Source organism: Coenobita brevimanus, chromosome 61 (assembly GCF_032717465.1).
Source record: "Coenobita brevimanus isolate Jiangsu-jjx chromosome 61, ASM3271746v2, whole genome shotgun sequence".
NCBI classification, from domain to species: domain Eukaryota; kingdom Metazoa; phylum Arthropoda; class Malacostraca; order Decapoda; family Coenobitidae; genus Coenobita; species Coenobita brevimanus.
This window is the reverse complement of record NC_137014.1, coordinates 2555879-2627967: the sequence shown is the minus strand read 5'-3', so window position 1 is coordinate 2627967 and position 72089 is coordinate 2555879. Positions and strand designations below refer to the sequence as shown.

At 40.9% G+C, this 72089-nt stretch overlaps 2 protein-coding genes across 2 annotated transcripts; both read right to left on the bottom strand.

Annotated features, from left to right (window-relative positions):
* Nucleotides 1–3448: 3448 nt before the first annotated feature.
* On the bottom strand, nt 3449–24333 carry LOC145403801 (DET1- and DDB1-associated protein 1). Its single transcript, XM_080275481.1, has 4 exons — nt 24324–24333; nt 17478–17616; nt 12905–12963; nt 3449–3691 (listed from the first exon to the last, which is right to left on the bottom strand). The coding sequence occupies exons 1-4, from the start codon at nt 24324–24326 to the stop codon at nt 3587–3589; spliced, it is 306 nt and encodes a 101-aa protein (XP_080131607.1). The 5' UTR covers nt 24327–24333; the 3' UTR covers nt 3449–3586.
* Nucleotides 24334–32354: 8021 nt separating this feature from the next.
* Nucleotides 32355–65986, bottom strand: LOC145403573 (alpha-(1,3)-fucosyltransferase C-like). Its single transcript, XM_080275251.1, has 8 exons — nt 65931–65986; nt 41926–42064; nt 41349–41631; nt 38626–38793; nt 37610–37794; nt 34956–35089; nt 32887–33057; nt 32355–32472 (listed from the first exon to the last, which is right to left on the bottom strand). Exons 1-8 carry the CDS (start codon nt 65984–65986, stop codon nt 32355–32357), a joined length of 1254 nt encoding a protein of 417 aa, XP_080131377.1.
* Nucleotides 65987–72089: the final 6103 nt, after the last annotated feature.

Genomic DNA, 72089 nt, shown 5'->3' with positions numbered 1-72089 from the left:
AATTTTAATTGTCAATTTTTCTTTAACTTACGGTGGGGATACAAGCAAATAAGAACTGAAAAAAGACAATACACTGAGGACTTACAGTAATCGCTATAAATACCGCAGTATAAAGAGAAAACATCCTATTAGCATGGCTTATACAGGAAACTGGTAAGGAAGAGATGTTGGGGAGGCTCATAAACCCACAAGAATATTAAAGATAATATACAGGAGATTATTGGTATGCTCAATGCAGAAATAAACTGGTAAGAAATAGGTATTGGGAAGCCTCCTAATCCTGACAAAATATTACCCCAGAGTGGAAAAAACACCGATGGATGGTGGACAACAGGAAGACTTTATGTGTGATGAAAAATATATCTTACACTGCTCAATATTTTAAACACTCTCAGTGGGATGATGCTTTCAATATTCATTCTTGCTGCCATTAGGATTTTTATTGAGCTTTGGGGGTAAGTAAAAAGGACTGGAAACAAAGTGCATTAACTCCTCTTCTGTGGCAGTGAAGGAGTAAGAAATAAACACCCTTAACCATCTTTCTATGAGAGTAATGGGATATCCACAAACTCCATTAGCTCGCTTTCTATGAGACCGAGGAAATTGCAAACCAACTTGACTAAACCCTCTTCTATGAAAAATCTCCCATTGGCTGACTGAAACTATTTAACGTGTACAAATTCATTAAAAAGTGCATCATTTCACTAATGGGTTGATCACGTAAAATTATTATGGAAAAAATTCATAAATGATACAATAACATCAACCCCATTCAGGCAGCTCTCATTATGAGCTGGAGATAAGAACAATGTAAATACTCTATTTCCATATAACAGGTTTTGTCAACTGGGGGATACAGTAATGACAAATAAGTATTACAAGAAGCAATGTAACATTAGATGCAACTTTTCCATAACCAAATGTCAACTTAGCCTCAACAGTCTGATAACATTTTTTTTTTGTTTTTTGTTTTTGTTTTTTTTCATTATTATTATTCTTTCAACCTTCAAATTACTTTATTTGACTGGGGAAACCTCTCAGTGAGAAGGGGTTAGAAACAAACTCCTCCACAACAACAAAAAATTTCCAACAGGAGGCAGCAAGAATAAACTTAAATAAGCTTATATCATTAAACTGAAGAAGTAAACAGTCAAAGAGGGCATGAAAAAAAAGGTAATTTATAATAAGGACTTACTGTACAACTGGAACAAAACAATGGGTTGTATTCTCATCCATTAAGGAGGCTCCCTACCACCTTTTTCTTACCAGCTGATTTCCTTACACGGTAAATTATCATCCTCATCTATGATATTTATACAAACTACACTGATAATAAAATGCTGTAGACAATACATCAAAGAAATGTCAATAATATGCAAAATAAATCAGTATGTGGTGTAAGAAAGCCTCCAAAGTTGACAAGAATATGAGCCACTGGACACTGAAAGTCTCATGCTCACAAAGTAATAAAATGGAAAGAACACAAACATTCACACAGTTAATTCCCTCAGCTGGGACCCAACTAATATGAGCTCCTGCGTCTCTTAAAATAAAGTCACTGTGTTTATCTATCATTACACAAGCAATATCATCCATTCTTGTAACATGGGAATGATTATGATCATGAAAAGAAACAAGAATCAGAACAGTGGTTACGACACAAAAACTTTACACACAGATGAGTTCAGAACATTAAGTTTCGAAGTATCATGACTTCTTTTATTTTTTCTTACTACCATCGGACCATTTTATTCTGCCCAGTGTTTATCTCTCACAGTGAAGAGCTTAAAAACAATCTCTATTAACCACTTCAGTGTGAGAGGCCTTTCCTTCAGCAACCACAATTAAGAGACACATCTGTTAGGCTGAACAAAACTGTCTGGAGGTAGAAAAAAAAAATTAGTTAAAATTTCTCGCATGATACATGTAATGAATCTTCAACAGTCAACTGGGATTAAGGTTGATTTTATAGATGCCCAAATATGACACTGGTTTTGATTTACATTATTATTTCATTCAAAGGTGACATACTGGCAATACAAAACAGGCTGTCCTCATTATACGTCAGGGAGGTGTTCCAAAATTTAACATTTTTCATACCATAAGCACTGTACATCTGGGGGGGTAGGGGGAGTCAGTCAGCTTTATAGGTAAGAATGGAACCACTAGGAAGTTTTTGTCATTCATTGTGGGCTTAATAGCAAAAATCAATTTTTATAATGTGACAAATAATGAGGACTTGCTGAAACCGCATTCAAAATAACCAAGAATGAAATTTACAAACTGACCTGCAATCCATGACATATAACAAAGATTTGTTTTGCAGGAAAAGCAAGTGACATGGAAGGACACTACACTCTCCTTTCCTTGCCGTTCCTGCATAATACCTCATGAAAAATTTTTTCCCATCATCAAAACAGGAGACACAGAAACATTCTTTGCTAAATTGCCTTTCCCTTCAAGCAAAAAAAGTCACCATAATATTCCTTTAACTATGGTTTGTTTTCACAGAAAGGACAAGAGACATGGAAAGACTCTGCCCTTTTCCTTTCCCTGCAAAGGTACTGTCATTAATTTTCCTCCTGAAACCAACATCTGTTTTTGCAGGAAGACCAAGATGCATGGAAATACTGTATCCTGCATTCTCCTTTTCTTGTCCTTTGTGCAGATACAAATTTAGTAACAAGAGGGACGTAAATATAAATCTGTTTGTGAATCTCATCCCTGGCTTATCCCATTAACTACATCACTATCGAACATACTCTGTCAACCTTTAACAGTACAGTATAAAGGGGATATGCATTTTCACACATATATTACATCACCTATGCATCATGCAATATTGTGGATTATGTAATCACAAACAACCAATGTCTGCGTACCCCAACAGAACAAGGATTCCTTACCCATTTCATTCTCACTACCACCATAGAATGGCTTAAAAGTAATCTCCACTAACTCTTTTACTACCAGCTCTCTCTCACACATGCAAATAAAATAATCTAGTGGTAGGAAAAATAAAATGTAAAAAGGGATCATCACACTGAAGGGATATGGTACATGTATGAAAGATAACTACACTCGTAATTTCAGCATATAATTTTAAAATGCTCCCCCAAAAAAAATTTCCTTCTGGACATAAGCCATGTGAAATCCTTGATGGAGATGACTTAGTATATTATCATCAAAAACCAAGCATCCATTTCCTTTGAGTTGACGGTGGCTGGGCATGTTGGTGTGTGTGGGAGAATGAGAGGTGTGAATGTGTACCAGGTCTGGATAATAACCCATCCAGACTGATGACATCTATTGCATTATATTCTTGCAAACCCTATGCAATTTTATTCAATTTAGACAAGACCTCTCACAGTGAATTATTCAATGAGGGCTATCTCTAATCCAAGTTTAAAAAGTTGCACATAAGCTAATCATCTGAAAATGGCAAGATTATAATGAAAAGTATGTCACTGGAGCGAGAGAGTTAAAGATGGACATGGGCTGGGGTATGTGCTGGCGAGTGGATAATTAGAACATAAAGGATGAAAGTGTATGTTTGCGGGAAGATTTAAAAATGGTGAGTATGGTGTTAAGGCGAGTCCGTGGATGGGCCAGGTTCCAGACGTGGACGTTTGCTGCGTGGAGCCTCCTCCTCTGTGGTGCCTGGGCCTGGATCACGCTTCTTCTTCGGACACTGCAAGCCAACCACACTCAAGTTCAGGAATTAAGGCCAAAGGTTTTATCATCACCATCATCATAATCCCCATACTGTATTTCTCTTCCTTCTCCTCCCCATCATTATAATCAGACTGGTCATTCTGCCACTTAAGGATGGAATGGGGTAGGGTTCAGAAAACCAGAAACATAAAGCATGAAAGAGGTAGATCTAGTATCAGTGTGCCCAGTAAAATGGGACAGATTTTCATTCACTCACCACTTAAGCCCCTAGAATTCTAGCTCCACCATACAAGCCTAACCATTTACACATACTGTAGTGCATTTTTTTTTTCTTATAAATGCAGTTGGGCAGCTGAATGTATGGCAACTAATCAGAGAATCTGAAACAATTACAAACCTGGGGAAAAGAAGCTTAAGACAAGCATCTGTGTTGTCAAAAAATCATTTTCTCTATACAGAGGTGGAGTCATCAACAAGCTAACTTATGAGCTGCTTATAACCACCACATGCACTACAGGGTTAGCATACGTATCTGAAATCAGTCACTACCTGACTCCCACAAAACTACTATACATAAGCAAAACTTTTCCTGCAGTTTTGCATAACTTGATGACTCTCAACTTGCATAATTCACCAGTCAACCGCATACCAACAGAGCAAGGGTTAAGTACTTCAACCAAATGCAAACATGGCCTTCCTTACGGACTCAGGGCTGTTCGGCCAAACTGCCAAGGGAACAACTACTACTACTATTGGACAGCAAAGTGGTGAAACAGAGGGTTACAGGTAGACCACACTGTGCATCTCCACATTCAAAGGACAAAAAACAAAGTTTTTACCAATAAAAATACTAGTTCCTCTTCCTATTTCATGAGCTATTTATGGCACCTAATAAGAAACTGACCCACACCGGATAGAAGAAAACCCTTTGTTGCCAGTACCTGCTTGCCTGTCTGCAACTGGGGGAGGTCTTTATGGTGTATAGACTCAGCTCCCAGTGAAAATGGTAAGCTAAAGACAAACATTTGCTTGGGCAGTTGGAGAGGGGACTGGGATAAATGAAACCATTCAGCTGTATTCTTTTTACTCTAATATGACCTAAAACTGTTGTTTCTTCATCTTGAACACTGAGCTTAAACAACAGATTTATACTGAATAATGATGCTAATCATGCAGAATGCTATGGAAAGGATGTAGATGCACAGCATTATCTTTTTCTGCCACTGAGCTACATGAAATAAGTAACAGAAGGTTAAAAAATGTGGGCCAGATCTAGGTGAATGAACTCAAGCTGTGTTGGCTCATACATGGAACTCATGTTGAATACAGCTGTTGGTAGACTATCTGTCTCTATAAAGGCTAAGGTGTTTTTATACATATTAATAAAGAGTAACTTAAACTGTCCATTAGGTACTGTAGATCTAAATTTGTAAGAAAATGTCTCATCCTAGCAAACTGAAGTGGCCCAGGAAATGCTAATCAAGTTCTCCCTCTCTTCTCAGCAATGTAAGTCACACACAGGAAGTATGAAAACCAGGTCAAAACATTTTCCTACAGTATAACGAGGACGAAGCCTGTGGAATCACTAGATGACCCTCTGGTGCCTCAATAAAAGAAAAATGTGATTTCATCTACACTGATTAAGGAACTCCAGCATTGTATGAAATGTACTTGAGTGGATAAAGCATGTACTGTGCTTTGCTCCAAATACAAGTATTGTAAATGGAAGAAGTGTTTTAAGCATAAAACTAAACACAAGACTGATAGACCAAAGATACAATCCTGCCCCACATTTTCATTAGCCTGAATAAAAGATGTTTAACACAAACCTGCCCACCGGCTGAGATGAAAAAGATCAAGATTTCAAGATTATGATATAAATGAAACTGAGAAAGCATACTGAGGGTTCAGTGGAGGACGTAACAAGCTTCATTGTACATAGAACAATACAAGCTTGCCAACACAAACACTGTAATGAAGAATTAACCGTAGGTAGCATTCATTGCTTCAGTCTTGCAGGAAAAAATGAATGCAAGTTGTTCATGCTAACCAGCAGTGTAAAGTGCCCTGCAAACATAAGGATACTTTACTGCAAAAACTACAATATAGACATAGTTGTATTCTTCCTGCCACAGAAGACTTTACAGCTCCATCACCTTAATGATTAAATTTGCATATTACACATTAATGCTCTCTTGCCTGCTACTCCAGTATATATTTTTAATACAAATATAATATGCAACAAGTTACCAAGATGCAATGTGCGAATAAAATGATGAAGCAAAGTTGTTAAAAAATCTTTTAAGTCAACAACATATACTAGCACAACAGCTGACTGCATGACAGTGTAGCCACTGCCATTGGTAGGCATTAATGTACACCGCAGGTGGTAGCACATGACACCATCTACAACTACAGTACACTATCACCACCCACATCTGGCAACTGGATGCTGCACCAGTACTTTTACACAGATGTGTTCTTATTACCCTACAACCCCACCTCCATTACCCTTTGTATGCACATGGCCTAAGATCACCAGTGTGGTCATGAATTTTCCTTTGTCTGGGAGGATCCAATCAAGAGTCAACCTTGTTAGTGATATTTTTCAACCATTTCCAAGAACTACTGAAGATGCTAAGACATCACACATGGAATTGAAGGAAGGAGCTCCTTCCTCTCAAATCTCAGTAAGGTGAAAACACCTGGGTATATAGATAGATTTCTGAAATTTCTTAAGGTGGAACTTTGTAAGTTGGGGATTGGCTGTATCTGCAGCATGCTCTTTAGGTGTGGTAAGGTTTTCCGGATTTTCAAGTTGGTATTATGTAGGGAACTGCTCTTATGTGTTCTTGTTTCATGTTCTGTGCAATGCTTGGCATTAAGATGTAGGGATGTATGGCTACTTATGCAATCACTGCAGAAGGACAACAGAGAATGAAGATTCCTGACGACCTTCAGATCCCAGGCTATCAAGCCCGGGGTGAGGACTGCAGGCACACAGCTTTCTTGGCTACAGGCCCTAGCAAATGTGGTGGATTTACAGCCTGTCTGGAGGAGCAAAATAACATTGCATAGGGGAAGGAGGGGGGGCAAACTCAAGGAAAACCCACATCATTATAAAACAAAATATACCGAGATAAACATCAACATCAAAATACAAGGGTCATTATGCAAATCTGCAAAATGATTATGTTACCAAGTACCTGACAGTAAATATGTGTAACACACCCAAAATATGCAAGTATCTGTGAGATGGGATCATTGTCCATTGGCAGCTGGGCCTCAATTACAGGTTTATCACCAAATGGATTCAATGCACACTTCAGGAGTGTGTCTTCTTAATGCAGTCCTCTTGTCATATTAGCAGGCTCATTATTATGGCTGGCACTCCTGTGCTGCAAGTTTATCTGCCATCTATTACAGTGAAGGTTATGTCCACGAAGGTGTGCCCAATCCTCTTTCTGTAAAGGCCACACATGCTTGCCTCCACATCCCTCCGTTCAAATACAGCTGTTGTTATTGCTTAACCCTGGTGTGTCTGACAAAGATAACTTGTCAACTTCAGGTCAGCAATTGTTTCTGTGCAGCCACCCTACGGGTAAAGTACAACAAATACACCATGCAAGGATCCAGTGCCCCCTTGGGGCAGACAGCAGGTAATAAACTCAAATACATTAACCATTCAAACCCTGGGAATCCTGACTCCACCTCATAAGCATAACCACCCATTTATATGTGCTTCATATTACAGAATCTACCAAGACCCAATCTGATGACCAGCAAGTTAAACATGGGATGCCAAACTTGTCATGCATAAAGGAGGTTTAGTGGCCACATTAACATAGGGGTGACAGACTGTGATGTGGTAAAAAACGAAAAGTTAAGACTTACAACAGTGGAGACAGGGTTATTGAAAAATACAGTATGTCGAGTGTGGAGAGTTGATAGTTGAAACACTGTGTTTTATGAAGGATGTAGAGTATGGATGTCTGTGGATACAAGAGTCAATGAGAGTGTGCTTAGATGGTATGACTCTATAGAGAGCATGGGCATAAGGAGGGTGATGAAAAAAGTATATGGGTGTGAATTTGAAGATGGGTAAAGGCATGGTGGGTCAAGAAGGAGGTGGAAGAATACAGTAAACAAGTGCCGTATAGGAAAAACACATGGAAACTAAGGAACTGACAAGAAACTGAGCCGACTGCATGGATTTTGTTCGGAGAAGTGCATGTGCCTTTAACACAAGACCAACAAACTATGTTTAGCAGTGTCTGGCTGAAGTGGTCAGATTTCATCAGGACATCCATATTCAACAACCACAACCACAATAATTGCTTTACTGCATACCCTTTTCTGTTATGTAACCAGAATCAGCCAAACACATACCATACTCCCCCTCTGAGTTGTAAAGGTCCACAGTGATGCTACTGTAGTTCATTACAAATATGGGCAGGTGACTAAGCCACAAACAGATTAAAAAAAAAAAAAAAAAAAAAAATTGCCTCTGGGAGTTTTGAATCCACACACAAGGCAAGGTCCTCACTCCAACTGGCACCTTCAGATCATTAAATCACCAAAGATTCTAATGAACATAACCTACGCCTTTGTTCATGACAGATAACCACCTTCAGTCCAATGATGCCATAATGGTTGAGTTTTTATCATCATCACATGACTAGTTCAGCACAGGGGAAGATATCTGATAGTGATGGGGGTTGGTGAACGCTATATTTACCCCTCCAATTCAATCGTTCTCTCGCCTCCTAAATCAAACCGTCTTATAGCATAAAAATATATATATATATATATATATATTTTACATCAGTCTAAGGAGAGCTGTGGTTTTAACCCTAGATAGGTAATGTGGGGTCTCAGAGACCCCAGTCCCCGAAATTTAATTTTAAAAAATATGAGCATAAGGTCTACAGATCTGTCCGTCTCATTACCTTCCTGCCTAGTGATGCTCTTCATGGGGATGATGGGGTCATAGCTGTACCTGGCTCTGATTTTGCTCTACAGAGCCATTGGGGTATGTTAGACCCCAGATTACCTATAATGTAACCTCAGTTGAGCCCTCTTGTGATTTTTTTATTTCAATTTGCTGTCTTTCTCCTTTTGTATATAAAAGGTCCCAACATCGGTCTACTGCAGACCACCCATGGAATCATGATATTACTTTTCAATTTTGCAAGATTTAATTTTGAAATTTTTATAACTAAAATTTAACCATTTTTGTATAAACTTTAAAAAAATATATATTTTTTTTATTAAACTTTATTTTTTCTGGCCCTATTTACAGATAAGGGGTTGAATTATTTGTGTATTGAAGCATTTTGAAATATCTCAAACGGAAGTATTTTTTTTTATTTTTTTTTTTCCGTGGGGTCTGTCAGACCCCACGTTACCTAATATAGTAACAAAATCAAGATTACCTTACAAGGGTTAAGGCAATAAATAACAAAATGAATAAATAATATACCGGTATAAATACTGTATATATATACTATATACATATATATCATCATCCGGACCTCCTTTCCCACCCTAGGGCAGGGTGAGGAGTAGCAACGTACAGACAGCCAAAAATTGCCCAATTCAATGGGCCACGCTTCCATTCACTCATTATTAAATCCTGCCTCCATCAGATAGGCCAAAAAAAATTTCACCACGTTCCATAGCTCCACATATACCTATCTGATAAGAGTTAATCCGAATGCTGTCACATTAAAAAGGGGTGCCAAATCCCTGGTTATGAGCTTCTCCGCACAACATTCACCCACCCAGCTTGATCTCTTGTCAGTCCCTTAGCCTCACCAACTTCCATACCTCTCTTCCTCACACTCATTCACCATATCCCTCCAACTTCTTGGCCTACCTCGCCTCCTCCCTCCTTCAGATTTGCTCAGCTATACCTTTTTCACCACTCTATTGACATCCATTCTCTCCACGTGACCAAACCATTTCAGTACGCTCTCTTCGATTCTTGTGTCCACAGACTTCCTCACTCCGCATCTTTCACTTATCACATTATTCCATATCCTATCCACTCTCTGTATTCCATATACATTCCTCAGCAGTCTCATCTCCACTGCTCTTACTCTTGACGATTCATTTTCATGCCACACCATAGTCCCACAACCGTATATTAAAGTCGGCACTAACACTCCTTCACATAAGTCCTGCGCAGCTGCAAAACTCAAGACTGTTTCTTATCATGGTCTTCATAGCACCAGCTACTTCCCTTCCAAGAGTCACTCTACTTTCCACTTCTTTTGCAGATTTTCCTCTTTTTTCTATCAATGTACCCAGGTATTTGAACTCTACTCACCAATTCCAGTCTCTCTCCATTTGCTGTAACATATATACAGTATATATATACAGTATAGTGGTAGGTTGTGGAGACCATCATTCACTCACTTGATGCAGTGCTCCCTACTTCTTCCTTAGCCTGTATCATTCTTTTTCTGTGCCTGCCCTCCTCTCTTCCTATTTCTCCCATCTTTCCTATCACTTCTTATTGCATTTCTTTCCTTTACAGGTGAGTGCCAAGCCAAATGGTTTCCCATAACCCAAGAAACCATTTACAATGTAGGGTGGTAACCATATAACCAAACCATACGTGCTCCCTCTGTGCAAGCAAGTGGGTTGGTGGAGGGTTAGTGCCCCTCCCCGTAAAACAAATAACTCAGTCAAATGGCCACCCCTTACAGGATTCTGGTGTCCAGCAATATATATATATATATATATATACAGGTATACCCTGGTTTAACGATCTAATTAGTTAGGTAAAACTCCATCGCCAGGAAGGGTATTGTATATCGGGGTACTTTTAACATGTATGTCAATGTGGACCGTTTACCAGTCTTGGGTTTCCACCCAAACAAAATCCAAAACCCACCCAGATGAGCCCAAAAACAGGTTTAAAGGCAATTTAAATAGCCTAACAGCTGTCAAGGAAGCTAACCTAAGCCTAACACCTGTAAATAACTCACTAAAACCAACAAATCAAATCTGAACACTGTATAGTCAAATATAAGTTAGGAAAAAATCAAGCTTAGTAAACTGTATCAAAAAATGACATTGTTCACCCCATCTATGGCTAAAACAGATTAACTGAAGTGTAAAAACAGTTTATAAAGCAACCAAAACACACACTTTTAGTTTAAAATATCATCAAAATCAGTAAGAAAAATCAAAACCCATTGTTAATCTGGGGTTTGGCCATCGTTAGGCGGGGTATGATGCAATTTCTACCCCCATCGTTAAGCCGGGGTATTGCATCTAGAGATATCATGTATCGAGGTATTACTGTGCTTATATATATATATATATATATATGGCATATATATACAGTAATCCCTCCACTATCTGATGTAACAGAGCCAAAGGCATGTCCGGAAAGTGGTCCTGTCCAGAAAGTGGGCCCCTGGCTCCTGGACTGGTACTTAAGGACCCTAACCCAGCCTAACTTTGAAAGCCACCTAAATGACTCCCTACCGGACATGCATAGCACCTATTTAAACCTATTAAAGACCCTATTCACACCAATAATGGATACAAAGCATGAAATAAATGAAAAGGAACCAAAGAATGAGGAATTAGAAGTGACAGTACCTCAGCCAGGGTACTTACAGCACATCTGTGGCCGCCTTCTCTAAGGTTTTGGCAGTGGTGAAAATGCTCTTGAGGCACGTACAGTAATCCAGTGTTGTGCTGCAAATACAGTAATTCTTTGCACTGTGAGTTATAATTGTATAACACTGCACATTCTGTTAATTGCACCAAGCCAGTTTCAACTGCCAGTTTGCATTCCTCAGTTAATCCTTTGCACTCTAAATTTTAATTTCTTAACACTGCACTACACTGTAAATTCCCATGTGATCTTGTGGCGAGGTATTGCAGTTTATTCACAAAAAATGAGCACGTGCACCATCCATCGTGATAAACATCTACAGTACTCATGATCGCAGTTAAGCAGTAACTGGTGGTGAGGGAGGAGCAGGGTTGCCAGATTAGAGCTCGGCCACATTACCACACTCCTCAATTTTTATTACAATATTTAACTTTTCATTACCAAATTCGTAAAGCTAGCATTTATTCTTCACTAATTATATATACAAGTGGAAATAAATGTAATCACTCTCCTTATAATCAACAGCATGTTGATTATTTTCACGCTATGTAGGCTTGCAGATTAATCAGAGACAGCAGACAATCCACCATCTCCATCCTGTGTATCCTCATACACGTGAAAAATCCGTTTGGTAATGCATTATTCTGATTCATTACCAAACGAATTTTTCATTACCAAATTGGTCAACAGGTAATGAAAAATACCAAATGGCAACCCTGACAGGGGAGGGGGGAGGGGGAGGAAGGAAGGGATGAAGGGGATGTGGGGTAAACAGCTGTTCAACGCTGCACAGCAATTTCAAATTATGGGTGGGAAAAAAATCAGATTTGGGGGGGATTTTTTTCCTTTTTTGGCCATTTTTGGATTCTGAAGGTCCAGGCCCACAATGTCCGGTAAATGGGGAGTCCGGAAAGTGGGCATACGGTAGTATAGGAATTACTGTGTGTGTGTGTGTGTGTGTGTGTGTGTGTGTGTGTGTGTGTGTGTGTGTATATATACAGTATATATATATATATATATATATATATATATATGTGTGTGTGTATCATCATCATCATGAGCCGTTTAAGTATCCACTGCAGGACCGGCCTATCCCGACCGAAGTAGGGACGATACAGCCATTGTATCCCTACCAGGTGGCTTAGGCTGTCTGATAGAGATTGTATGTAGGATGAGAAGTACTTGTAAGTGTAATTGTAGTGTTGTAGTGGCTTTGGATGTGTGTGTAGTCTGTGAACCAAGTGTAATCGGCCCGCGCAAGCTGACTGGGTGCTAACATACTTTATAGTATGCGACACTGGTTCAACCACAGCACCCCTGGTGTCCGCCAAAGCAGTATATGGCCGGGAGAAAGCTTCCAAAGTTTATTATCCTGGCAGGACACAAACCCTCGCTCTCCAGTGTGCAAAAATGCACACTTTACCACAGTACCACAGAGGCTCCATGTATACAGTATATATATATATATATATATATATATATATATATATATATATATATATATATATATATATATATATATATATATATATATATATATGGTACAAACACACACACACACAGAAGATAAGAAATGAATAAAGCACAACATACCTTTTTCTCCCATTGTTGGTGAAGATAACGTAAGAGAATGTTGGTCTTCTCTGTCACTACTGCAAAGAAAAGGGATGTAAATGTTTAGAAGAGCAGCCTGGGAAAGAAGGGCCCATGGGATCTGTGTTAAGTGGAATTTATTACAAGTAAATGCAGCCAGGACTCAATAATGCATAACAGCATCCATATAACGGAATATACACAAACAGTTCACAAGTATCACACTAAGTAACGAGGGGCCATAGAAAAAAAAACCTGTATGGTAATTATATCATCATCATCAAAAAAGTGACATCCCAGGGAACATGTGAGAAGGTCACCTCATACACAATGGAATACATATCACCAGTACTCTGCTGTGCTTCTGCCATTAGGTAGTGGTCATACCCGCCCAGGGAGTCATCCTCCCTGTTTCCCCTCATTTCATGTAAAGCAACTCCTTGCTCAGTCCTTTTGCTCTTTTATCTGATCATTGGTGCTTCAGCATCTCCTTTGGCATCACTGTATTAAACCAAATATATCACAGACTATGTTACCACATATTCCAATAGTCCACTAAACCCAGTTCTTCCCTGCAGCAAAGGTACTGTATCAGCCACAATCTTTTTAGCATAATCAATCACCAAATTATGTCATACACTGCAGCAGTCCTTAAACATGGTCATTACAACACTCTCTTGAAAGCAGTCCAACACTTTCTCTAACTCTCCTCCCTGACTGCCTCACTAACACCCGGGAATTGACTCGTTTCCACCTTTCCAGTGATGCTACTATGATAGAGCCCCAAACAGGATCAGCTCTCCCTATACTAAGCCCACATCCTTCACATACCTCCATGCTTGATTACAGCTTGTTTTGTTTTTTTTGCAAGGACCCTAAAATACAAAATGGAGAACACAAAAAAATTGTCATCACAACACAAATGGTTGTCCCCAAACAGGACACGTTATATAGCCACACCACACACACTACACAACAATACTTTGTACATTCTCCACATACACTACCGCATATTAAAACATGAAGATAAGAAATACTACAACAAGCTGAGTATGACTACTTCCTAAACCATCACTGCCTTGTGTCACTGCATCAGATCATCTGTTACATGGTTCATAACCAATGATACAGCATTCACGCACTGTATCTGGTCACCTCCAATATCATGCCTACACATTAACCTATAATCTCCACACCACCTAATTCAAAATGATGCTTCTACACATAATGTTGTAGTGTCAATTTTGCTGGTGATGCACCTCATCTTGCTAACCTGCTACTTTAATATACTAGCTCCAAAAAATACTGGTGCACAATAAGTGTCAAATATTACAACACATGGAGTGATAAATACCAGGAAATACAGCTCCATACTTGCACACACTGACAGCCCAGATGGCAGATGACACCAGATCAGCTGTAACCTGTGGCCTGTATAATATGTATGTTGGGTTGGTCATAAATATGCTAATATATACAGGTACCAAAGACTTTTAACCCCTTGGCTGCTAAGAGCCTCTGAGGCAAACCTATTGATGGCCTGCTACAGACCTCACGGAAAGCGCCCTTTGATTTCAAATTTTGCACCTTTGATTTTGGCGGGAATGCAGTACGTATCATCCCTCCCAAGCAAGTAGTTGCCACACAGTGGTTTTCTGAGTCACTCAGCATCGCCAGGCTGGTGGTGAGTACACGGGGTGAGTGGCAAGGCAGTCACGGACTCAGTGACCCGTAAAAAGAGCCCAAAATGACCTCTCTTCAACCTGTTCCCACGACGCCGTAAAAGGCTCTACCTCTTCACAAAAATGCTTATAGGTAAGTAGAAAGGTGTCGACTTCTGGGGCATGTGCTTTTCTTTTATTTCTTGTCTCTAACTATAAACAAACATGAGTTGAAAATGACCGATTTATGCCCAAAGTAGTCACACCAGGGCACGACGTAGCTCAGAGCCCACCACAGCCTAGGGGTTAATTCTGTATGGCTGAACCATTCCACCTGCCACTTGACTCACAGCATATCAATACTTTATGAAGCCAGTGTACATTGCTACGGTACACTACAAACCACAGGACACAGAAAGTAATGCAGGACATAATGCATTACATGAACAGTACTGTAATACGAAATTAAATACAGTACAGAACAAGCAAATTCAGTATCAAAGAATCACAATGAATATCAGTGAAAGAAAAAGCTTTTATCATGTTGTATTTGCTTTCATAATACTGTATTAATTTGCATATTACTAACATTATCTGCAAGGTGAAGACACCATTTATATTCTATTCTTTCTACTACCAGACAATAGTTATAAATTTAGGAGAGCAGCTAACAGTGAAGGGATTAATGAATGCTATATCTATCCCTCTAGTTTGAAATCTCTCATAAGGTGAGCAACATTAAAGACAGCACAATTAAAATACAATATGATGTCCTAATAGTCAAGTGATTTACCCTACTTTTGTCTCATCTTACAACATTTCATCCTGATGATGCTAATTTTTTATTATAGATATAACATGACTGAGTCAGACATATAAGGCAACACAGGAATGTGGCTTGCTTTCTGGCAAAGGAAGTAAGAGACCAACCACAGAGCCCCTGTGACGTAGCAACCAGTGCTAATGTACCTAAGCTGTGTGAAGGCAAAATCTACTGTACTATAAGTGAAACAACTCTGCAAAATATTTCATGATCTGGGGGTTACCCTATACCAGCGGTGTCAAACTCAAAACCTTTCGAGGGCCAATTCTTAATTTAGTTACGGTCTCGAGGGCCAGCATAGATATACACCTGCACCTATTTTCAAGACTGATGTTAACAGCTTAGTACGATGACGTACTGTCTTACCAGAAATATATCTATCGAGTTAGTGACCTTGAGTACGTAAAATATGTTTTATTTAATAAACAGTGACACTAATGATACCAAAAGGTTTATGTATCTGTAGCAAAGCCTGGCACAAGGTGGTGGTTACTGGTTTTGGTGTTTCCCTACTTTATTTCAAAGGTACACTTCAATTATGCATATATTTAGTCATACTTTGATTAACTGAGTTATTAAAAAGCGAAGTATAACTCACGATTTCGCTAAAAAAGCGGCAAGGTTTAATCAGTGTAGTGCTGGCGTACACTGCTTCTCTGTCTTTTGTCTAAAATGTTTGGGCCTGGCGGCTCATGTCTTCAGTACCAGCAATGGCTGCATCTTTGGTTTTAAACGGATTTGTGATATTTATTTACAAAATGTTTCCCTTTATAAAAATGATATTACTAGCAATTTAAATTTAAATTAAAGTACTACCATTATGAATAAAAGGTAATTTGAGTTTTGTCTCTTAACAATATTTTCATTTATAACAATTATAGTTTCACGGACTGATAAATCTTACCATCATCTCGCGAGCCATTTATGACCATCCTGAGGGCCACATTCGGCCCGTGGGCCATGAGTTTGACTCCCCTGCACTATTGTTTCGTTTACTATACAAACAAAAAAATTTATACTGAACAATGAACAACTTATACAAAAAACTGTAAATACATCAGCATCTTAACAATGAAACAGTTTTAAATAAACAATACAGTATCTATAGACCTCCTCCCCTTTACTTAATGTGATATTCTTAAGAACTAATAGTGGTAGGTGGTGGCGACCATCATCCACTCACTTGAGAATGCTGCCTACTTCTTTGTTAGCCTTTATCATTCTTTTTCTGTGCCTACCCTCCTCTCTTACCATCATCCACTCACTTGAGAATGCTGCCTACTTCTTCATTAGCCTTTATCATTCTTTTTCTGTGCCTACCCTCCTCTCTTCCTATTTCTCCCATCTTTCCTGTCACTTCCTACTGCTTTTCTTTCCCCTACAGGTGGCTTTACATTGAGTGACAAGCCAAATGGTTTAATGTAAGCCAAGAAACCATTTACAACGCTGGGTGGTAACCATATAACCAAACCATACGTGCTCCATACATGTCAGTAAGTGGGTTGGTTAAGGATTATGTGCCCCTCAACATAAAACAAATACCTCGAAGTCAAATGGCCACCCCTTACGAGATTATGGCGTCTGGCAATAGATAGATAGATAGATAAGACAGAAGAACTAATGCTGTTTGCCATGTGGTGGTTTGAAATGGATTTTTTTTTTTTTTTGCTACTGCTCAGCAAACAGTATTCATAATAAACTGCACTTTTTTTCCAATTACAGTATTCACTAATAAAGCTTATTTATCAGTTTCCTCAAATTTATAGAACAAACTGTTATGAGATTCTGGAATACATTCTTCATTATTAAGGGGTGTCTATACAGTACTGAGTGGTCAGGAAGGTGTTCACTGGCTGGGATTTATTCACACTGTAATATTAATAAGATGTAACATCATAATAAAAATTTCTGTATTATTCCACTATGTCTACTTCACTGTTTCCTCCCTCATGCATTAAATCAAAGAGCATCGTCATTGATCAAAGACACATGCCAAGCCTCTCTCATCTTCAGATATTAACCAAAAGAGGAGTGTGACAACATGACGTGAAATATTAAGCAAGCTTTTGTCCCCAAATATTCAACTTACTTTCTTGTGAGTCTGGACTGTCCTTTGTGGGGAGGTAGACCGGAGGCTTCTTGTATGAGGTGCGTCCAGTGGGGTCACCCTGGAAGCGGCTGAAGTTCTGTTCGTTGTACACCGGCAGACCCTTCAGGAATGATGCCGCCTGCAGGGATAGTTATTTACTTAAGAACTCCCGTAGTGTGACACTAGGTTAGGATGATGATGATGATACTGCATAATTGGTATGACAGTATTTGGGCTGGACTGATGATGACAAAATTATTGACACAGTAGCCTATATGCTACACTCTGGTCCATTTTTTTCACATGGTAGTCTTGTGGATTACGATGATCCAACTAAATGTGGTTCATCAGTGTTTAAACCCAAGGGGCAGTTGGGTTAATTGCTCACATGTTTCCACGCTGCTCTCGGGTGTCTGCCCTGTCCTCTCCTCCATCCTTCTTGCCTTCCATCTTTCTTTCCTTCATTCTTTCCTCGTCCATCTGCCTACGGGTAACTTTACACTCCCTCTTCTGTCTTTCATTCCTCCCTCTTCCTTCTGCCTATGGGTGACTCTACACTAAGTGACAAGCCAAATGGTTTCCTGTACACCAGGAAACTATTTACTACGCTGGGTGGTAACCATATCACCAAATTTTGGCGCCTGGTGATTTAGTGGGTAATTATTGTGCTCCAGTGGGATTGAGCCGGTGAAGGTTTATATCCAAGGGGTGATTGGGGTTTATTGCTCATGTAATGCCACTCAGGGATGAGTGAGGTTGGTCACTCTCATCTTAAATGTCACGACCAACTCCCTAGCCCCGGGCTCCTACACTTCTCATGGGGCAACGGAGGATTGGATGATGGATGAATGGATGGATGGTAGTCTTGTGGATTACGATGATCCAACTAAATGTGGTTCATAAGTGTAGGGACAGTTGGGTTAATTGCTCACATATTTCCACTGTAAGGCAAGGTGACAAATCACTCCAATCTTAAACGTCTGAAATGAATAGCCTAGTCCCTGGCCCCCACACTCCTGATGGGGCAGTGAAGGAAATGATGTCAGCTGGAGGGCATTATAAGTTTTAATCCTTTTAATATCATGAAATCTTTTATATGTTATTTGTTTCCTCTCCATATTTCATACTGTTTAACACAGATTTCTCAAACTGAAAGGGTAAATCTGATGTAGCATCAGCTAACCTTTACATTAGACAGACATCCCTATCTATCTATTACCAGATGCCTTAATCCCGTAAGGGGTGGCCACAAATAAATTGCCTCCATGTCGCCCTGTCCCCCGCCATTTCACTGCCCAGCTCCCAGCTCACACCCCTCTCTCTCATATACCTCTCCACTCCATCCCTCTATCTCATCCTTGACCTCTCCTTCCCTCCCCCCCTCTCCTCATCAGTCTCTCACTCTCCATCTTCTCCACATGACCAAACCACCTCAGTATGTTTCTCCTAACGCTTCCTATCACATCCACATCCACACCACAATGCTCCTTCATTTTCTTATTTGTCAGTCTGTCTCTCCATGTGACTCCACATGCTCCTCTCAAATAACTCATTTCCACTGCTCTCACTCTTGACTTGTGTCCCTCCAACAAGGTCCAAGCTTCACTTCCATATGGTAGAGGTGGTGCCACAATACTGTCATGCAGTAACTTTTTCACTTCCAAGCTACTTCCCTGTTTCTTATCACAGCCTTCAAAGAACCAGCAACCTTTCTTCCTTGTTGTACCATTTCAAGAACTTCACCCTCTAAACTTCCATACTTACTCATCACACTATGCAAGTACTTAAACACACACACATTTTCCATTTCGTTTTCATCCAACCTCACTGTACATTCACTGACTTCATTTCTGTCAAAGACCAAAACTTTACTCTTCCCCATATTCACCTTTAGATTCTGTTTCTTACACACACTCCCAAACTCATTTACCTAGCCTTCCAGCTCCCCTTCATCTTCACTTAACAACACAGTATCATCTGCAAACAAAAGTACACAGAGTTTCCACACACTGCCCTCCTTCATTAGGGCCAGTCCAGCATCCACTGCCCTACCTTGTACCTCTTTTACAACCCCATCCACATACAGACCGAACAACCATGGAGACATGACGCATCCCCGTTTCAATCCAACCTTCAAATAGAAACATTCACTCAGTTCACTGTCTACACGCACTGCAGCCTTAGCACCTTCATACATACTCTTCACGGGATTCAACAACTTCCCATTTACTCCATATACCGGTATTCTTAATACTTTCCACAATCCTTGTCTATCCACCCTGTCATATGCGCTCTCCAAATCCATTAAGGCCACAAAAAACTTCTTCCACTAAAGACCTAAGAATGAACATCTGATCTACACAACCTATTCCCTTCTTAAAACCTCCCTTCTTCTCCATCTAATTCCTCTGTTATTTCCATAACTCTGTCAATATGTATCCTACCATAAACTTTTCCTATTACACTATGAAGACAAATGCCATTATGATTATCACACATTTCCCCTTTTTCCTTTGTATAGGGAAATCGAATAATTATACCTGACTGCCAATCTTCCGGGACTTTACCTTCCTCCCAGGCCAATCTGCGCAACTTTCACTTCCATTCTACTACTATCTCTCCCTCATGCTTCAGCATTTCACCACTCCATCACTTCTTGGGGCTTTCCCCATTGCTTCCACAACTTCCTTCCTACTGATTTCTTCCTCTCTTCTCACATCCCTCCTCCTCCCAGCCATTCCCTAGCCACTTATACTCGCACTACTTTCATTCTCTGTTCAACAATTCCTCAAAGTGTTATATCCATCTGCTCACTTTTTTTCACTTCTCCACTAGTAATTTACCATTTTTACTTTTCACTCCCCGTCTAGCTTCTTTAACACCCCGTCTAACTCTCTTTACCTCTTTCCAGAACATTTTCTTATATTCCCTCCACTTTACACTCAAATTTCTTCCAAATTACTCTTCCATTCTCTTCTTACTAATCTTTTCACCTCTCCCTTCCTCTCTACATATAACTCTCTCTTCCATCTCTCAACTTCCTCCACACCCCCGTTTCTCATCCACTCACTATGTGCTTTCTTCTTTTGTGCCACAGCCTGTCTCACTTTTTAATTCCACCATGCTGTTCCTTGCACCTCCTTTCATCATCTTTTCACCCCACACACCTCTTCACATGCTGCGCAGTGTTCTGTGAATATCTTGCACACACCTTCCACGTCCTCCATCTGCTCCAGATTCATATTTACCCAATCACACCCCTACATCTCTCTCTTATATTCTGCCTTTTTTCCATCCTCTTGTAACCTTTCCACCCTCCTTGTAAGAACTACTTCCTCCTGTCCTTCCTTTCTTCTATTCCTCCACTTCATTTCAATTTTGATGTTCACCACCACCAAGTGGTGATCAGAAAGTCCACTCCCCCAGCCTCTATATGCTTTTGCATCCATTACACACTTTCTCATTCTATCCTCCACACACACACAATCAATCATTGCCTTCTGTTCATTCAGTTCACCACCCACTCTTCTCTTCACTTGCCATGTATACCTGTGGATCACTTTGTGTCTGAAGAGGGTACTGGTTATCACCAACCCCCTCCCGGCACAAACGTCCACTAGAACACTGCCATTCTCATCCACTTCTGCAGGCATACCGCACTCACCAACTACTCCATCCACCTTCACATTCCCTACTCTTCCATTCATATCTCCAATCAAAAACACTCTCTCATTCCTTTCAAACTTTTCCATGCACATTTCCACATTTGTCCAGAACTCTTCTTTCACTCTGCTTGCACGATCTTGCGCTGGTGCATACACACCCACACACAATCACCCACATTTGTAGTCCAACTTTCAATCTTACCCACACAATTCCTGAGCCAACTGATCCCTACTCTCTTTTACTCTTCTTCCATCTCTTGCATACAACAATACACATTCCTTCTTTTGCCCTCTCATTCTCATCCACTCCCATGCATATACCCCATCCACACTACCATTCTCTCACACTCTCACCTCCTCATTTAGTTTCAGTTAATCCATATACATCCACTTTTGCACCCCCAAGCATCTGGACAATCTCTCTCTCTTTCACCTCATCATTCACACCCCTTAAATTCCATGTCGCAATCTGTACCACGTCGTTTGTTCAGTCCTTAGTTGTCACCTGTTGGTCAGTCCTGGTCCGAGGCTTCTTGTTTGTATTTTTGGTTAGTTGTGTTCCAGGGAGGGACACTAACCCTCCGCCAACTCCCTTGTTGTCACATATGGAACATGTGTTGTTAGTTATAAGGTTACCACCCAGCGTTGTAAATGATTTCCTGGTTTATGGGAAATCATTTGGCTTGCCACTCAATGTAGAGCTACTCTAAAAACACAGTACCGCTACGCACTGTGGGTGGATGATGGACACCGCCACCTGCTACAAAAACATACCTAAAGCATTATAATAATGTCTGGAGGCAGCCAATATACACTAGACCATCACTGTACTGAAGGGGTTAAATTCTGATGATGTACTGTCAAATCTGTTTACACCTGATACTGCTTATCAGTAAGGATGGGTCCTAACACATGAACAACTGGATGGGAAACTAAACAATGTTACCGAACACCCAATACTGTAGACAAAGTACAGTATACAGTACCGCTGTTGCAACCAGCTTTAGTCATGTATATACAGTATAATATTAGCAGCATAATCAAAGATACAAAGGAGTAACCCAAAACCTAATGTGTCAAATAAGGAATGGGTCTGTGGCATGCTGGCATGATTTTTTTTTTTTTTTTTTTTTTTTTTGTGTGTGTGTGTGGTGGAACACCCATCAAACTGAGTAAACATATAATAACATCTACTTTGTTTCTCAACACACTAATGCCATATGCATTTTTCTGCCTGATTCTACCATCTTCCCTCTCCAAACAAATGTCTTGCTGGACAGTGTGCTTGCGGCTGGTACAAACAAACCACAGTTTCAATATGTGGGTATGGTGTTGGAGACGGATGCCATCTTGTGGTGGCACTGATGAAACCAGACAGCTCCCTTCCTCTCCTCCACAAGAAGGATGGTGGACTAAGGAGGGCAGATTCAGTCTGCAGTCCGCAAGGTTCTAGTTCAGAATGAATGGGGTTGCAAATACCTACTACTACTACAGTACCGTATGCATCATTTGGGTATAATTTACCCCAAAAATTAAACTAAACCAAAAATAATTTTAGGCTTATTTAGGATTTAACTATACAAATTTTTCTGCATTTCCAAGGTATGTCCTCACCCTGATATAGAAAATACAATATTCAACAATGAATGTAGGCCTACAGTATTAACACTAAAAGTCAAATAGTAAATCTCAAAAAAAATGGTCATAACCTCAGGTTAGGCCTTTTTTTTTTTTTTTTTTTTTTTTTTTTTTTTTTATGTGTCCAACTCTGGACATAGGTTTCACAGCCTGCTCTCAAAGTCCAGTAGTCCTTCTACATACCATACACCTCTACATGTCACCACTTTGGCGCTAACACCCACCATCCATATTGAATACATGCTAGGGCTGTCTCATACAGGACTGCTGTATTGGTATTAGTGGGGGTATTTTTACAAATAACTCAAAGTCAAATGGCCACCCCTTAAGGGATTATGGTGTCTGGCAATAGATAGAATAGATAGATAGATTTTTACGACATGTCGGCGGGTCTTCTGGTAGATCAGTAAAGTTTGATTTTGTGAAATTCAAATCCTTAAACTGTTCCCTGCCCCAGCGGGGATTTGAACCTGGGTCCAGTAGGACTACAGGCCACCTCTCTACCAGTTGGGAATTATATAAATTTCAATCCCCCTTTTTTTGATTTTGGAACTTTTTACATTATCTCACCAAATTTTGGAGGCTTTATGTATGACCTTTACACTGCAGAAGTATTTTTTATGACAATAACTGAGGAATGGGAAATTCTCATGAATTCTCCACCTCCTATTGTAGTTCCATTAACTATCACAGTTTCACTACAATTAGGTTTGGCAGAGTCAGGTTGTCAGGCTAGGCTAAATTAGTTTAGCTCATTTTAAACCAGATGCAAGAGTGGACACAGCCAAGAGCTGGATATTCCTGCACTCATTATTTTGAAACACACAAGCCAGGGATGATCCCACCCAAATTTGGGGAGATAATGTCAGTACAGCACACTGACATAACCGACACATGTGGGTACAACAAACAAAAATTTATCTCACATTTTTAAATAACATACCTAATTATGAATCAAAATTTTATATATGCCTCGGCCTACTTTGGTTAGGTCTTAAGGTTGGGACACAGGCTTTTGTTACCTTTCTGGAAATCCCAGGCTATACAATCAGGGAAAATAGTAGTGCCATATCATCAAAAGCACTCATTTCTGGCAAAGATATATATATAAAAATCAATATGAATCATGCACAAAAACAATGGACAAATCTTGGTTTCACGTAAAAATCCATTCTGGGCAACTAGTTAATATATATCCCTGTTGGAACACTGCACAAAATTATTAATACTATACAACTCTTACTATTCCCAACAATCATCTATGCAACATGTGACCATATGCATGACTCCTTCTGCTGCATAACTAAAATGTGATACTTTGCGTCTAAATTATCAAATGCGATTATAAATTGGAAGAGAACTTCGCGTTGGGGAGTGGTCTATTACCCACTGTTTTTCATTGATATAAGAACAATCTAGTTAGTTCTGTACATCATTCGCGAGGACAATAACTCTTAATTAAAATACAATGATAATTTAGTGCCTAATTAATGAAATAAACGGAAAAATCGTATAAAATTTGAAGACTCTAGCAAATCCTTACCATGTTGTTGCTCTCATGCGTTCGTATCCCCGCATTTTTACAATTAATGAATTGAGATATATATGCGAACATATTTTAGGTAAAGGTATTAATCTCACACCTTACATCAATATAAGGAGCAATGACTTTTAAAAAGATGATAATTAAACATGATTTTCTTTTTTTCCTGGAGATCAAAGTCGTCTCATTGCAATCGAACGAAGAGCCGTAAAAATGATCTGTCCAAGGATTGGGTTATCTGTCAAAGAATACAGTAGAGTGCTTGAAGCGTTTTTAGATATGGTTGAGAATAAAATACTGAATATGTTTTAAGTCTAAATGCTTAAAAGCGAGCAAATGTCTATTTTCACCTTGATAACATGGTTTTTGCCTGTGGTTTTTGTGGCATCAGGGACAATGATGTACTGTAACTAAATAAATAGCCGTGACGTCTCTTCATATCTAGTGGTGGCTTCATCAAATCAGCCTGTCAGCGCTTGAGGATTGGTGACCATTTTCAGTTTTTGTCGGAATCGTCGCCAGTAATGCAGAACTGAGATTGTTCAAAAAGTTTGTTGAACTCAAAACATAGGTTTTTGATTGCTTGTCAAACCGTGTGGTTTGTGTGTGGGGGAATTGGGGGTGAGGGTGGGGGGGGGTTGAAAACGCACGTAGCCTACCCTGCTGTTACTTATGGCTAGGTCAAGAGAAATTCTCTTGACCTAGGCTTATGGTGTCGGGGCCAAAGCGTGCGCGAGGGAAAGAGAGGAATTTTCTTTCACAAAGTCAAGTGTCCTCCAAGTTAAAATTCAATGATACATTAATTCTTAGCATGAGAGAGCTAATGCATCCCTACTGACACTAACGTGTGCGCTTATAACCCTAAATATGTGACCAGTTGGCCAGAGCCGAGGCACTCGCCAGGGTTTGCAACACCACCACCACGGGCAGGTGAGCAACTCCCACGGCAAGCATGGAGTCCAAAAGCTTCAGACCAATTGACGACAGCCAAAGCATTCGCCCACGAATGCGTATCGCCTGCCATCACTAAAAAATTAGATCAGTGATCTTTGCTAAAATAAAATGGTTGCAATTTACTTCGCCAAAATCTCATCAGTTCAGGCAACTTAACCCAGCGTACTGCCCACAAAGATTGGAAACAATTTGGCCAATTGATTTTTAGATATTTGTCACACACACACACACACACACACACACACACACACACACACACACACACACACACACTGTATATAAAAATTTTTGTGAATTTTATGAAATAGGAGTCCAGAAGTACATCTCACAGCACAAAGAAGCAGATAAGAAAATACAGAAATGGTTCAATACAGAATGTAAAAAATCAAAAGAAAGAAGAGATTTGTTGTGGAATAGATACAGAAGACACAATAGTGAAAGGGCGTATAATAATTACAAACAGGCAAAAATGACTATACAAGAATAAGGAGGGAAGCCCAAAAACAGTTTGAGGAGGATATAATAAATAAAAGTAGTGATCAACCAAAGCTGTTTTACAGCTATATCAGAAGCAAAACCAAAGTAAAAGATATAATACAATCCATTACGGACGAGGGAATCACTTATACACAAGAGAAAGACATTTGTGAAGCATTAAGTAAGAATTTCCAATTAGTTTTTACATAAGAAAAAAATTTTGAGAGGGACTATGTGGAACACGCATGTCCACACATACTACCAGATATACAAATAGCAGAAAAAGTAATACAGGAGGAGTTAAGTAGATTAGACAGAGGAAAAGCAGGTGGTCCTGATGAAATTTCATGTTGGGTGTTACGAGAATGTGCAAAGGAGTTAAGTAAACCATTATTTTTAATTTTCAAGAAATCCTTGAGTCAAGGGAAACTACCTGATATTTGGAAAAAAGCAAATATAGTCCCCTTATTCAAGAAAGGAAATAGACAAAATCCTCTCAACTACCGACCAGTATCACTGACCAGTGTTGTAAGCAAGGTATTAGAAAAACTTTTAAGAAAAGCTTGGGTAAATCATCTAGAAGAACACAGTATGATAACAGAAAGACAGTTTGGTTTCAGAAAAGGAAAATCATGTATTACTAATCTGTTGAGCTACTATGACAGAGTAACAAACACAATACAGGAAAGGGAAGGATGGGTGGACAGTATCTATTTAGATTTCAAGAAAGCTTTTGACACAGTACCACACCAAAGACTTTTATGGAAGCTGTACCATCAAGGAGGAATTCGAGGCAAACTGTTTTGTTGGATGCAAGACTTTCTCATAAAAAGAGAAATGAGGACAGTACTAAGAGGAAACTACTCATCATGGAAAGAAGTGACTAGTGGAGTACCACAGGGTTCGGTGCTGGCACCAATCATGTTTTTAGTGTACATAAATGATATAAACAGTAACACTGGAAATGAGAGCTATCTGAATATGTTTGCAGATGATGCAAAAATACAAAGGAGAATTACTAGCACAGACCCTTTTAGGGAGCTACAAGAAGAATTAAATAAACTTCATGAATGGAGTAGTACATGGCAAATGGAATTCAATGTGGACAAGTGTCATGTAATCAAGTTTGGTAAAAGTGGAAAAAGACCTGATTGGGATTATAAGTTAGGAAATAAAACCCTATAGCCTACACATCAGAAAGAGAGAAAGACCTAGGTGTGATTATCAATAACAGACTATCTCCGGCTGACCACATCAGCGAGAAGGTACGGAACATGTATACACTGCTTGCAAATATGAGAATAGCATTCACATACATAAATGAAGACATGCTAAGAAGGATAATAACATCATTCATTAGACCAACCCTGGAATATGCATCAATAGTCTGGAGTCCTCATCTCAAAAAGCATATAGACAAGATTGAAAAAGTTCAAAGGGCCGCTACAAGATGGATACCAAGCTTAAGGGACCTAAGCTACGAAGAAAGACTAAATAAACTGAATCTACCAACACTACAGGAGAGAAGGAAAAGAGGTGACATGATACTGGTATATAAGTGCATATCAGGAAAGGAGAAAATAGACATAAATGATTACTTAACATATGGAGAAGCATCAGCAAGAGGACACTGCAAAAAACTGCATAAGAAGAGAGGTGATAAAGACGTAAGGAAATTCAGTTTCCCAAACAGAGCAATTGATCACTGGAATGCACTACCGAATGAAATAGTGTGTGCCAAAACAATTCACAAATTTAAGGATGTGTACGATAAATATGGTCTAAGACACGGGACAGTACGAGCTTGACTCATTCCTGTAAAGATACAATTAGGTAAGAACAATTAGGTAAGGTAAGAACCAACACACACACACACACACACACACACACACACACACAGGCTATCATATTATCGCCTCGCCAGGCGGGCGATAATAAAAAATTCCCCTGCAAATGTACAGGAAATGATTTGTGAGGCCATGCAGGGCACACAACATTCCAGGACCAGTGCTGCACATTTCCACAGGAGATAATATATACAGCCTTACAGCCTGACCGATTATTTCGCTTATCATACCTTAGTACCCTTTGGCGCGTTACAGAAATCTTTCTACTATCGCCATACTCTGCATAAATAACGTACAGAACTATGTTAACCACACATATCCAAAAATAAATCGCTAAGGAAGAGGTGCTAGGAACTTTAACCAAAGAGAAAACGGATCCAAGCCCCTATATGAACCATTCCGGCCTCAACGAAGAGTTTAGGTACGAATACTAGGCATGGATTCTCTCTCGCTCTCTCTCTCTACCCACCTCTTCGTATCTGGAACTAAAACAGGGACTTGTCTGGTAAAGATGGTTGTGAGTAGAAGTCTGGGATATTGTTTGTTTGAATTCCTTGTCAGTCATCACCTCTCTCTCTCTCTCTCTCTCCCTCTCTGGGGTACAGGGTGGCTCAGTGGTAGAGCGCCTGACTCGAGACAGAAGGGTGGAGAGTTCGCTTCCCGCCCGGGTAGATGCCGTGCTGGGAGAGGTATCGCTCTGCTGTCACCTAGCGGGGCTATGTGGCCCAAGTGGCCTAGCTCGGGGAATTTATTTCTCTCTTTCTCTCTCTCCTCACAGTCTTCTTGGGGTCCATATCCTGAGTAGTTTCTGAAATTTCGTAGCATCTCTTCCTCAGCGATTTATTATTCCTATTCCACCTTAATATCAACGTTGAGTCTGGTTAGTACTTGGATGGGTGACCGTCTGGGAACACCAGATGCTGTTGGCATAACTCCCTACGTGTCAAGTGGGGTTGGTGGAGGATTAGTGCCCCTCCCTGTAAAACAATTAACTCTAAGCTCTTGGCCACCCTGTTTGGGATACATGGCGTCTGGCAATGAATGAATGAAAAAATCCTTAATATCCCTTTACACTTCACTGATACAAACTACATCCATAATAATACTCCATATACATAACAAAATATGAACACGCTGTAGGGAAAAAAAAAAAAAAAAGAGGGTCGCTTAGCAAGATGTGTTGCGAAGCCTTGTTATTATTATGAAGTACGTAAAAAAAAAAAAAAAAAAAGCCATGGAAGAGGTGTAACGAAGCCTCTTACGGGACCAAGAATACGGTACCATGTCTTCTTGTTCTCTTGTTGTACCTGAAGACTGTACGTTGTTACATTCAGGTCCCCATCTGTGCTGTGAAACAAAATGCACCTAAGTGTCTGACCGGTCCGAAAACTGACCCCGGGTTCTTCTAGGTGCTGACTGGATGTCCTAACCTATATGTGTCCTGTGAAAGACGACCATGGCAGAACTATCTCCAGGTATTTTTGTCCTTATTCAGCAACAACCACTCCCACGACCCACCACCCTCCCTCATGTACTGTACCCTGGCACCTTCATGCGTAGTAATTAAACTGAGAGGAAAAGCTGTGTGCAAACCAGGCCTTGGTGCAAGCCATCCGTTTCTGCGGGCCATTTATCATACACGTGCGAGTCCTACAATGGGTTTAGCCTGCATGCCACGTTACAGGAGCATCTGGCAGTGAGGTAGGGATGCCAGATATGCCTTTACTGTCATGATAGGGTAAAGAAATGACCGGCAGCCCACCAAGCCGTTATCTAGACCTCTTCCAGCGCCTCCGTCAGCAGTCCTTAAGATGTGTTTGGCAGGCGTCCACTATCCACCGCGGAAGTGACTGGTCCTCTTTCTCTCTTACACACACACACACACACACACATGGCCCGGGATTCATAAACATACGAGCAACAACAACAACAAAAAATAATAAAAATCAGGGAGAACAAGGAGATAAGATGCGTTCCATGACTTGCCCTTTCTTCAAAAATGTATATCTTAGTCACCAGAGAAGTATCATGAACTATTTTATTTTACCTTTTGCTATTATTGTTATTATTATTATTATTATTATTATTATTATTATCATTATTATTATTATTATTATTATTATTATTATTGAAGAACGACGAGGAGAGGAGAATTCAAATAAATACGAAAGCAGAACATCCATTTTCCATTTCTCCACCATACAATTAGTCAGCTGTCACATTTTTAATTAACTGGTACTACTACTACCACAGTTAATATGCGGAAGGTATTAAGAATATATGGAGTCTATGGGAAATTGTTGAGTGTTGTGAAGTCATGCACGAGGGAGCTAGGGCTGCGGTGCAAATGGATGGTGAGCTTTTTTTTTCTCTCTCTCTCTCTCTGAATGTGAGAATGAAACAGGGATGTATGATGTCTCCATGGCTGTTAAATATATTCATGGATGGGGTTGTAAAGAAGGTGCAAGATAGGGCAGTGGATGTAGGGGTGGCTCTAATGAATGAGGGTGAATTGTGGAAGATTCTGGTGTTGCTGTCTGCTGATGATACAGTATTGTTGAGTGAAGATGAATGGAAGTTGCAAGGCTTGGTGAATGAATTTAGGACAGGGTGTAAGAAGAGGAATCTGAAAGTTAATGTAAACAAGAGTAAGGTTATAGTGTTTGAGAGGAATGAAGTCTCAGAATGCACAGTGAGGCTGGATGGCGAGGATATGGAGAATGTGAGTGCATTCAAGTACTTGGGTAGTGTGATGAGTAAGGATGGAAGTCTGGGGGATGAAGTGCTTGAAAGGGTACAGCAGGGAAGGAAGGTTGTTGGTTCACTGAAAGCGGTGATGAGAAATAGGGAGGTGAGTATACAGTAGAAGTTAAGGAGTCACTGCATGATAGTATTGTGATCCCTACCCTCACATAAGGAAGCGAGGCGTGGACCTTGCTAGAGGGGAACAAGTCAAGAGTGAGAGCATTGGAAATGAGTTACCTGAGAGGAGCATGTGGAGTGACATGGAAGGACAGGTTGACGAATGAAGAAGTGAAGGAACGTTGTGGGGTGGATGTGGATGTGACTGAGAAAATTAGGAGAAACACTGAGGTGGTCTGGACATGTGGAGAGAATGGAGAATGAAAGACTGACTTAGAAGGTGTATGTAGGTGAAGTGAAGGAGGGAGAGGGAGGGGGAGAACAAGGATGAGGTGGAAGGATGGAGTTGAGAGGTATATGAGGGAGGGGGGATTTTGGGGAGGGCAGTCAAATGGTGGGTGACAGAGCGACTTGGAGGCGTTTTGTCTGCGGCCACCCTTTGCTGGATTAGGACGTCGGGGTATAGATAGATTGATTATTTTTATTATTTAGAACGACAAGGAGAATTTAGATGAATACGAAAATAGATTATCCATTTTCCTTCTCTCCACCATAACAGTCACCTCAGTCAACGGTGTACAAAGGAAAGCAAACAGCGTAGAATAATTTTGTCCATCCAGGGTGTCTCCAAGGCCTCGTATTCTGGTAGAGTCAGGAGGCTCCCTAGCACCATTTTCTTAGCGATGTTTTTTCCAGACTACCCACTAACATCCTATTTTTTGCTTCTTATACCTTTTCAGTACCGACATAGATCGCATGAATAACACACAAGAATACAGTAAGGGAGCAGAATCAGAAATCAATCGGTAGGGAAGAGGTGTTAGTAAAACTCCTGTCCGCACGAGAATGCCGCACCAAATGTCAATACCGTATTATAAGAAAAAAAAAAGTTAGGTTTATTATAATTAAAATGCGTCTATAACAATGTATTAAATTTATTATCTGTTAATTACTCAGTGAAAGAATTATATATATCCACATGCTGATTTTTATTTTATTTTATTTTTTGCCTATGAAGAACATTTTTTGCCCGACTTGGATCTTGCCACCCCACAATGCAATAAATCTAAGTAGGAACCCTGAGATATATCACATAATTGCTATATGTTGGTTCATCGTAAATGCAGGGGTAGAGAAGTTTGGGCATAATTTCTATCGATCTATATTCATCCATCCATTTATGTATCTATCTATGTATCAATCCATCTATTTATGTATCTATCTATGTATCAATCCATCTATTTATGTATCTATCTATGTATCAATCCATCTATTTATGTATCTATCTATGTATCAATCCATCTATTTATGTATCTATCTATGTATCAGTCCATCTATTTATGTATCTATCTATGCATCAATCCATCTATTTATGTATCTATCAATCCATCTATTTATGTATCTATCTATGTATCAATCCATCTATTTATGTATCTATCTATGTATCAATTCATCTATTTATGTATCTATCTATCAATCCATCTATTTTTGTATCTGTCTATGTATCAATTCATCTATTTATGTATCTATCTATGTATCAATCCATTCATCCATCTACTTATCTATCTGTCTATCCACCCATCCATCTATTTATCTGTCCATCTATCCATATATCTATCTATCTATCCATCGATGTCTATTTATCTACTCATCTATCTATAAGTGCTATGGAAGGAATGCAGAGCCGCAGTATTGCCCTTTTCTGCTAGAGCTACGTGAAATAAGCTGCAAAAGGACGAAAACCTGGGGCAAGTTACAGTAAAATAAATAAATAAATAAATAAAACTCTTCACATCCCTTGTCACAGCAGTAAAATAATTATCACCAAGTTTTCATAATATACGAGAGAGAGAGAGAGAGAGAGAGAGAGAGAGAGAGAGAGAGAGAGCAGTTATGACATCAAGAAATTCGCCGCCATGCCCGCTAAGAATCTGGTGACATCTCGAAGCTTCTGGAGGGTGGGGCGGGTGTCCGGCTCCGGGGGGCGGGGGAAGCGGTCAAATGGAAAGCTGGAAAAAAAATATATATATATTAATAGGGGATTTTAGGCGATCTGAGTTAAAAGAATGTGTCCAGAGTAGTGACTGTTAGATATTTTGCTACTAATGTTACCTCTTGTTTGGCTGTGATGTGTTTGCTGTTTGAGTGACGATTCAAGAATAAACACGCAATTTTATACACAACTAAATAAGTCCAAGAAAGGTTGTAAATATCGTTATACCTTTCTATGGGATTCTGACCCACCTATAGAAACTGATATAGTTGCCTAGGTCACTTTTCCGTAAGACCACGGAATTCTGACCCCTCCTCCATAAACGAGACCTAGGGAGGGGGGAAAATCCACGTTTGTCCCCACTCCCCCACTAAAAATTTAGGAGGGTAACTGCCCCCTTGCCCCCCATTTCCGACGCCCATGTACAAACCTGGTGGTGCAGTTGTTAACCGTTCGCCACCATGGGGCCAGGTGCAGGTGGATGCTGGTGTCGGGCTGGTGCAGTTTCCGACACAGCTCGCACAGGGGGAAGCTGGTGGCCACTCGCCAATACTCACGCCACAGGTGATAGCGGCTGTACTCACGCTCCGAACTGCCCACGCTGAAGTAAACACAGGAAGACAGTGTTTTCCTTCACTTTACTCATTCAGCACAGTGACGTAATTTATATCCTATTCCTGTTGTCTCGAGTTTCCTCAGTTAAGAAGATACTTTTCCAGCCTGAGGGGTTAGCCTTTCACTACGCTGCAGTAAAAAGGGCGACAACATATCCTGCTGTCCAGAACCATTTTTTTCTTTTTTACTGTGTTCCCGCTTTCTCCAGACGATTTTCTTAATCTTATGGGAGACTTTTTGAACTACACAGGTACGATACAGCACCCGTAAACCCTCTCACAAGACGATATCTGACTTAAGTTAAATTCAAGATGGTCTAGAGGCGGCCCGATGAAAATGAAAAACCCTGTCGCCATATTCAGCTCGATGACGTGATTTTTATTCCCTTCTGGCTACGTCCTGACGATTTTATTCAGCTTCGTAAGGACTGTGCGAGCTGGGGTTTTATTATTATTATTATTATTATTATTAGTGGTAGGTGGGGTCGCTTACCATCCACTCACTCGATGTAGTGCTGCTCTCGGGTGTCTGTCCTTTCCTCTCTTCCATCCTTCTTTCCTTCCATCCTCTTCTGTCTTACTTTCATTCTTTCCTGGTCCTTCTGCCTAAGGGTGACTTTACATTCCCTCTTCTGTCTTCCTTTCCTTCATTCTTTCCTCTTCCTTCTGCCTGTGGGTGACTCTACACTGAGTGACAAGCCAAATGGTTTCCTTTACAAATGGTTTCCATTTACTACGCTGGGTGGTAATCATATAACCAAACTATGGCGCCTAAGTGGTTTAGTGGGCAATTACGGCGCTCCAATCGGATTGAGCCGGTGCAGGTTTATATCCAAGGGATGGTTGGGGTTTATTGCTCACGTAATGCCACTCCGGGATGAGTGAGGCTGGTCACTCTCATCTTAAATGTCAGGACCAGCTTGCCTAGCCCCGGGCTCCTACGCTCCTCATGGGGCAACGTAGGACTGGATGATGGATGGATGGATGGATTATTATTATTATTATTATTATTATTATTATTATTATTATTGTTATTATTATCATCATCATCATCATTATTATCATAATTATTATTATTATTATTATTATTATTATTATTATTATTTGTTGTTGTTGTTGTTGATACTCTTATTATTATCATTTTTATTATTATTATTATTATTATTATTATTATTATTATTATTATTATCATCATCATCATTATCATCATCATCATCATTATTATTACGGTGATCCTCATGTGGTTAGTAGGCTTAAATCCTCATCCTTCTCCACTCATATGACGTATTGTATGTTTTATTCTTGCAAACATCAGACGATTTTACTCAGCTTTGGAGAGATTTATTGAACTGAGAGAAGTCGATACAGCTTCACAAACCCCTTCACTATATAACTGGTCCTGTATTCTCCCTAACACCTTTTCCTTGGCGATGTATACTTGGATGTGGGTGGTTGATATCTTTTTGTGCGTTATTTATGCCGAGTATGGCATTGTTTGGATTTATACAACGTAGAATAGGACAAAAAGGTATAAGCAAAACAAATCGCATAGGAAAAGGTGTTAGGGACTCTTCTTAACCGACTAGAATACGAACTATTTTCTTGCGTTGAATAAAATCGTCTGGGTGTAGATACAGTAGATGAAATTTATAAGTGTCATCGGTGTGAGGGGATTAAACTTGAGCCTGTCACTCATCTTCATTTTATTTCAGCTAACGTCACACAATTTTACTTAAAAAAAAAAAAGAGCACGAGAAAATTAATGTGCAAAACTATTTCGCAGGATTAATGTTTTGGCAGAGAATTAAGAACTTCCAGTTATATTCTCCTCATCAGTAAAATGTGTCGCCGAATTGAAAGGATTACGGAAAAGAATGCAGCCTACCTTATCAGAAGTGTAGCTAGTTCCTGCGGAGTAAGGTGTGTGGCGTCGATGTAGGAGTTAGGCGGCAGGAAGGCGGAGTAATCAGCCCCACCATACACCACAGGGACCAGCCCGTACTGCAGCGGCATCCACACCTTAGCGGGGATTCACAAATATTTTTACCATCAATCCATTTCGGAACTTGGATTTGTTTTTAGAGGATGGACTATAGACATGGAACCAACCTGCGGTCACCTCTTGTTCCTGCAGGAAGGATATAACCTACGATACGTTTCCTCTTGTAACCAAGATTTGTTTGTTGTAAGAGGAACAGGAGACATGCTAAGACTCTGTACTCTCTTGTCCTTGTCCCCTCCAGGAAAAAATATAAACATAAACGAATAAATTAGTAAAGGGAAAGAAAAAAAATACAGATAGAGCAGGCAGTCAACCTTAAGTTGCATGGTGCTCCTGACTGTAACACTCTCAGTAAGGACATCGCCATAATGTGGTTGGAGTTGGACATATTCTGACGCAAACTGGACCGTATTCTAAGTGTACTTGGAGACTTCTTTTACGTAACACATCTTTACTTGCTATTTATCTTGCTCAGTACAGCTCAATATCCTCTTGAACTTGATACACACCATTCTACAAGAAAACGGTATCAACAGCAGACGTAAGCAGGCATGTTGGAGCCTTCATAAACGATACGATACGACAAGCGATACAGGAGAATGTTAATGTGTAGGCTAATATGTATATGAATGGCCAAGGAAGAGTTCTACGAATAATGAGCCAAAAGCTTAAAGGCCGTAAAGCATCCCCCACCCTTCTAAAAAAGGGAAAGAAAGAAAGCTAAGCTCAAGATACTTTTATTCCATGACATCTGGACACTTTCCTTTTAAAAGACTGGAGGTCACAGGCAGAGGGATATACTGTACAGACTAACGAAGTCAGTTTCAGACATGACAAGTTGCACACATGAAGGACTGACTGACTAACTTCTGCATTAGAGACTTCGACTGAAAAAAATGTAAAGTGTGTACTGCCAGATGGGTGCCGTAATGGAGTTGGGATGCAAGCTGTTGGATCCAAAGAGCAATGTACCGTTGAAATAGTAATGAGACAAAAATGCAACAATGCGGTGAACTGAGAGAGGTTTAAGGAAATCAGTGAAGGGAGACGAGTTCCAAAGACGAACAGCCTTTGACTCTACCTCGTTAAGAAGAGATGTACGTAGGAAGCCGCCCCACACATGCGAGCTGTACTCCACATAGGGGCGAATAAACCCCCTGTACAAAGCCAACAGCTGTGCAGGGGTGGAGAGTGGGGAGAAGAGCAGGAATTGGCTTAGCGTATTTTGCAAAGATGGTTATAAAATTATGATCTTTCCATGATAAATCTCGAAAGAAATAAACTCAAAAGCTATTAAGAGATAATAGCCTAAAGGATATGCCTGTGGGAGATTTTGACGAGTCGGAAGATGCGGGAACTAAATTTTTGATGCGCGAAAAAGATCGATTTTCCCTCAGTCAGAAATTATAGTCAGGTAGAAAATTTGGCGTGCCATATCCTAGCCCTGATATTACTGAAGGAACTGCTGTGATGGACGTCGAGGGAGGCGGGTGGAAATGTAAAGGAGGAAATCATGAGCATACGAGGGGATAGGATTAGATGTGCAGCTGAGAAGTTCATTGATTAAAAGAAGGGAGTTGGCGACAGGACAGAACCCTGAGGAACACCACTATTTGCGGAACATTGGCCGTATACAACTACAGCTAAACAACGACAAGAAAGGAAGTTTAAGACGAAGGCACAGTCAGAAGCATAGAAACCATAAGAGGGCAATTCCGGAACTAAGAATCTGTGCCAAAGTCTGTCGAAAGCCTTTGAGATGTATCATGGAATGGCAAGGGTTTCGCCAATGTCCCGAAAGGAGGATGACTAAGAATCAGAGAGGACGGTGATAAGATCGTCAGTAAAGCGTGCCTGGCGGAATCCATAATGCCAGGCGCAAAGAAGGTTATGAGAGGAAACATACTTCTAAATCTTCCTGTTACTTTAGAAACACAAGACATCAATACAGGTGGGCAGCAATTGGAAGGCTGAGAATCGTCACCTTCCTTTCTTCGGGACAGGAAGACTGAAAGTAAACTTCCAGCAAGATGGAAACGTTCAAGCTGACAGGCAAAAGTGAAAGAGGTTTCCTAGGGAAGGTATCAACAAAGCAGCACGGTTCTTGAGAGCAATAGTAGATAATCCATCAGCTCCGTATGCCTTGTGGGTATTGAAGCAAGTGAGAACAGAAAATACATCCTCTGAAGAGAGTTTAATGACAAATATGAGGAAGTCAGGAAGTCAGAAGGGGAAGGAGGTGGAGGGACTGCACCGAAAACATCCAAGGTGGATTTAGAGTAGACAGTCCGAGGGAACAGTTGTGCCATGTTAGTGGAAGAAAGGACTGCAGAACCACTAAAACGCATACACACACACACACACACACACACACACACACACACACACACACACACACACACACAAAAGGAGGGGGGAGGGGAAGGGAAGGAGGATGAGGTAAAGATATTTGTCAGGTTTCTGACCAAATTGCAGGAGGGGCGTGCTGCCTTTTTTACGGTAAGAAATAACACACATAACTGTTCTTATTTTCTTACCTTCTCCGTTAAGTAGTCGACACACATGTTGTTTTCAAAGGCGAGATAGAACTTGTATGTACGAGCAAGCAGGTGTGTGTAGCAGTATGTATCCGCTTGTGTCGATCCACACTTATGCTCTCCACACCGACCATACACGTCCACGTCCACGTACCGACGCAGCTCACGCACGTAGAATTCCCGCCCTGTACATTAACCACGTCATTAACCTTGGCAATACTTGTTACTGTACAGCCATTAACCTTTGCAGAAAAAGACAGTGCTACCGCTCCTCATCATTTCCACAGCACTTCTTCGTGACCAGCATCATATTCTAGAGTCAATCTGTCGCTATAACTCAGCATTCAAGATGGACAGATGGAAATTTCAGACCAAATTAGAGTCTGAAATTTTCCCTATAACATATTAATGCTGGAAATTTGATGTTCTATTGTAATTAACTTTACTACTACTACTACTATTACTACTACTACTACTATTACTACTACTACTACTATTACTACTATTTTTTTATTTACTATCTAACACAACCTCCATCCATTTGGGCATGATACTGCAGGTGAAGCTCAACCTCTGTCTTCATAATACAGTTCACACTTGCAGTTGTAATGTGAAAGTACTAACCTTCCTAATACAATCCGTTGGCCCCAAACACACCAACGACTGTGGTTACCAAACATATGCTACTACTTTTATTACCACTTTATTTCTTTATTAACATGACAGTGACCACAAGAACCTCAGTGTACTGGAGTTGCTGGTCAATACGGCTCTCGACCACAGTAGCACCGTCGTCTTGTGTCCCTGAATACCACCACCACCACCACCACTACTTCTACTACTACTACTACTACTACTGCTACTACTACCACCACCAATGATCCAGTAGCGATACCTGACGCGGTGCTGCGGTGTGACACCATCCACGACCACCACCACCACCACCACTACTACTACTACCACTACTACTACTTCTGCTACTACTACTACTACTACCAATGCTCCAGTAGTGATACCTGACGCGGTGCTGCAGTGTGACACCATCCAGGCGGCCATCTTGTGTCGCCTTGTGAAGGTGGTGTTGAGGGTGGGTCGGTCTCCACGGTCCAGGGCGGCCATGTACCGCTGATACGTCCCCTCAGACCGGTCCAGCACTATACCGCGGCTGTCCACTCGCGATCCACCTGATAAAAAAGAACTGACCTGTTTTCGACATGAACTGACATACTGTAAGCTAACTGGAGAGAGAGAGAGAGAGAGAGAGAGAGAGAGAGAGGTTTTATCTAAATGGAAAAACTGAGTGTGTGTGTGTGTGTGTGTGTGTGTGTGTGTGTGTGTGTGTGTGTGTGTGTGTGTGTGTGTGTGTGTGTGTGCAAAGAATAGGACATGGGGAAATTATTATGATGACGACAAGCATCCATTCACTTGATGTAGTGCTGCCTACATTTTGCTTTACCTTTATCATTCTTTTGCTGTGTCTGCCCTCCCCTTTTCCTATTTCTCCCATCTTTCCTGTCACTTCTTACTCTTCTTTCCTTCACAGGTGGCTTTACATCGAGTGACAAGCCTAATGGTTTTCTGTAAGTCAGGAAACCACTTACAACGCTGGGAGGTAACCATATAACCAACCCATACATGTTCCCTACGTGTCAACAAGTGGGTTGGCGGGGGGTTAGTGCCCCTCCCCGTAAACCAACTAACTCAAACAGCCAACCCTTATGGGATTATGGCGTCTGGCTATAAATAGACAGATCCTTCCGACAAAAATAAATTCAAGTAACGAGATTGAGCTCATTGTAAATTTGTGAATATAAGAATTACGACGATGAACTGACCGTAATTTTATAAAAGAGTAAACCTGAGTTATGATAAACACTGATCGTAAGTTTGTGAGAAATTAAACCCGAGTTAAGACAGTGAATTGATCGTAATTTTGTAAGTGAATGAATATGAGTTACAAGAATGAAGCGACTATATAAGTTTGTACCTGATTTACGACAACAAATCGATCTTAGGTTTGTAAGAAAATATAGAAGTTACTAGAATATAGGGTATAGATCTTAAGTTTGTAAGTGCAGTAATGAAGTACGAGAATGGACTGGCCGTAAGTCTGTAAGAGTAAACCTGAGTTTCAATAATACTTTGATCGTAAGTTTGTACGTAAATAAACCTGAGTTTCGAGAATGTACTGATCGTAAGTTTGTAAGAGAATCAATGTTACGAGAATTTATTGATTGTAAGTTTGTAACTGACTACACCGAGTTACGAGCATGAACGATCGTGAATCCAGTGAATCAATCCCCGGGTAAGTTACAAGGGGAGTGGGAGGGAGGGAGTGGGATGGTGGATGGTGGAGGGTGAGATGGGACCTCTTGCGTGGGTTGGGCGGTATGGGCGTGGTGAAGGTTGAAGTCAAAGGCAGTACTAAAAGCCAACATCTTGCCAATATGCCCTTTGTGTAGGCTGGCAAGGGCGTGGGGAGGGTCTACGTCAATGCTCTCTTCAAAAACAACATGAACAACAACAAATAAGTAAGCAAACACGTACAGCTACTCTCAAATACCTGGTGTTCTGCGACGCGAGTAAAAAGACGTGATCGTACTGAAAATTACCACATGAACACATTATTATTATTATTATTATTATTATCATTATTATTATTATTATTATTATTATTATTATTATATTATTACTGCCTCCAGACGATTTTATTCGGCCTGGGAGACTCAAATTATCACCTTAAATTGACCCATATTCTTCGTCCATTTGCCTCAGTAGTGGAAGACAATACTACTGCTCAACTCTACATCCTCTCCGTGGTATTTCTTCATGGCGAGAATCATACCCTCACGTTACTACTTCTTACAGCTTAGCATTTAAAATATGGAATCTGTACAGGACAGTACTTTGAAGAGGGGGGGGGGGTGAATTCTGAGCGGAACAGCCACTTAATCCATTGTGCACTTTTACATGTCTGAATCACAGCACTGGAATAATGTAAGTAAGCGCAGTACTATACATTATAATCCTGATCACTGATGCAAGAAATCGTCATCCAAAACTATTTATAAGTACAACAATCATTGTTCTGCCGAAAATATAAGGGGCGTACGCTCCCCCTTCTAAATCCCCATCCCCCTCTAAATCTGTCCCTGTTAAAGACCAAGGTCTATATCTCACCTGTTAAGGAAACTCCCTAACACCTCTTCCTAAGCGAGTTATTTTGCTTATTATACATTACTATCGTCTTGGGTGTTGATTAAATCATTGAAATAACGCCATATTCAGCATAAGTCCAAATTGATATAAACCATCCGGATCTAAAAATAAATCGCCGATTAAGAGGTGCCAAGGAACCTCCATACTGAACGAGAAGACGGGCTCAAATTGAGTAAAAATAGTATATTGAAGCAGGGGAAGGGTTAACAAATGCTGTACCTAACTATTCTCGTAATAAATAATTCTATTCTATCTATTGCCAGACGCCATAATCCCGTAAGGGGTGGCCATTTGACTTTGAGTTATTTGTTTTATGGGGAGGGGCACTAATCCTCCACCAACCCACTTGTTGACACGTAGGAAGCACGTATGGTTTGGTTATATGGTTACCACCCAGCGTAGTAAATGGTTTCTTGGCTTAAATGCGGTAAATAAACTATCCTAATCTCAATAAAAATCGTCTGGAGATAGCAAGAATAAAAGATACAGAAAGACACCGAATTAAAGGAGATAAGCTCACCTTCAAGAGGCTCCAGTCCACCGTACGGCAGGTATATATCAGAGTGACGATTGTATGTGGCTGTCCAGTTGAAAAACCCAGGACCGCCAAACATATTCTCCTGGGCGATCCTCTGCAACGGTGATATATTGGTGCTGCTGGTGCTGGTGCTGACAACGACCGGTGCTTCCTGTGTCAGCCAAATATACCTCTGATTCTGACGGCGAATTCTGGGAATATTTTTTGAACTAAAGTCTCCAAAGTGGAATATAACCGCATCGGCATCTTCCGGGTGTGAGGAGTTCTGAAGGAAGATGCAGCTGTGAACGGGACATGAAGTTAAATTTTTTCGACTGCCTCTCCCCAGAAAACCATCCCAGTTATCACCGAAGTATTTGGAATAAAAGAGTACTGTTTTAACAGGCGATGACGACGGAGATACTGAATGAGAGGCAGATGTATTGGTTACTGGCTGAGGTGAGTTTACAGTAATCACCCCTACATCTTCACTGTTTTTAAGCGTTTTCTTTACTGTGCTATTTTCGCTTACATACTCATTTTCAAAGCGGTAACTATTATCACTGGTTGAATCACTTACGCTCCTTATCGTCACAAATTTAACCTCATCTCCGTCCTTTCTAGTTCCATCATTTATTTCCCTCCCAGATACCCAATTTATCACTTCTTCATTTTCAGGCTTAATCTCTGCAGGTCGGGGTCTCACATAATCAGAAAAGCTGCCAGTGTAGAATATACAAACCAGTATCACAAATACAGTAGAAATTATAGCTTTTCTCTGATGATGTACAATAGTGATGAAGATGCGGCAAGGCGAGAGAGATGGGGGTTTAGTATTCAGCTTCATTGCAGTAACTATTTCATTTTGTTTTGAGTACCACCTGGCATGTCATTTAACTGGGGAATTCTGTGTCACACTGTATGGGATAAAAACAGTCTCCGTTCATTTCTTCGCCGGCCTCTGACAGTTTTTCCTGTTAATTACGACGCACACCAGACGATTTCCTTCAACCTGGGACGATTTCTATGGTTATAAAAAGTCTTACTCCTTTCTAGAGCCCCAAACACCGTACCTGCAACGATAAATAAATGGTGACAAGGCAAATACATATAAAGAATATGATGTTACAGGAAGAACGAGACAAAAGGAAACATTTGCACTCTCTCCTTTCCCTTCCCGTCAAAACAAATGTCAGCTACAATCATTTGCCGCCTAAGAATCTCCTTGTCCATCGGTCCAGCAAGATCTTAGTTACGGCCAGTGGTTACGGCACGGGGATGATCGTTTGTGTGTGACTCAGGGTGTATTGGATGCCACAGGAGACAACGTAGCACCTCCTCCTTAGCGACTGATTTTACAGCCTGACATTTTCTAGTATATTAACTGGTATTTCGACAAAGTTTGCATCAATAACATACAATAGGATGGTGAGGTGTAATATGCAAATCAATATTACGCAGCCTCTACGGTGTTACTTAGAATTGGCTCTCTAGGTATAGGGGGAGGTGATTGGAGGGGGGGGGCAGCCAACCCATATTCCCCCCCCCCCTCTTGGAGCCGTGCTGTTGGTTAGGATCGGGATACACACGAACATAGGATCAATTCCCTGCCGTAACTCAGGTTTTGATATGCAGGAGGGACAAGGAGGTTACAGAATCGTCTTATTTGTCATGTTGTAACTTCACAAATAAATCCTAAGTTTTGACACGGAAGTTACAGCAGATTATAGTTGTTTTCTGCAGGACGATCAAGGCAGGGAATGCAAAATCTTCCCTTGTCTAGTTGTTCCTGTAAAAACATATCTAAGTTACGACTGGGAATCAATCATAATTATGTCTCTGAGAACCCCACCCCAGGACGCTTAACGGTATATGACCATCCAGCCCAGCATTATGGCGATGTATTACCGAGAAACCTACAGTCACCTTGCTGCGTCCGATCTCTCTCTCTCTCTCTCTCTCTCTTTAATGGTCCTATTAAAGTCGTAGCTAATGATGCGGATAGCGAGGCCCCAACCGCTCCACTATTTTGTCATTAAATTAATTGCAATAATTACTAATGTTAGCGCAATCAGAGGGCAAACGCCTGTTTTAGACGACAGATTACCAAAATGTAATCAGTTCTTCCTTGACACATGACCCACATATCCACAATATTTCACTGAAATCCACCAATAACTTTTTCAGATAACTTATGGGGAAAAATCCTGAGCCAGGACTGGAGCTCAGATCACCAGCAAAATTTAACAAACTTTTCTTGGCCCATGACCCACATATCCATAAAATATAACTGAAACCCATCAAAGTTACTTTTTGAGAAATCTTGTGTACAAACAAGCAAACAAACACAGTCAACCTGAGGTAAATACGTAATCTCGCTGGCGGAGTAGCAACATTAATTGTAATAACAGCAGCAGCAGCAGCAGTAATAGTACTGTAGTAGTAGTAGTAGTTGTAATAGTACCATTTTTCAGGACGAAATAATACTGGCATCGTGAAAGAAATATTTGACGTGAACATCGAATGTGATTAACCTCAGTTCAACAAATCTCAAGCTCAAGCAACTTCTTTCAACTGAATACACAACTGCTCGTCATTTAATCTAAAAACATGGTCTGAATTCGAGATAGGCCGAATTTTGATTATTCACATGGCACTTGTGTTGGGATAGGAGGTGGGTTGTGTGTATTCATTTGATATCTTGTTTTACTATTTTGCTATTTTCTATGCTGTTATAGGCTACGTATTTGTGAATATGGACGAGGTTTGCATCAGTAACAAACAAGAGTAATCACGTTCAATATAGGCTACAGAATGAATCGCTGGGGATGAGGTGTTGCGACTGGAAAACTTCTGGATGAGGTTGTACTACGGTGACCTCCACACTTGTACGTCAACGTTACGGGCCGGAAGTTTATTGCCGAAAAAAGTCACCTCTTGGGGTTCCAACGTTTGCTCTCTCTCTCTCTCTCTCTCTCTCTCTCTCTCTCTCTCTCTCTCTCTCTCTCTCTCTCTCTCATTAGATGCCGGTTCTATGGGAGAGGTGTGCCGGTTCTATGGGAGAGGTGCATGTTTACTTTCTGGTTGTTGTTGTTCTAAGGGAAAAATGCTTCGAAATTAATCTTCACCATGTCCATACTATTCAGACTACAACACCCGCCTTCACAGGGTGTACTACCTCCATCCACCACCCGTCCCGCCCACTCTTCTCCGCCCACCCAAACTTTTTTCTTCTACCCCCATTTCCCCACACCAAATTTCTTAGAGGCCTCCTTCCTACCACAACGGTTCACAGGGCATACTCCCCCCTACCACCACCACCCATCATCTTATTTCGTCCTGCCAACTCTTCGCTACACACCCCACCCATTTCTCCCATTACGACTTTATTCTTGTCTGTTAAGGAAGCTCCGTAACATGTTTTCTTATGCGATTTATTTTGCTTTTTACACCTTACTGTCCTTCTACGTGTTACATAAATCATTCTAATATGACCATACACTGCACTGATAACGCTTAAGTTTTATTTATTTATTTATTTTTTTTCATTCTGAACTATACACGAACCATGTATCAGTGGGTGGTGATGATGATGATGATGATAATGGTGGTGGTGGTGGTGATAATAATGATGATGATGATGATGATGATGACGATGATGAAAATAATGATGATGGCGGTGGTGGAGGTAATGATGATGGTAACGATGATGTTGGTGGTGATAATGATGATAGTGGTGATGGTGGTGGTGGTGATGATGATGATGATACCTCGGCATTTGTGCTGTCTTTCCGGATCCAACCCCACACCATCCATAATGTGGAAATCAGGGCTGCTATCTATGCCTACCTGTCTGTCTATCTATCTGTCTGTCCATCGTCTATCTATCCAACTATTTATCGATTTATATCTGGCTATCTATATGTTCATCTGTCTCCTAACACTGCCTGGCGTATGGGTTGGTCTGTATCCCTATTCAGTAACAAACCCTTCTCTCACGACACACCACCATTCTTCTTCACGAGAGAGAGAGAGAGAGAGAGAGGGGGGGGGAATAACTGTCATGGCCAAGTACTGCACCATACATCACCTTCACTACCATGCCGTGCAATGAGTCACCGTTATCACCGTAATTTACAAGCGGAGTTTCTCCTCCTTTTGCTCCTGGCCTTTGGTTCCTTCTTCCTTGCATTAAAAAAAAAAAAAATGGCTTCTAGTTCGGTGGCAGAATAAAACGATGATATGACTCTATATCATTTTCTCAGCACTTCTTCGTGACTAGCATCATGTTAATCTCCTGTTATAGCTCTGTATTGAGGATTGAGAAGCAGATTTTAAATGAACATACCATCACTGACACATTACAGTAGCTTATTTACTGCTTGGTGGAAGGGCGTATTTATTATTATTATTATTATTATTATTATTATTATTATTATTATTAAACGCATCAGGAGAGAGGTGAGAAGACAGGAAGAAATCAGTAGGATAGAAGTTGTGGAAGCAATGAAGAAAGTTAAATCGGGGAAAGCCCCAGGAATTGATGGAGTGTGTGGTGAAATGCTGAAGCATGGGGGAGAGATAGTAGTAGAATGGATGTGGAAGATGTGCAGGTTGGCCTGGGAGGAAGGTAAAGTCCCGGAGGATTGGAAGTCAGGTATAATTATTCCCTTGTACAAAGGAAAAGGGGAAAAAGAAGTGTGTGATAATCATAGGGGCATTTGTCTTCTTAGTATAATAGGAAAAGTGTATGGTAGGATACTTATTGACAGAGTTAGAGAAAGAACAGAGAAATTAGTTGGAGAAGAACAGGGAGGCTTTAGGAAGGGAAGGGGTTGTGCAGATCAGATATTCATTCTTAGATCTTTAGTGGAAAAGTTTCTAGAGAAGGGAAAGAAGTTGTATGCGGCTTTCATGGATTTGGAGAAAGCATATGACAGGGTGGATAGACAAGGATTGTGGAAAGTGTTAAGAATATATGGAGTAGATGGGAAGTTGTTGAATGCTGTGAAGAGTATGTACGATGGTGCGAAGGCTGCAGTGCGTGTGGATGGTGAACTAAGCAAATTTTTCTCTATGAAAGTTGGGTTGAAACAGGGATGTGTCATGTCTCCATGGCTGTTCAATCTGTACATGGATGGGGTAATAAAAGAGGTACAAGGTAGGGTAGTTGATGTTGGAGTGGCCCTGGTGAGCGAGGATAGTGTTTGGAAACTCCCTGTACTGTTGTTTGCAGATGATACTGTGTTGTTCAGTGAAGACGAAGGGGAGCTGCAAGGCTTGGTGGATGAGTTTGAGAGAGTGTGTAAGAAACGGAATCTAAAGGTGAATGTAGGGAAGAGTAAAGTGATGGTCTTTGAGAGAGGTGAAGTCAGTGAATGTATAGCGAGGTTGGACAGTGAGGAATTGGAAAATGTGAGTACGTTTAAGTTCTTGGGTAGTGTGATGAGTAAGGATGGAGGTTTGGAGGGTGAAGTGCTTGAAAGGGTACAGCAGGGAAGAAAGGTTGCTGGTTCTTCGAAAGCAGTGATAAGAAACAGGGAAGTGAGCATGGAAGTGAAAAAGTTACTACATGACAGTATTGTGATACCAACTCTAACGTACGGAAGTGAAGCTTGGACGTTGTTGGAAGGACACAAGTCAAGAGTGAGAGCAGTGGAAATGAGTTATTTAAGAGGAGCCTGTGGAGTCACATGGAGAGACAGGCTGACGAATGCGGATATAAAGGAGCGTTGTGGTGTTGATGTGGATGTGATAGGAAGCGTTATGAGGAACATACTGAGGTGGTTTGGCCATGTGGAGAGGATGAAGGGTGAAAGACTGACGAAGAGAGTGTATGTGAGTGAGGTGGAGGGGGGAAGAGGAAGGGGGAGGCCGAGGATGAGATGGAGGGATGGGGTGGAGAGGTATATGAGAGAGGGGGGTGTGAGTTGGGAGCAGGGCAGTGAAATGGCGGGGGACAGGGCGACTTGGAGGCGATTTGTATGTGGCCACCCCAAAACGGGATTGAGGCGTCTGGCAATAGATAGATAGATAGATCAACCTCCTCTGACACCCGCGCCGAATCCATAGACTTTGCATGGATAACGTACTACATGATACGAAGGTGTTTTGTGCAAAGTAAATCGCTGAGGAAGAGGTGTTAGGAAGCCACCCAAGCCGCCTACAACGTTGGCTCAAGCAGTGGTCACAATGACGTCATAATTCCTGGATGTTGCCTAATATTCATATGACATTGTAGTAGTAGTAGTAGTAGTAGTAGTAATAATAATAATAATAATAATAATAATAATAATAGTAGTAGTAGTAGTAGTAGTAGTAGTAGTGGTAGTAGTAGCAGCAGTAATAGCTACTATATTACTAATACTGCTACTGCTACTATTACTTCTACTACAACTACTACTACCGGTACTACTACTACTACTACTAATAATAATAATAATAATAAACAGTGAAGGAGTATTAATAGCCTATGTATTTAGAGGACCTGCATATAAAGATACACGAGAGAGAGAGAGAGAGAGAGAGAGAGAGAGAGAGAGAGAGAGAATTACAGTAAACAGGGAAATAAAACCTACTTATTTTGAGGCACCGATAACGTCTCTCTCTCTCTCTCTCTCTCCGGAAACCTTCACCCTACTGCTTCCTTGACGGTACTGAAGCTGCCGAACCGAGTTACCGAACTTGTGGTTGTGGTGGTTTGTCACTGAGGGGGAGTGGGAGGAAGAGGGGAGGGAGAGGGGAGGGAAAGGTAGGAGAGGGGGAGGAGCAGAGGTATGGGAGGGGGGGAAGGAGAAGGAGAGGGAGGGGGAGGAGAGATAGGGGGAAGGAGACATTTATAACGGAATGCTGGGAGGGTGGCGGAAGGGAAATGCGGTGTCATTTGATAGAGAGAGAGAGAGAGAGAGAGAGAGAGAGAGAGAGAAGGGAGGGAAGAAAGCATTTATAACAAGAAAATTACAAGCGACATCATTTGAGGAGAGAAGCGTTGAGAAAACATGGAGAATGGAATGGGAGAAGGATAACAGAATTGTGTATTACTACGGTAAATATTTATGTCATACTGAAGGGGCCGAGGGATTATAAAGAACCGCTGACCCGCCGTCCTCTTTTTTTTTTTTTTTTTTTTTTTTTGATAATGAATGGAGGAAGGAAAAACAAAGGAAAAAAATAAGTCCATGTGCCTAAAGGCATCCTCCATTCATAAAATACTTATAACAATTGGATTTAAAATTGAGAGGATTAAATGTAGCCCATGTGGGAAGCAACTCCCAGGAAGTGAATTCCAGAGAGTAGTAGTTCTGGGGATAAATGAATTTTGATAAGCGGAGGTTCTGCATTGGGGGGGAGAGAATGTGAGTTCATGGGCGCTCCCAGCTGCCCAAGTAGCCTATTTCGGGAGAAAATGTGAAGGGGAGGCACAACTGAAGCCAGTTCGTTAGAGCACTTACGGTAAAAATATCGATAAAATAGTGCTAAAGAAGCAACAGCTCTACGTACTGATAACGGAGGAAGGTCCTGCGTTAGGGCAGGGTTATTGATTAATCTAATGGCTTTATTTTGAATTTTGTCCAACTGCCTCAATGCAACCGCTCCACATCCACTCCACAGTGGTGAACAGCATTCGATCTGAGAACGCACATGACTTTTGTATATTGTGGCCATCTGCTCGTCAGTGAAGAACTCACGAACTCTGTACATAAGTCCCAGTTTTTTAGAAGCATTTTTAGCAAGGGATTTAACATAAGCTGTCCAGCTTAGGCTGGGGTTTAGAGTAACACCTAGGATATCAATTGTAGTGGATATCCAGGATATGGGAATACTGATATCATTTAAAATTATGTGAGAGTCTGAGGGATTCTTTCTATTGGAGAAATTAATGTACCGGTATTTAGTTTTCTGAGCATTAAATGAGACCAGATTTTTTTTGTCCCCATTGATTAATTTTAGAAAGGTCCTGGTTCAAAGAAATTGCTGTGTTTATTTGGGAATTTATAATATCAAATTGTGTAAAGGAGGTACTAAATGTGAAAGAACTATGAAGGGTCGAGTCATCAGCATAAGAGTGTATTGGGTTGTGAGTGACAGATAGGAGGTCATTTATATGTATGAGAAAGAGGGTTGGCAACAAAACTGATCCCTGAGGTATGCCAGCATTTATGGAATGAAACTGAGACTAAATTCCATCTACCATGACCCGTATTTTTCTATTATGAAGTTAAGAAGAAATTAGAGGAACCAGTGATGCAAGGCCATAGTGTGACATCTTAGACAATAAGGCCTGGTGCCATACTCTGTCAAATGCTTTTGAAATATCCAGTGCTACTGTGTGTGTTTCACCATGTTGGTCCATTGTTTTGTTAATCTGATGGGTAAGAAGGCAAAGAATATCTACAGTTGAACGTTCCTGTCTAAATCCATACTGCCGATCATTGATCAGTTCATTGATTTCTAGATGCTTGACTATGTGTTTGTTAATTAGTGTCTCAAAAACTTTACCGAGAACGGAAGTTATTGCAACTGGTCTATAGTTTGATGGATCAGAAGTTGCCCCCTTTTTAGGAACGGGATGGATATTTGCTTCTTTCCAAGGGGCTGGAAAAATTGAGGAACGGATGCATAAGCGGGAAAATTTTGCTAATACAGGAGCCAACACTGAGGAGCAATTTTTAAGTACTATTGAAGGAATTTCATCTGGACCAGTGGCTTAGTCCGCTGATAGATTCTGTAATACGGCTTGTACGTGTCTGGTGTGAATCATGAAAGGAGGTATTTGAGGGGAATCAAAATCAAACCTCTTATAGACTTATCAGTCAGAAATATGTATATATACTGCATGAATATATGACAAATGATAGTAAACTTTAATAATTTCATTTGTTTCCTTCCATTGCTAAACAGTGTTTCTTATTTTTCTTTACATTATATACTGTAATTCCCTTGTGGTTAATATCGTTGTTTTACAGAGAGTAGGGAAGGTACTATGGCGCACCATGATTGCTTTGGCAGTACATCAATGTGCCGTGACACACTGGTTAAGTAGCACTCTAGCCGTGAGCTAGACTTCGAGTATAATATAATCAGCACAGTTTTCAATGAAAGGGGGAACCGTTGTCGATAATCTTGCCCTGGGCCTGGTAATGGCTGCCGGCGGCCCTGGCAACAGTTTCTGGAACGGGACATACAATAATCGAGTTGAACTATACAGCCATAATGTTTACTGTCATCCGGTGTATCACAGAAAACTCGGATAACTCAGTGTAAACGGCGTGCTTGATGCACTTTACCACACGGGCGCAGTTCTTACAAATGTTCTGTTCAAATGGATCTTTCCCAGATTGATTAGGATAGGTTAGAGTAGAAGTTTTGGTCTGATTGGGATTAGGGACTTCCAACTTTAAGTGTATTGGCAATCTTAGGTGGCTAAAATCATAGAGAGTTTGGGGGCTTCGCCCCCGAGTTAGGTTAAGTTGACAAAATCGTCAGGAAACTTCCTTTAATACCCCAAAATATGCCAAATTTGTTTGTTTTTTATACATCATGTAGACTAAAACAAGCAGTTATCTCTGTTGCATATCGTACTAAATTTGCTTTTCTTAAGAACGTGAGAATGTAGGAAGACAGGTGGCACTGCCCCTCACGTTTGATAAAGTTCTACCCAACATTTTTGCCCCATCTCGTCGTCAGTGTATCCATTTGTTCCCATATGCCTTTTTCCGTATGACTTTCAGCGGCAACGTACCCTAGAGTGTCGGGGCTTGTACTGAAAACATTTTTAGAAAGAAAAAAGTTCGAGCAAGCGGGGACAGTATCAGAATATGCCGTAGCGGAGTAGGTAGAATTTAACTTCTGCAACAATATCAATACCGTAAAAAAAAAAAAAAAAAAAAAAAAAAAATGGCCTACATTACTGTGCCTATTATTCTCACCTAATTTCCTTCTATCAATATACCCAAGAAATAGTGTTTCCGAGATATTAACCTAGCATCGCATCAAAGGGCCGGTATGGCAGCCTCCATTTTGACGGGAACGGATTAAAGAATAAAATAATATGATCAAAAGTCATTACATAAGCCGTGTTTGGCATTAAGCACTTAATCCCTTGTTACCCAGCCTTAACCAAATCAAATATAATACCTTATTTTGTGTGGGAGGGACACGGAAGAGTGGCAGTCGTCAGAAAGTAAGACGTTTTCGATGATGTCCAGTGTAAAAAATCTGAATATTTTAACGGAAATTAAGTTGCTTTCCAAAGGATGTTTATGGATGAAAAGGCGCTTAGAATTACAGGCGCTATGAGTTAGGCCTGTTATTATTTCCCGGGATGAGTCTGAAGTATATAAATGTTAGGAAGAATACTGCCACCGTATTCCCTGCGTGTCGTAAAAGGCGACTAAAAGGGGCGGGGTGAGGGGACTAAGGACCCCCTCCTCTGTTTTTTAGTTCCTAAAAAGAGACAGGCCAGAAAAAGGGATGGGGGATGGAGTTATCCCCGTACCCTGAAGATTGGGTCTATGAATGTGCGTGGATGTAGTACGATTGAGGCTAAAAGGGAAGAGATTGGGAGAATGTTTGTGAGAAGAAAGTTGGACGTGTTAGCTTTGAGTGAAACGAAGATGAAAGGGAAGGGGGAATCTATGTTTGGAAGTGTGAATGGAAGATTGTCAGGTGTTGATAGAGGAAGGGCAAGAGAAGGTGTGGCCTTGTTAGTGAGTCCGGAAGTACAGCAATGTGTGATTGAATGGAAGGAGGTGTCATCGAGACTGATGTGGGTGAAAGCGAAATTTGAACGTGAGTTGTGGGTGTTTGTGAGTGCATATGGGCCTGGTAGTGAAAGGGATGAACAAGAGAGGGAGTCTTTCTGGAATGATGTTGATGAGTGTCTGCAGAGTTTTGGAGCGAATGTGAATGTGGTAATGATGGGAGATCTGAATGCTAGAGTGGGAAATGTAGCAGTTGAAGGCGTAGTTGGTATGCATGGTGTGCCTGGAAGAAATGAAAATGGGGAACGAATGATAGCGATGTGTGTTGAGCGAGAGATGGTGATTGGGAATACGCTGTTTGAGAAGAAAGATATTTATAAGTATACATGGGTGAGACAGGAGGGTGGAAGGGTTGTTGATAGAGCCTTGATGGACTATGTGGTTGTGTCTAGGAATGTAATAGGAAGATTGTTGGATGTGAGAGTTCTGAGAGGGGAGGGTGGAGGTATGTCTGACCACTACCTGGTGGAGGGAAAGTTAAGAGTAGGTAAGAGATGGGTGAGAGCTAGGAGGGTTAGGTGTGGCAGGGAGGTTTTGAAAGTGAGTGAGTTGGATAAAAGAGAGAAAAAGATAGAGTATCAGGAGAAATTGAAAGATGAGTGGAACGCAGTGAAAGATCGGGAAAATGGCAGCGTGGAGGATGAATGGCTGTTGTTTAAGAGTGCTGTGGTGGGGCATGCAGAAGAGGTGTGTGGTGTGAGACGTGTGGGTGGTGGTGTAAGAAAAGGAAGTGAATGGTGGTGTGAGGAAGTAAGTATGGCTGTGGCTGAGAAGAGACGTGCATATGAAGTGTGGCTGCAGAGGAAGGATGAAATGTCATATGAAAGGTATAAGGAAAAGAGGAATAGAGCGAGAAAGGCTGTGCGTGATGCTAAAGTGGCAGCAGATGAGAGGTGGGGTAGGCGGCTGACAGAGAATTTTCAACAGAATAAGAAAATGTTTTGGAAGGAGGTGAAAAGGGTGCGAAAGGGAGAGTCTGGGAAGGAAGAACGAGTAAAAGCAGAGGATGGAAGGATGTTAATTGAGATGGATGCAGTAAGGAAGAGATGGGCAGAGTATTTTGAAAGATTATTAAATGTAGAGGAGGAAAGAGTGGCTGAGATTGTGGCGGATGGAATGGTGCAAGGAATAAATGTGTTGGGAGAGTTGAATGATTCTTTGATCACGAAGGAGGAAGTGGAGAAGGCAGTAAAGGAGATGAAAACAGGGAAAGCTGCAGGTATGGATGGGTGTGCTGTGGAATGCCTGAAGGGTGGTGGAGTGACTATTGTTGACTGGTTAGTAAGATTGTTGAATGTGTGCTTTGAGAAAGGTATGGTGCCAATTGACTGGGCAAGTGCTTGTGTGGTCCCGTTGTATAAAGGCAAGGGTGATAAGTATGAATGTACTAGCTTTAGGGGTATAAGTCTGTTGAGTGTTGTAGGTAAGGTGTATGGCAGAGTTAATTATGAGAGTTAGAGAGGGTACAGAAGGAGTGATTAGTGATGAGCAGTGTGGCTTTAGGAGAGGGAGGGGATGCGTTGATCAGGTGTTTGCTGAGAGACAAGTGTGTGAAAAGTATTTAGCGAAAGGCAAGGATGTGTTTTGGGCATTTATGGATTTAGAGAAAGCGTATGATAGAATTGGTAGGGAGGCTTTGTGGACTGTTTTAAGATTGTATGGACTTGATGGTAGGTTACTAAAAGGAGTGAAAAGTTTTTATGTAAATAGTAGAGCGTGTGTAAGAGTGGGAAATGCTGTGAGTGATTGGTTTCCCGTGAGAGTGGGGCTGCGACAGGGATGTGTGATGTCGCCTTGGTTGTTTAATATTTACATGGATGGTGTTGTAAGGGAGGTGAATGCAAGAGTTTTAGGTGGTCTGAGTCTGGTAAATGTTGATGGAGGAGAGTGGAATCTGAAGCAGCTGCTGTTTGCAGATGATACTGCACTGGTGACTGATTCAGAGGAGAGATTGAGACAGTTGGTAGAGGAGTTTGGAAGGGTGTGTGAAAGGAGGAAATTGAAAGTAAATGAGAATAAAAGTAAAGTGATGAAGTGTACGAGGTTGATAGATGGTAGGGGGATGAATATAGTTTTGAATGGTGAGTTGCTTGAGGAGGTAGATTGTTTTAAATATCTAGGGTCACATGTTGCTGTGGATGGAAGAATAGATGCAGAAGTGAAGTTTAGAATAAATGAAGTAGGAAAGGTGCTGGGAGGAATGAAAAAAGTGTTTAAATGTCGTTCGCTTAGAATGGATGTAAAGAGAAGGCTGTATGAGGGTGTTGTGGTACCGACTGCATTATATGGGGCTGAAACATGGAATATGGGTGTAGCAGAGAGGAAAAGTTTGAATGTAATGGAGATGAGATGTCTGAGAAGTATGTGTGGAGTGACGCGTATGGATCGAGTGCGAAATGATGAAGTGCGAAGAACTGGAGTTGTTCGGGAGATGGCTGGTAGAGTTGAGCAGAGGGTGTTGCAATGGTTTGGGCATATGGAGAGAATGGATAATGAGCGATTGGTGAAAAAGATAACTAGATCTGATGTGAGAGGTGTAAGGCTGAGAGGAAGACCACGAATAGGATGGATGGACATTGTGAAGAGAGCGCTGGATGCGAGAGGGATGTCTGTTGAGCAAGGAAGAGTGGCTGTGCGTGACAGAAATAAATGGAGAGAAATTGTGAATGAATAAGTGATGACGCAGCCCTGAGGGGATATTCTTCCGCATTTAGTCTGATCAGCTAGTCAGGTCAGGTCAGGTGCGGGTAAGGGGATGGGTCTATTATGATGTGGCAGGGGTAAACCAGTTCTGCTGTCGGGCCCTGCTGCGGATGTCACTGATTGCATTGCGCAGTTGACCCTTGTGCCGTGTGGTGCGGTGAGGATCTGTCCGTTCTCCCCTTTGGGGCTAAGATGCGAATGAATGTGTTTGAATGGATGAGTAAATGGAGAGTGAGTCGTCCTGTCTCGGCTACCTCCCTTTCCTTGGGGGAAGCAGCCTAGGTATATATATATATATATATAAAACGTAGAGCACAGCGCGGGAACTGGGTTATCTTGGAAACTGTACAAGCCAGAGCAAACCTACGCTAATTGTTTAGGCTATCTGCTCATGGCAAAGTAACAGGCGTTACTCGTAAGTTAATCTTCTCACTGAGACATGGAAAATACCATTGAACTTGGAGAAATGCAAGGTGATGCATACTGGCCATGCAAATCCTGGTTCAGATTATTCTTTGGGGGGAAGACATCAGAGGATGACTGACTGGGAAAAAGGTGTACCGACCAGTAGTGACCTAAAATTTTCCAAACAATGCACATAAGTATAGAAAAAGGCCCAGAATCTGCTAGGTTACATCCATAAGCGATTTGATTAAAGGAATAGAATACATTAGATTATTCTTACACTCATTAAATTCCTCAATACGGCAGCTACTAGAGTTCGCTGTGCAGTTCTTTCACATACACATAGGAAGGACATACACAAAATCGACTTGCAAATGTTAAGTTTGGCCTACAAAACTTTTTCCATCCATCAGGAGACTAGGTTACCAGGATCGCCTGAGGGATCTACGACTGTGTAATAACTAACCTATATCAGAAACTCATAGAATAAGAGGTCAGTTCACTGTTTACAATACTGAATAAGTTTGACAATCTTGATCAAAGAAAGCTATTTAGCCTAACACGAACTCAACACGCAGCCATGCATGGTTGAAAGCTGGAACTGAAAAATTTAACACCAACATATGTGAAAAATGAATTCACGTACAAGATGCAACAAACTCTCCGTGGGTGTTGTTACTATATAGCACTAAAGCAGAATATTTTAAAAGAAATGTTGACAGGAACTCAAACACATTTGAATGACTCTGTATATGGATTCCCAAGCAAATACGAATTATCTTTAGGCATGAACCGCAAAGACTTAGACAATCTCTCTCTCTCTCTCGATGACATCCCGTTTCCCACGCACCCCTTACCCTCCCAGCACTCCGTTACGGTGTCTCCCTGCCCCCTAACCCTCCTCCCCCTCCCATCTCCATACTACCCCTCCTCCCCTCCCCTCTCCTTCTGCTCCACCCATCTCCCTTCAATCCCTCCCTCTTTCCTTCCCCTCTTCCTCTAACCCTTCCCCTTTCTAACATACAGTGCCTCCACATCTATCACAACCTTAGTATCGTTAAGTATGTAGTAGGGTGAAGTCATCCAGATAGAGAGAGAGAGAGAGAGAGATTCTTCTCCGTTTACGTCTTCAGTGCCTCAAAACACCAAAGTTACCGCAACTGTCTTCTATTATGGCCACACTCGTTAGTCCACTCTCTCAACAGACAAACTGTTGACAGCTGTAATGTACCTCTAAGTGTACAATATTTGTTCTTCACTGTTTATTATTTTTATTTTTCTTCTTCTTCTTACTACTACTACTACTACTATAAAAAAATACTACTACTACCACCACCACCACTACTACTACTACTACTACCGCCACCACCACTACTGCTACTACTACTACTACTACTAGCACCACCACCACCACCACCATCACCACCAGTATTACGTCTATTATTATTATTATTATTATTATTATTATTATTATTGCTTGGTGGTAGGTGGGGGCGCTCACCATCCACTCACTCGATATAGTGCTGCTTTAGGTGTCTGCCCTTTCCTTTCGTCCTTCCCTCCTCTTCTGTCTTTCTTTCCTTCATTATTTCCACATCCTTCTGCCTACGGGTGACTTTACACTCCCTCCTGTCTTTCTTTCCTTCATTCTTTCCCCTTCCTTCTGCCTATGGGTGACTCTACACTGAGTGACAAGCCAAATGGATTCCTGTACCCCAGGGAACCATTTATGAGGCTGGGTGGTAATCATATAACCAAATTATGGCGCCTGGTGGTTCAGTGGGTAATTGCGGCGCTCCAATTAGATTCAGCCGGTGTAGCTTTACATCCAAGGGGTGGTTGGGGTTTATTGCTCACGTAATGCCACTCAGGGATGAGTGAGGCTGGTCACTCTCATCGTAAATGTCAGGACCAACTTGCCTAACCCTGGGCTCCTCCGCTCCTTATGGGGCAACACAGGATTGGATGATAGATAGATGGGTGGATTATTATTATTATCATCACAATGTTATCAATCCTGCTACATCTAGCATTTATGGCGTCACTGGGACCACAGCTTAAGCCAGTGTTGTAAAGGGCATGAACGGCTTCTTAAAACCTCTTCCTTAGCGATTTACTTTTCACAAAACACCTTAATATCATGTGGCAGGTTGCGGCTGAAAAATTTTACCTGCATGGTTTCGGCGCCAGTGTCAGAGGAGGTTGATGTGTTGAAAAAAATAATAATAATATTAATAATGGTAATAACAAAAAAGATACGCTGTTTCTTCCTGTGCATCCAGAGAAGACATGGAAGCTACATACCAAATTCTGTGATGTGTATGCCATCTCGTTGAAATCCACGCACTTACAATCCCCTATTTCTGATAATTTTTAATTCTGAAGGGGGAACTGACTCCCTAAGAATTGCTGGAGACTCATGACTCACGCACCCCAAATATCGCTTTACGGATGAGTCTATTGTACATGTACTAAGACTTCAAAGCCATATCTGTCCTCCTTTCACTATTTCTGCGAATGTCAGACTTGGTGAGGGCAGGCAGGCCCCGCTACAAATCAAGGTTGGAAAATTCTATAATCTAGTTGAAAACCTTCGGAGTAACCAGATGAACGAACCAGGGAAGTTTCACTGGTCTTTCTCCTATTTCTGATAGTTTTTATTTTGGGGAAGGAGTTGACCTCCGAAGAATCATTGGGGGGGAAGATCACGCTCCCCAAGTATCGCATTACGGATGACAGTCCACTCTACAACTTGTACTAAGGCATCAAAGCCACATCTGTCTTTCACTATTGTATATATATATATATATATATATATATATATATATATATATATATATATATATATATATATATATATATATATATATTGTGAAGTGTGGCTGGCCCCACCAAAAATCATGTTTGCAAAATTGTATATACTGTAGTGGAAAACCATCCCAGGAACCATTAGAACTCACCGCAGTCCCAGCCAAATTCATGAAACAGCTTAGAAGGACTTAAAGCGCGTGCACACACACACACACACACACACACACACACACACACACACCGCTCGCTGGCTCAATGGTAACGTTCTCGCTCGCCATCTGGTGGACGGGAGTTTGCGCCTCGCTCAGGTTGCAAAAATTTTCACTGACGAAGTGGGTGGTTACTGTCCCCCTTGAGCAAGGGGACAGGTGTGTGCGTGTGTGAAGGTCACAGCCTTGCCCTTAAATCGGAATATATGAGCTCTCAGCTCCCTTCCGGGAGGGTAAAAGCTGACGATCACGACCATCAAGTGATCCTGACCGACCAGGTGAATTACACACACACACACACACACACACACACACACACACACACACACACACACACACAGGCTGAATCTAACACAATGATATAGAGCACGTTGCCGATTTTACCATAATGTTTCACAGTACTGATAAATACAGTACGCCAGCGTACCCGATACTGAGTAAACTGTCAGTGAAAATACTTAACATAGCTGTACTACAACTTACTACTACTACTACTACTAATAATAATAATAATAATAATAAAAGGTACTGAAAGTGAAAAAGGCAATTTATCAGTGACGGTAAGTGAGGCACGTGTACTACTAACGGTGTATCGTTGCACGGTATGACGGTAAGGGAGATACGCAACGTGACGGTGACAGTTATCACCCTCTCCTCTCTCTCTCTCTCTCCTTCACCAGCTTCTGCATTTTGACGGTAACTTTTCATCATCGTCATTATCATCATCTTCACCTGCTCCTCCTTCTCTTCATCTACTACTACTACTACTACGGCTGCTACTGTTGTAATGAATAAAAAAAAATGTAGCGGCTGGGGCCTCATTATCTCATTTGCTACGATTCTAATGCCACCATGAGAGAGAGAGAGAGAGAGAGAGAGAGAGTTTTCGGCCCCTGAGAGGTGACTAGAAATTTCCTGTTAATTCAATGGCCAAGGATGAGATGGAGGGATGGAGTGGAGAGGTATATGAAAGAGGGGTGCGTGTGAATTGGGAGCAGGGCAGTGAAATGGCGAGGGACAGGGCGGTGTGGAGGCGATTAATTTTGTTTGTAGCCACCCCGTATGGGATTAATGCGTCTGGCAATAGATAGACAATGGCATCATGGGAACTGCATAGTCATCTGCCCTTAAGCGTCCTGGAGTGTGATTCTCTGACATGTACGATCGATTCCCCGCCGTAACGTAGATATGGTTTTACAGGAAGAACTAGGCAGGAGAAGGTTTTTGTACCCCTTTCCTTGATCTTCCTGCAGAAAATAGCCATCACCTGCTGTAATTTCCGTTTATATGTGGCTATAACAGGCCAGAGAGGACGTTTCTGCAACCTCCTTGACCCTCCTGCATATCAAAACCTGAGGCAAGGGAGGATTTTGCATTCCTTTCTTTGATCTTCCTGGAGCAAACAACTATAACCTGGTGTAATTTCATTTATTTGTGAAGTTATAACAGGACAAAGAGGATGAGGTGCGAATTTTGCTTATTTACACTTTAATGTCCTCTTCTGTGTTACATGAGTCTCTCTAACACTGCCATACTCTGTACAAATAACGTACAGAAGAATATTAACCAGCCGTATCCAAAAATAAATCGCTAAGGAAAAGGTGCTTGGGAGCCTCCTTACCCGACGAGAATACGGGCCTAATTTTTTTTTTTTGGGGGGGGGGAGGGAGGGAGGGCTAAACTCCCCCAACACCTATGATTGAGGGAACTTCCAGGAACCGCTATGTTTGTCTATTTCCATCTTTGCTGACTTGTCTTGATTGCCTGTTGCTTCATCAGCTCGAGTATTTTTTCTTTACGTAAATTTTCCTCCCTTCGAAGCAAATTCCAAGTAATTCAGTGACAGAAAAAGATAATGCTATGGCTCTGCAGCCTTTCCAAAGTACTTCTTCGTGACTAGCATCATGTACTCATATCAACCTATTGCTGAAACCCAGCATTCAAAATGGAGAGATGGTAACTTTAGGCCAAGTTAGAGTAAAAACAGTATAGCCTTCTGACCTGAATATTAAGTACTCGATGCCTGCCCTTGAGTGTTAGCCAATTAACACTGAGTACCAGTCCCCTGTTTTTGAGTACTAGCTTCTTGATCTTATCACGCTATTAGTTAACGTTTAAATAACATCTGTATTCTGAATCTCCTCTCATGCTTATAATTTACCTTGTACGTTTTATTTACTTATTTTTATCCATCCATCCATCATCCAATCCTACGTTGCCCCATCAGGAGCGTAGGAGCCTGGGGCTAGGCAGTTGGTCCTGACATTTAAGATGAGAATGACCAGTCTCACTCATCCCTGAATGGCATTACGTGAGCAATAAACCCCAACCATCCCTTGGATATAAACCTTCACAGGCTCAATACGACTGGAGCATAATAATTACCCGCTAAACCACCAGGTGCCAAAATTTGGTTATATGGTTACCACCCAGCATAGTAAATGGTTTCCTAGTGTACAGGAAACCATTTGGCTTGTCACTCAGTGTAGAGTCACCCACAGGCAGAAGGAAGAGGAAAGAATGAAGGAAAGAAAGACGGAAGAGGGAATGTAAAGTCACCCGTAGGCAGATGGACGAGGAAAGAAGGAAAGATAGACAGAAGAGGATGGAAGGAATGAAGGGTGGAGGAGAGGAAAGGGCAGACACCCGAGAACATCACTACATTGAATGAGTGGATTATTATTATTATTATTATTTAGTAGTAGTAGTAGCACGTGAGAATCTGTGTATCCCTTCTAAATACTTTCCTGCACAAAAAGTTAACCGTTTCTTTTTTGATATTGCAACGTTGAAACTGATGAATTTCAGGGAAGGACAATAACTATAAAACACAAACTCGCTTCTAGAACTGCTGCCCACTCACCAAGGCTGGCAGCCTGTTCTCGTCGGTTGAGGAAGCTCGACCCTGATACCTTTTCCTACGCGATTTATTTTATAACACCTTACTGTCCTTGTGTGAAATAAATCCTTCAAATATCGACATACTTTCCATAAATAAAGTACAAAAGAATAATAACAACCTCCCATATCCAAAAACTAAACCGATAAGGAAGAGGTGCTAGGGAGCTTCTTTAACCGACGAGAAAGTATGGGCCCGAGACACATCTAAAATTATGCCTGAAATGCGGAAGACACTGATAAACTTGGTCAACTATTGGTGTATCGATTTTTAATAATAATAATAATAATAATAATAATAAAGTATCATTTATTTAAAAGATATAATTCTTGTTTTCTTCGGTACTCTACAACAGAACCGGACTTCATTTCTCAGAGAACCCCTACTTCCTCTGACTATCATGTCCAGTGAAATGGGCCACACACATCACACACCCTTTAAGCCCCTGGAATCCTGACTCCACCTAACACACGTAACCATCTGCACTTTTTTTTTTTTTTTTCATTACACAGTACATGCCCTGCACAAACTTATAATACATTAAGACCATCAACTATTAATTTCGGTCAAGGATAATTGAAATGCATTATGGCTATCAATAAGTTTTAATGAAACTTAGAATTTATTGAGCTGAATTCAAAATACAAATACACTGTTGTTGCACATTACACTGCACGCTACTTTGTACTGTAGTTACCAGGAAGTTAACCCTTTCACTCCCAGGACGTGTTTTATGTATTCTTCCTGCCTTCAGATGATTTTCTTCAGATTAGGGGACAATTCTCGACCTGGAGGGGTTAGACACACCTTTAATTAACTCCTCCACAACCAGATTATTCATAAGTTGAGCAAAAATCGTCTGGCGGCAGCAAAACAGAAAATACACCTGGTTTTGAAGGGACAAGCACACATTAACCCCTTTACTACGACGACGCTTTTTGATTTTTTTTTCGCTACAGGCAGACGATTCTATTATATGCTTTTTAAACTGGAGTGGTTAGGTTTGTCTCATTAACCTCGTCTAATCGTCTCAGTAACCAAACATAAATAAACAAATAAATGTCATGGTAGTAACAGGATTATGTGAGCTTGCTTTGGCCAACATTTTTACCTATTTTTTGCAGCTTATATCCCGTAGATGTAGAATTTTACTCGTACATCCTTTCCATAGCACCTTCGGCGTGTCTAGGTTTTTTGTACTTGTTAATGAATTTATGGTTCAACAGTGAAGGTGGAGAGTTGTCAATATTACGCCAAGTTAAGGTAAAAAGATTACAGGCTTGTATGGCATTGATTTCGTTACTTATTGCCTACTTCATAGTAACATTCTACTATTTTGTGTACTGATGCAGGCTACAGTAATAATACGAGATGAATGCAATACGTGAGAATGATATGGGTAAATATTGCAAAACAAATCGCCAAGGTCGAGGAAGTGCTACGAACCCCCCCATTGCCAACATCATGGCCAACTGTCACCTTTCGTCACTTCCGGAATGCAGCTAGACACAAGCAAGGACTTTCATTTTATTTTACTGCCAAGCAAGATGCAAAATTTATATCCATTTATGTGTACCCTGAGCAGCCAATTGGTTGACAGTTCACTGGCTCAAGTAAAAAAAAAAAAGTTTATATATCCTCCAGAGTGATTTGCTTGCGTTTTCGAGTATGAAGCTATATCAATAAACAAGGAAAATGTGATTATGTAAAGGAGAGGTTAGGTTGAGATAAGTTTATCATGAGGTAGCTTAGGTTAGGTTAGGAAAGGATAACTAAGGTTGGGTTAAATTAAGAAAATTTAGGTTAGGTTTGGATTATTAGGCACTGATAAGGGTAATTTCTTTCAAAAATGGCGTCCGTCTGTCTTCGGTGCCTTAGGACTGTACATAAACATCGCTTTTTAAACGCTTTTTACCAGTTTCAAAAGATATTTAAAAAAAAAAAATCAAAGTTTGAAAACGCAGTCAGAAAATACAGAAATCCCAAGGAGAGAGAGAGAGAGAGAGAGAGAGAGAGAGAAACTACAAAATAAGGTGGTCGTCTCCTTCAGGGTAACCCTAAGCTTTTTCATCTTAACCCTTTCACTGTCAACAGGCTTGTCACAGGGGAATAAAATCGTGAAACGTTATCTACTATAAATTTGTTCGGGATGTATATTTAAAACATTATTTTTGTCCGAACATGACGAAAAACCATAACCTCTTGCAGCGCAGTTGGCGACCAAGTGTAACATGACTAGAGGGTGGATTCGACTAGTGACCCAGGAGATTTACGAATAAGAACAGATCCCAGATTCAGCGACTTACCTATTAACACTTTCACCCCTAAGGATCGTTTTTTTTTTTTTTTTTTTTTTTTTTTTTTTGTCATGAGAAACGAGATGGAATCGAGCCTGTCAAAATCCACCACTGGCTTTCTGAAATGGCTGTAAGCGTCACATTGACCATAAACTTGTAATTACCTTTTACAGGCGTTTACCTGGCGGTTACGGCTTAGAAATTCAAGCTAAATTGGGAAATTTGGACATGCAGTAACAATTTCTTTATAATAATTTTAACATCACAAGTAACTTATCTGAATATTTTCAAATGAAACAATAAACAATTTTATGCAAATATTGCGTCATGCTTTCTTATTACAACACGTTACTTCATGTTTACAAATTGAAAATAACAGAAGATACTCAATACAATTATCACATGCCTTTTTAAATTATTTCACCTAACACATGTCACGTACTTTGTATTTCACTGTCCTCTAATACACGGATTATGCAAGATAGAAGGATAACACTTATGCCACAGACACATACCTCCCTTCCCAAGGACAATGGGTGACTGAGTGAATGAGTGGGCGGCGCGGCGGGCCGTGGCGTAAGTCGGTTGCAATTACCATTTGCCTTGACCATTTTGCAGCAGGGCTGCCGAAGACTGTTGCCAGGCCGGGGAATATACTTCACAAATAGTCTAAACATTTTATCAGCTAAAGTCTGTCCTTTGATCTCACTGACCGTAGAAATGCACTTGGATGTATCTATAGGATCTCTACATCCCCTTGGGCCTGTGCAACACTATGAACCCTTCAGTGTAACACTATAAAAGTCCCAGACTTGAGGAAGAATGATGCCTTAATTTGAAAGTAAGTTGTAAATTCTGAAGATAAGTAGCATTTACTTGCATAACGTAATCCGCGTCGACTGAATCATTAAAAAAAAAATAATAATAATAATAATATATTCAAATGTTAATGTTCTCCACATTTTTTTCTCGGCCTAACCTGCTAAGTATATCAATTAGTTATTAGATATGTTGTGCAGGTGCAAAAAGCACACCTGTGTAGAAGAGACCATGATATTTAAGAATTATAATAAATTATTGGCGCTGCGATGTGGCTAAAATGAGGCAAGTAGCGGCAACATAAATATTAATTTTAGGCCACGGCTACTCTGCCAGGTTTGAAATCGCTCACATTACCAGATTTCCTCAAATTTTATTACCAAATTGAACATTTCTTTACTAAATGAACATATGAACGTGGGCAATACAGCTGACCACTGTGACTCTACTGTTACAATGCCGCACACCTCAGTTCACTACAGTTTTCGGCATATCTTTCTATTATAATAACTTTTACTGTGTTTACTTATGCATTCCGCTAAATCTTTCAGTTCATTTTGCAAAACTAATCTTCACAGTTGGGCTGTTCTAAAGGGTGAATTAAATGGGTGACGTGAGGGACACACGAACAAAACTTTTTAACTACATATTGATCACTTGAAGAAAAGTTACACTTAATCCTCGATAATGTCCACAGAACGTAGAGTCTAGATACGGCACGTCTCAAGAACAAGAGATATGAAAAAGAAGTTACTCGGTTCAGCCATCAGCATAAGTTCGCTAACAGTCCTCTTCTACCATTGTGTCCGCTTTCCACTATTTCTTAGCAACCAATGGCAGTATCACCCAAAGCATCTTTTGTGTGTGTGTGTGTGTGTGTTTGCCGCAAAACTCATACGGCACCAGATGACGAGGGGGTAATATCCTGTAACTCATGCAATTTAATATTAAGTATATAACTGTAACTGACGTATAAGGTGATATTTATGTGTCATAATGTTACCTAACTCGATGTGGAAAAAATATATACAGTTTAGGAGACTTCGTAGGACCTCTTATTTCGGAAATTTAATTTTACTCCTTACCTCAATACTTTTGGGTAGGTTATTTCTTTATACTGTTAACTTAATTTGTATCGGGGACATACACATGGATATTACAGTGTAATGAGTAAAATAAATAATGAAGGAAGAGGTGCTACGAAATCTCCAACCCCCAAACCTGAGTAAGATCGCCTGACGGTAACAACTTTGTAATATCAAAGCGTCATCACCCTAATCTAATTGCTACTTTTGATATACTAGGATAGGCTTACGTAAATATGAAGATAAAAGCACTACAACAATCAAAAGAGCACCCGTGAAATGCGTCACACAGTCATTCACTCGGTATTGAAGCTTTCGAAATTCTCGGCTCCGGCTCATAGCCAAACGCTCAAAAAAAATGTTTTATAATGTTTGCAGGATGAAGCCGTTCCGTCGACTGCCCAGTTTTAAAAAAATGGGGATGTCGGCCTTGTCTCATATGTATCTATATCTATCTATAAACAGAAAATGAACAGAGGAAAAACAAATTAAAAAATATCCATACACCAGATTACAGATGTCCTCTGTTCGTAAGTATCTATTCACACTTTATCCATCCAGTTTTAAAGAGTGTGTGTTCTTTTGCTCCCTCACCAAATCATAAACCTCACATTCTGACGTTCACCCTTGTTGCCGACAACAGGGAACATTGTCCGGGCGTCAGTATATACATTACTAAGCAACAAACCTGCGCCGTTGCCTCATCACATCTCAGCACCACTTCAACTGACGGATCGTTTTTAGACACATCTCACACTCCTTTGTTTCATTTAATTTATTTCTATGCAGTGAATGTATGTGCAGACGATGCACCTGTCTAGCCACATATATTCAACTCTTTTCTGTCAACTCGCTAATGCAGCTATTTACTGATACTGCTTTTGTGTACGGAACAGGTCAACTCTGGAAGTGTCTTCCTCAGTCTGTTTTCTCTTTTTTTCCTTTGTATATGACTCCAGCCTTTTATAAGCAATGTGTCCTGGCATCTCGAATAAACCGTCTTGAATTTGGCATTTTATTTGCCCTTTTGTTTTTTAAATAGGCAAATTTTGTTGCCTTTCATTCTTGGGTTCCTTCTCTTATATAAAGAAAATCTTTCTTAAATAGCCACTGGAGATATTAAATATAAGTATATTATTAGCTACTCCAGAAATCATTCACCGGTATAATCCAAGACATTTTCTCCCTCAACATTCATTGAAAAATACATACACAACGTGTCTCCCTGAATACTGACTCAAAAAATTGCTGTTATGATTTAAAAAAAAAAAAAAATGTCCAAAGGTAGCCTCACGACACTGACAGCCTCACGTAGCGTCTCCCCGCACAAAACATGGCTGCCACGCTTCTCATTTCAATCTGCACACCACACTGGGGCAAAGCCGTGAGTGGCCAGGTGTGTAGTGGTAAATCTATACCCGGAGGCACCTCACCCTGTATGAGCAGAGTTATCCCACACTTTCATGAGCTGACATGGTGTTAGAATGGGCAGGCATTAGCTGAAGGGTCTACTGTCCTATCCAGCTGGGGTAAGGACCACCGCAAAATTATCCTCTGCAAAACAGCAAAATGGAGAATGTCGTTGGGTATAAGAGATGTCCATGTATTTTGCTGCGCCAGACCTTCAGCTGCCTTCATCTGTGCTATCCTCAGGGGCTACGATACGCACCGTTCTTGCTGGAGCGTCATCTGGATTGTTTACGTCTTCTTGAGGGTTGTTTGTAGGATCCTGTTGGTGGTTTATGGAGCCCTGTTGGTCGTTGAGGGCGTCTTGGGATGGCGGGGCGTGGAACCTAACTCTGAGTGGGCGCGTGATGCCTCTGCCCCCCCGCCTGGCTGGTTTGAGGAGCTGCCCGCCGAACACCGCCATCCACAGCCTGGGTTCCCGGCCAGTGGTGACGCACATCAGCACCGACACCGCCACGCCCACCAGAATCAGCGTCAGCAGCACCGACAGACCCACCAAGTACTGCTGCTGCTTCGACGCTGTGGCCTGTTTGGGGTCTCCGTTTCCTTCACCTATTTTGATTTGTCCTTCCCTTCCATTCCATTCGCTTTGTCCTTTCCTCCAGCTCGTCTCACCTTTCCTCAAGTCTATCTCTCCTTCCCTCCAGCTTCTCTCCCCTTCCCTCAAGTCTATCTCTCCTTCCCTCAAGGCAATCTCTCCTTCCGCCCATTCGCTGTCTGCTTCCCTCCAACCGAAGTCTCCCTGCCATTTTGTGACCCCCTGTGACGTGTTCCAGAGTCCCGCCGGTGTTGCTGACGCGGCCTGGAACTCACTGGGCGCCGCTGCCACCAACATGACTGCCACCACGTCCACCACAGCCAAGATTCTGAAACACAAAGCCAATTTAACATGACAGTAGGTGATTATGCATTTTAAATTTCTCCAAATAGATATCCTAGTTCTTATTTCTTTCTTACCACTTCCAGGCGTCCGTATTAATCCTTGGAGTGACTTTGAACTTGAATGATAAGATACATGTAGCCTTCATTAACTTCCATTTTACTACGAGGCTCTCTTAGGTTAAAATAAAAAAGGGATCATCGTGCTGAATCGCTTAAGAGTGTGTCTAGAAGGAACCTGCCTGGGATTAGTGGCTGATTACAGCATGAGGATCGGTAAAGCAGACAGTCTATTTTCTGACCAACAGGCCTCTAGATTCCTAACGCAACCTGCAATCGTCAGTTTTATATCCAGGTCCCCAAATGAGTGTGCCTGGAGGTCCCAAGTCGGGCCAAACTAGTTGTATCTTCACTATAAACACAATTTTAGTTTGCTGGTTTAATTATTCCAAATGTTTAACTTCAACAATATGGTTTTCTTTAATTCGGTTACTCAGTCTGGCTGCTACAGGGAGGTCGCTTTGATACAGTTACCTCCATGTTTGAATATTTCCATACTGCGGGCCACTTCACTCTTCTCCATCCCTTCCTCCTCTTTCCTCCATCCTTCATCCCCCTCCCTCTCCTCCTTCCTCCATCCCTTCTCCCCCTCCTTCCTCCTCCCTTACTTACATCTTCCCTCTTCCTCCATCCCTTACTCCCCTTCCCTTCCCTCCTCCTCCATCCCTTATTCCCTTCCCCTCCCCCTTCCTCTATCCCTCCCCCCTCCCCCTTCCTCCTTCCTATATCCCTCATCCCCCTCCCCCTTTCTCCTCCTCCTCCATCCCTTATCCCCCCCCCCATCCTACTCCAGGACCCCGTCTCCTGTTCCCCTCTTCCCTTCTCCAACTCCTTTCCCCCTACTCCCTGCCTCCCTCCACTTCCCTCCTCCTTTCCCCACCCCCCCTCCTCCTCCTTGCTCCTTCCTCCCTCCTTTCCTCTACCTTCATCCTCCTCCTCCTCCTATCTCCCTCTCCCTTTTCAGTGTAACCTCCTCCTTCCTCCCTCCTCCTTTCCCCTACTCCCCACATTGCTCTCTCTTCCTCATTCCCCTTCCTTCCTTCCTGCCTTCCTTATCCACACTTCTCCCCTCCCCACTTCATTGATTTTTTCAGTTCAGTTCACCCTTATAGGCTTACAGTCGTATTTACTCACATAGGCCTAATCTCTCTCTCTCTCGCTGTCAGGCAAGACCCCACGTAGAGAGCGAAGAAAAAAGAAAAAAGAAAGAACACAGAAAAAGGAGAGAGAGAGAGAGAGAGAGAGAGAGAGAGTGGGACGATATTTTTGCCCGCGACTGTACACCAACTCTAGGCCTAACGTAACTCAAACCCCGCCATCGTCATTCTTTCGTCGAAACTCATTAAAACTTTTTCTCACTTTGTATAATATCCCCTCTTCCCACACTCTATATCATTTGTGCCCTTCGTTATTATTATTATTATTATTATTATTATTATTATTATTATTATTATTATTATTTTTATCACTGCTACTACGATTATTACTCTTACTACTGTGACTTACTATTATTACTACTACTACTACTATTACTACTGTGACTTACAGCAACTACTACTACAACAACTAATACTAAAATACTGACTTGCTACAACTACTACTACTACTATTGTGAGTTGCTACTACTACTACTACTAGTGTGACTTACTGCTACTACTACTACTACTATTGTGACTTACTACCACTACTGCTACTACTACCACTCTTCTGTGACTTACTACTACTGCTGCTACAACTACTACTACTACTACTACTACTATTACTACTACTGCTACTACTATTACTACTACTGCTACTACTATTACTACTACTGCTACTACTATTACTACCACTTTTACTACTGTGACTTACTACTACTTCTACTACTACTACAACTATTTTTATCATTATTATTAAACACGGCCAGACAATTTTAAATCACCGTTTCTCCCGTAAATCAATAACGTCTGCTCCTCGGTTATTCTAGCATTCTGATACAACGGACGATCAGATTTGCATTTCACGGATTCAGTTTTTCGAAATAATTATACAGAGGAGGCATTAGGTTAGGTTAGGCAAGGTTAAGTTTGGATTAAAAGGGAAGTAGGCTTGCTTGTGAGTCCTAATTTCAAAATATAACACTACCGCTGTCCAACATATTGAAAAATCTAATCCGTGATCCAAATTCGTTAACCAATAAATTCAAAATCCCGTGGTTATTCTTACCATTTCCTGCCGATCTTTATTTTTTATTTATTTGTTTTTACTTCTCGATCTATTTCTTACTATGAAGGGGTTTATGAAGGCAAATCCAACCCTTTCATTTTAAAAAGTCTATCCAAACCCAAATTCACTCGTCCGGTGGTGATGAATATAAAAATAAATATAAATAAATAAATATAATAAATAATAAATACGATGGCGGAATGAAGAATTGTAGTTAAAATTGTTGGTGACGAGAATAAATGGTAAAAATAATAGGAAAGTTTGAATATTGGATGTTTTAGTCACCCCTTTCTTCCTCCTCTGCTCATTTTCTATATTTTTCCATTTTTCTTCCTCGATCATCATCATCATCGTCATCATTATCATCATCAACATGGTCATTATCACTACCATTATCATCATCATCGTCATAATCGTTATCATCATCATCATCATCATCAACATCGTCATTATCATCATCATCATCGTCATTATCATCACCATTATCATCATCATTATCATCATCATCATCATCATCATCAGAGGAAGAGGAGGAGAAGGAGGAGGGGGAGGAAAATAGGGAGAGGGAGGAGGAGGAGGAAGGTAGGGAGAGGGAGAGGGAGGTGAGGTAAGAAAAAAGGGGCGGAGGTAAGAGTAGGTAGGAACAATGGAGTGGTAGGAACAGAAATGGTAGGACAAAGAAATGGTAGGACAAAGAAATGGTAGGACAAAGAAATGGTAGGACAAAGAAATGGTAGGACAAAGAAATGGTAGGACAAAGAAATGGTAGGACAAAGAAATGGTAGGACAAAGAAATGGTAGGACAAAGAAATGGTAGGACAATGAAATGGTAGGACAAAGAAATGGTAGGACAAAGAAATGGCAGGACAAAGAAATGGTAGGGACAAAGAAGTGGTAGGGACATGGAACAGGAGGTAGGAAGAGAGGGGAACATAGGTACAAAGAAATGATGGGAACAAAGGGAGGGAGGGAGGGAGGGGGAGAGAGGAAGAAGGGAGGGGGGAGAGAGGAAGGAGGGAGGGGGAGAGAGGAAGGAGGGAGAGAAGGAGGGAGGGGGACAGAGGAAGGAGGTATGGAGGGGAAATTCAAACAAGAGTATTGATCTTTCCTACAAGGCCTTCTTAGACGTGTTCCTTACTTTTTTCTTTACTAATATTCTAAGCACTTTTCTCCTTTGAGCTCCTAGCCTTCACTTCTCCTACAGTAACTTTCTAGGGGACGTCTTTCTCTTTGAAGTCAGGGCTACACGATTAATGGATAAAAGTGCTGGAGGACTTAGGGTTATTATTATTATTGTTATTATTATTATTATTATTATTATTATTATTATTATCATTATTATCACTGCTCCTACTACTATCTGTACTACTACTTTTACTACTATTGCTACTACTATTACTATTACTACTACTGCTGCTATTACTACTACTACTACTACCACCATTACTACTACTACTACCACTACTACTACCACCATTACTACTACTACCACCATTACTACTACTACTACTACTACTACCACCATTACTACTACTACCACCATTACTACTACTACCACCACTACTACTACTACTACTACTACCACCATTACTACCACTACTACTACTATTACCATTATTTTTTTCCGTATTTTAAGGCTATAAATGGAGTACATATAAAATTTAAATTATGTAAGTTTACCGCTTCACTCTGATGACGTACATGCCTCCAATCTCTGAACGATTTTAAACAATTTATCAAAGGTCACTCGTACTGAAGGGGTAAGACCCTTTCTCTCTCTCTCTGTCTGTCTCTCACTTCTGAATTTCGAAGTCTGAAAGTTAAGAAAAAATAAGTCGCCAGAGTGAAGGGGTTAAGGTTGACTAGAGTTCTCGTCGACGTAACCCGAAACTTGTCCCCTGAGAGAGAGAGAGAGAGAGAGAGAGAGAGAGAGAGTCAACTTTTTTATTTTTCCCATCCAGTTAATTCATCCTTTTATTATTATTATTATTATTATTATTATTATTATTATTATTATCAACCCTTTCATCCCGAGAACGTGTACCGATATATATTGTGTACATTGCTACCTCCAGACAATTTCCCTCAATTTAGGAAAGACAAATACAACTGAAAGGGTTATATATATCTATCTATCTATCT

Bases quoted from the DNA above. Each gene is read 5' to 3' on its own strand.
- LOC145403801 (XM_080275481.1), bottom strand. The intron at 12,964-17,477 runs GTAAGTTGAATA...TTTTCTTTGCAG, and splicing joins CAGTCCAGACTCACAAGAAA to TAGTGACAGAGAAGACCAAC. The intron at 3,692-12,904 runs GTATGTTGTGCT...GTTGGCTTGCAG, and splicing joins ACCAACAATGGGAGAAAAAG to TGTCCGAAGAAGAAGCGTGA.
- LOC145403573 (XM_080275251.1), bottom strand. From the start codon at position 65,986: ATGTTCCCTGTTGTCGGCAACAAGGGTGAACGTCAGAATGTGAGGTTT. The intron at 35,090-37,609 runs GTAAGAAAATAA...ATCCCCGCTAAG, and splicing joins TCGACTACTTAACGGAGAAG to GTGTGGATGCCGCTGCAGTA. The intron at 33,058-34,955 runs GTAGGCTGCATT...TGTTTACTTCAG, and splicing joins CTAGCTACACTTCTGATAAG to CGTGGGCAGTTCGGAGCGTG.